A 69,127-nucleotide genomic window follows, 5' to 3' on the forward strand; every position below is an offset into this window, starting at 1 on the left:
ATGCTGGCAAATACTGCACCCTTCCCAACATAAATAATGAAAAATCCATGTGTCAAATATTTTGAGGGAAAATATATACCACTTAAGAAAGTGCTTAGCTGCTGGTTATCCAACTTCAAAGGCTTCAAGGAATCTATGCCATTCGTGTTGAACTCTGCAATCTGAAATTTACTTGAAGTTTGCAAGAAATAATGAGTGGAGCAAGTTCAAGACAATGACTAAAATCTAAATAAGAAAGGAAAGACACAAACACTATTACGAACCCATTGTTCCAGAGGTAACATTGTAGCCTTCACTTTAACGCTATACTTCCATTTCTTTGCTCTGCAACCAGTGTGTTTTTCCCATTCACTAAGTCTTTGTTTTCTTGCCCCACAAGAACCGCACTTGCAGACAACTCTAAAAGCATAGGAATCGAGATCACAATTTCATCATCTTAAAGAACTTGCCTAATCATTAAAATGATGGGCAACTCTAAATCTTTTGTGGAAGTGGAGAAAAAAAATAAAACTTCATTTAACGTGATGTTCACAGGACTTACAAATGTAAATCGGGAATATAAGCTCCTTCCATGCCATTGCACACCACTATTATCTTATCAGGAATGGAAGCCACCGCACCTTTGTCCGTAGGACTGGTTTAAATAAAGTGTCAGATAACTAACATCAAAGGTATAAAATTTAAGATCAGAAAATAGAAACTAATAACATGAAAAAGTTCCTATCACTCGCTAATGCCATCATGTATGAGAGCTTCATTAGCAGAAATAGTAAAGTGGAATTCCATAACCCTCCTACCTTTAACTTATACCAATATGCCAACAATTTTACAGGCAAATGAAGTTGTAATAACTAAAAAACAAAAGGAGAAGGGTTTGTAGTCTCACTTGGCTTTTGATTGACTATTTTCAACATGTGGTGGTTCATTAGAGCCGACCCTGCAATCAGGGCAATAATATTCGCTGTGTGCCAAATCCTTCAAATGTGGCAACGTTAGCAATTAATCCTGAACTTGGGTAAAAGATATATACACGTGTCTCTAGGTACAGAAGGCATACCTTAAATAGCTTGCCAGAAATTTTGTCACACTCAGCATGTACCCATACATTACAACCATCACAGCATACCTAATTCGACACAAACGCTCAAATAAAATCAGATAAGAAATGGGAGCGTACATAGCAAACAAATTGGTTTGAGCTAATGGCAAACTATTCTTACCCAATTTCCACCATCAGAATGGTGCCAGATTTTCTTGCATATGCCACAATATTGCTTCGATTGTCTCAACTGTAAATATGAAAATTATTAGATAATTTAAGTAAATACCATATATATCACGCTGTATTTTATAAGAAAATAAACTATTTTCTCCGTTTCATTGTTTCCTCTAGATTGGCAAGAGACTACAAAATATCTTGAAAATAAGCATCTCCAAACCTTATGACAACGTTTGCACAGAAGTTGTGTGGCAGAAGTCGGGCCCTTCACTTTCTTAAGTGATTTGCAAAGCGATAACAATCCACATCCGTCACAATGTGAAGAACCTTTGTTGACTACTTTCTGTAAAATAAATTAACTGATGAAAAATCTCAACAAAATAAAAAGGAAATTACACCAGAAAGTAGATGTGCAAAGAAGAAGAAAATAAGAGTGATCAGAATTCATAAAATAAGCATGTAAGAAAGGACTGAAGTTCCCTGGCATGCATCGATGCAAACATAAAGGCCAGTGTTAGGAAAGAAAACACATAGAGGTTGATACGTTTCCTGCCACATCCAACAACAAAGCCTAAGAATTGGGGACAAAAAAAACTCAATGAAAACGAATGTAATCATTGACTATAAAGATATTTATGCCCACTCCACAGCACTAAATTCCAGAAACATTACTCCCAAATTCGTAACCTTTTTAGGGCAAAATAATTTTTTTACTGAACTTTTATATGCCCAACCAACCTCCCAAATTGGTCCAACTGGATCCTCATCCAAATAATGTAAAATTCAAAATCTAGTGGGATGAAATTCTTTAAACTTCAAAAGACTACATGCTCAAACTACACGGTGTTTACATATATGTGTTTTCTTTCGTTCTTTCTTTTTTCCCTAAAAAGTTAAAGACTTCGGAGGACCAAGACGTTTTCTTATTGAGCTAATCCTAAGATTCAAACATGCAACCACTAGGTATGTCTTACTTGACAACGGGCCGTAGCCAACGGGGCCGGCTCATGAAGACATGGCGATATGTAATTTAACAAAAAAGAACAAAATTACAAATTCTTATAACAACAAAAATACAGTGTCGAATTGCAGAGTTGAGCCAGATGACAAAAGCAGACATAAAGATTTAAGTTAACCGTAAACGAAAAGGCCCCAGAAAATTAATTCACTATTCGAAGGACAGGTATCATATAATTTTGTACACGATTGTCCTACATCGCATTCCAATGACCCAACAAAACCCACGAAGATAACAGTAACTCAAATCCACTCAGACCTCAAATAAAAAGGTAAGTTCATAACATAATTCGGGTAAAGAACAAACGAAAAGGAATGAAACCAATTCTCAGGAATCTTACCTTCTCGGAATAGTACTCCAGATCCTGGTTTGAAGTCGAGGCATTAGGCAGCCCACTGACATGTGCTTCTCGAAGAGACATTAACATACTGCCCACGCTAGCGTCCACGTAACCATCTTCTGCTAATAAAGCCTCCTCGATAGCCATCTGGAAATCACTTGGCTTGCTCTTGTGCAACTGTTTCTGCCCCTTGAATCTGATGAACAGGAATAAAATTCTGATCAGGGGATTTAATCATTTAAAAAAAACAATAAAGCTGACAAAAATAGATTGTCACACACCTCTCGAAGAACTCCGCAAAGGGGTATATCATCCCTTGTTTCACCCATGCATAGTCCTGTGAATTAGAACATATTAAATAATTAACCAACGCGACAAGTAAAATTATTATTGCCCATAATCTAGAGCGGAAAAATTACCCTCTGGGTTCCATTTTTCGAATACCCGAAAAACATTACACATATAGAACCTGGGACGCAAGATTTTAGAACCGCTTCGGGAGCTTGCAACAAGGGATCGATAACTACCGCTGGCCAAGCAGGGTATCTTTTCCCACACTTCGCCCAAACTAAATCTCCCAAAGCAAACTCCTCTGGCTTGTAAATATCCTTCCTCCTTTCAGAATTTGTATTTGTCTTCGCGGCCATATAAGTTAGACTAGTGGGTTTCTCTTCTTCTTCTTCTAATGGCAACACAGTTTTTGAGCTAAAATACCTTGTATCATTCAAATTAGAGAAACCCATAAAAGCATCCTCTTTCTCCTCTTCACTTCTATCGGATGAGTCCCACTCTGAATTCTTCAACCTGTAAGTATCCTTCCACCGCCGTTGTTTTGATAGTGCCAATCCCTTACTTCTCGTTCTGGGTTCTGCTAAGGCACCGTCTAATTCTTCTTCGTCGTCATTTTCTTCGATGCTGGAATCCGTAAAATCGACCTTTGGTTCTTCATTCTTCCATACATGAAGAACCGAGTCACTGAACCTCGAAGGCAGCATCTGAACTCTTCCTCGCGATGACTTCAACAGCGGGGGTCGTAATTTCTCGACGCTGCGGTTCAATACTCGCCGTCCATTCAATTTCTTCGAATTCCGCTCAAATTCGTCTCCCCAATAAAATCCATCGCTGTACCAAGAACCCGAACCACTATCCTCAACCTCGCGTTGGAGGCGATACGAATTATACCCATCTGTCCGCCGTTTCTTGGAACTGACCGAATACATGTAATCCGAAGAATCGGGTACCTCGAGCTTGCAACGTTTAAGATTCGGCGATTCAAATTTCATAGTTCGTTTGATGATCATCTTGTTACGAATGTTAAAACCCAATTTCCTAGAGAAAAACAATGCGAAGCCCTAATTATCTTGTTCGACAAAAAGGAAACAAACACCGGCCAATGTCGAAGAATTTCTCCATATACCATTCAACTCCGTTTCATACCCACTCCACGCGACACATATAACTCCACAATCATACAGCCGAAATATACGAATAAACCCTAATTAAGCCACAAAGAACGATAAAACTCAAGAGAATTCAATTCGTTCCAGAAACCTTCACGTCCGCAGAACTGAGATTACCGACGAAAAGAGAAATCGCAACGAAACAACAGAATTTTCAATATCGAAAAACAAAATCCGCAAGAAACGGAAGAAAAACACCGGCGAGGAAAATCAATATCGAATGCTAAATTCAGACGAAAGAAATCACTCAAACTCGCAGAGAACGAAACAACAATGCTGCGAGCTGTGTTAAAGCCGAGGATCGATCCGCTTAAGCCGAAACGAAACCGTAGGGAACAATTTCCTTTCTTATATACTATTATTATTATTATTATTAAATAAATAAAATAATAAAATAATAAAAACATTTAAATTTGGATCTAATTTTTCATATTTTATATTATACAATATATTTTCTGAAATTCCCATAGTCTGTCCATGTCTATATTTAAAATCTGTTTTTTTCCAATTTTAAATTACTAATTTTTTTAATTTAATAAAAAATAAATAAATAAAACTTAAAAAAACTTAAATACTAATAATTTTGATATTAAAGATAATTATTTTATTTCAACAATTAAAAATTTTACCAAAACACATTTTTATTTTACTTCAATAAAAAATAACAATACCATAAATCTCTAAATTCTAAATTTTATTTTTTAGAGTCAATAAATAAATAAATAAATAAAATATATAGCAAATTTGAGGAAATTTATGGAGATCATACTCCTAATTGGGCCTGGCCCGATATTAGAAAATTAAAGGCCCAAGTCCGAGTATAATGGGCCTCTGACTAAACTTAACCATTCTTTAATAGCCAAATTTATAGCCCAGCCCATAGGCTTGCTAATTGGATCAAAGTTTAGGTCCATTAGATTTGCCTATTAAATATATATATATATATATATATATATATATATATATATATATATATAATGTTATTAAAATTATTGAATTTCTAATTTTTGTTGACTTTGTTTTTTAAAAAAAAACTATATTTTTAAAATCTTTTACTCCATAAAATTATTGATATAATAAAGTTTGATTGAATATTTTTCTTTTTAATTTATTGTTAGCACATTTAAAATTTTATATTAACCACAAATTAATTCATTTTACTTTAAACTAAATTATAAACGAGAAATATGACTATAAGCATCGAAAAAAAATATAATAATAGAAAATAACAAGATGTTGTATTGACATAGCTATGTTTAGGGCATGACTCTAATACCATGTTCTAGATTATAACTATGTTTAGGGTAAGACTCTGATACCATGTTCCAAATTATACTATGTTTAGGGCATGACTCTAATACCACATTCCAGACCATAGCTATGTTTAGGACGTGATTCTAATACCATGTGTTCAGACTCATATGATATTGTCCCCTTTTTAGGGCATGACTCTAATACCATGTTTCAAATTCGTATGATATTGTCCCCTTCTTAAGGCATAGTCTAATACCATGTTCCAGACTCATATGATATTGTCCCCTTTTTAGGGCATGACTCTAATACCTTGTTCCAGACTCGTATGATATTGTCCCTTTTTTAGGGTATGCCTCTAATACTATGTTCCAGACTCGTATTATATTGTCCCATTTTGAAGGCATTATTGTAATACCATGTTTCAGACTCGTATGATATTGTCCCCTTTTCATGACTTTGCTTTGCGTTTTTTCAAAATGTCTCATGACAATGGAGAGAGTATTCGGATGTGTTGATTTAATTATTTAGTCTTTATTTATATATACCTAAATTTTATGGTTACAAATGTGAAAGCATAAATAACTAAATAGAACAGTAGGCAGTGGAAACGTTCAAAGGAACCGACTCGGATTGGTAGCCTTTTCTTTCGCCTTCCCACCTTTTCCAACTCCATCAATGGCCGTCCCACAATCTCCCTCCTTTTCTTCTTCCATCTCTAACTACTCTCACAACTCTGCTGTAATCCCTACTCTTCATTGCCTCTTCAATCCGAGTTCTTCACTCGTTCATGGAGAATCTCATTTCCTTGGTCAACAAACTTCAGAGAGCTTGCACTGCTCTTGGCGATCATGGCGAGGAGAGCGCTTTGCCCACTCTCTGGGACTCCCTTCCTGCCATTGCCGTCGTCGGAGGCCAGGTTATACGCCGCTTCCTCATATTTCTTTTGTTGCACGTCAATACGCCAGTTTATGTTGATTTGATTTGTTTTTTCGAAGAAACTCGGCCTTTTTGCTGCCATCTTATCAGCTGTGGACCCGATCGTCCATTTTGTTTCTTTATGGAATTCTCTTTCACAGTATCATTTTGTTTTATTCTCTCTCTTTTTATTATTATTATATCATTGAACGCATGAGTTTATTCTGTCTTTTTGTCATTTCAGGATTTATTATTTTATTCGTTGAATTCTTGTAGTTTATCGCCAGGATTGATGTTCTGTTGTTCCTTTCTCTCTCTTTTCTTTAATTACTCCAATAATTTCATCGGAATTACTCAAGTTAGATTCCTTGATGTCACATGAAAATTTCACCACGCCTTTATTTTATTCTTTTTCTTTTTTGCTGCTAACAAATCATAGAGATATGGTGAATTTTCAATACGTTAATATAAGTGACAAATTTGGATGTACTTTTGATTTGATGCGGAATTCATAAGCTATTTTCAGAACCTTACTTGGGTTAGAGTAAAGAAGTTACTTAAACCCTATGCATAAGATTCCAATAGATTTGACAGTCATGGATCCATCTACTACTACATTGTTCATTTAGTATAATAGTAATTGGGTTGATGCTAACTTAGCCTTCTCCCTTCTAACTCTTGTTTGAACGAAGTGAAAGATTGGATCTTTGTTATCTAATAGAACAAAAATTGATGTGTTCACCTGTATATTTATAACAATATCTCCATATAGAACAAGCATCCTTGGTCCATGGCGATGGAGCTCTCTAGAACTCAATTCCTCTGCAAGTGCCCATTTAAAGATTGTCAATATTGCATTGCAACATGTATTTTTTCTATTGAACATTTGATCACTTGTTATGTACTATGTTACTTCAATTATTTACGAATGTTTTTTTACAGATGGATTTTTTTGATTGAATTTGGTATGTTCATGTATACTTAGGCTGTCAGTTTTGGTTGAATCGTGCACCTTAATTTATCTGCACCGACCTCTGTTAATTACTTGTGTTCTTGTATTGCAATTCTCACTTCCCATTATGTGTTCTAGATAAAGAATCTACTCAATTTATTAACATATTGGTTGTAGAGCTCTGGCAAGTCTTCGGTACTGGAAAGCATTGTTGGAAAAGACTTTTTACCTCGTGGAGCTGGTAAATTTCTGCTGTAAACTCTTTTTTGCTGAGGGGTCTTTCTTCATTTGAAGGGTACGAGCCTCAACAATAAGAAAAACGGCATGTGAACTAGCAAGTACTTCAGAGAAGAATTTTCTTGTTTTTTTGTTCATCGTTGGCTGGGACTATTGTCATTAGAGCATCGAGGTTTTTCTAACTAGTAGCTTAAAGAGAAGTCACATTTTCAAATTGTAAGCTTTCAGAAGTTTTTCTCTTTAAAAGGTGTTATAACTTAGAATCACGGACCTTGTCGTTGCTGATAATTACAAGCTTAAATATCAACTTCTAGAAGTTGTAATTTAGGCGTCTCATTCCTGGTAAATTATTTTATATTTCTTTACAGCTCTGCCCTTGTGGTTAGGTGGTTGTTTTCCAATAGTTACATAAGTTTGCAGTATTATTAGAAAATTTTATTATCTCGTTAATGTTCACATTCTTGGAACTTTCATATGATACTAAAATGTTGTTTGCAGGGATTGTCACCCGACGCCCCCTTGTTTTGCAGCTTCATAGGATTGACGAAGGAAAAGAATATGGAGAGTTCATGCATCTCCCTAGGAAAAAATTTACCGATTTTGGTACATGTCTCCATACATTGTATAAGTTAACAATTATTCAACATTTATTGGTTGATTAATGAACAAAAAAAATTACGTCAACATCTGTTCTTATACTCATGTAGCTGCACTGAGGAAGGAGATCTCAGACGAGACTGATAGAGAGACAGGGCGCAGTAAACAAATTTCAAGTGTTCCAATCCATCTGAGTATCTACTCTCCCAATGGTCAGATGAATGTGTGTTTATGGCAAAAAAAATTGATTTTTAAGCAGCTTCTGTTACTTTTATTGTAGGGGTACTGTTGATGATGCATAGTAGATAAGCTAAGATTTTAATTGCTTTAAGTAATTTTTACCAAAACCTTCTCAATTATTTTTTATTTTTCTCCAGCAACTCGTCTAGAATAGACGGTAGGGTCAATTTGGTTCACTAACTAGTTAGTGCTCCAATTATAATTAACCCTGGTGACCAAAGAAGTGTTTGCCTGTTGATTACACATTACAGTATAATATGGATGTGGGTTCTTTTTAACTAGTTTTTCATGTTTTGTATTCTGACAGGGTTGTATTTATAATACTTCTTCTTTTAACTCCATAAATTTCTTGAAACTTTATTTTTCAGTGTACTTACGAAGCTTTAATTGCAGTTGTTAACCTTACACTTATTGATCTTCCTGGGCTGACAAAAGTAGCTGTTGGTTAGTTAGACTTCCTTAACTGTTGCTTACAATAAATCGAGTTCTTAACTCTATTTGATCTTCTTATAAGCTATTTATGATGGCTGAATAAGAAAAACTGTGCATGAAAAAAAATCTGATTGATAGAAGATACATCGACTTTGATATGTAGAGGGCCAATCAGATAGCATTGTTCAAGATATAGAGAACATGGTTCGATCCTTTATAGAAAAGGTAATTGTTTGAATATGGCTCCCTTTTTAATATAATAAGATTATGAAAATTGTGCTTTCAATTTATTTTATTTTATATTTTTATGTGAGTTTGAAAATTAACCTCGTTTGTAATATGTTAATCTGACTTATATGTGTGGCATATAACTCTTGTTACAGCCTAATTGCATCATTCTGGCCATTTCTCCAGCAAATCAGGATCTTGCGACATCCGATGCAATCAAAATCTCTCGTGAAGTTGATCCAAAAGGTAAGACAGAAGCAAGATTCTTCTTGATTATGTAAAATAAAATATGTGGCTAAGTGATGCACTCAAGTTCTCATGTTTTTATAAAATTCTTCATCAACCATTCAAGGCCACTATCACTGTATTTAAAGGGGCTGATAAAAGAAACCAAGCTAACAATCTCACCTAATTAAACCAGCTTAACCAAATGCTAGTTGGTTGTTTGCTCCCTTACCAAGTTAATGCTAAATTATGATGCTTTTAAGTACAAGAAATTAGAAGATCTAATAGAACTATTGGAGGCGCCAAGAGACTTCGGGAAGATGTTTGCTCCCTTACCGTTCTAATGCTATAATTATGTTGCTTTAAGTACAAGAAACTGGTTGATGTAGCGACCAATTAAATACGTATATTTCAACAAAATGAAATTGTTTCTTATCCTACAAATAGCATTGAGGTTCTACCAGATTCTGTCTAATTAAAGCTTCTGACTTTTATAGGAACAGTTGATGGAATAGTCTTGGACATTGTGAAGCCTTAAATAATATTTATATTATATAATTTCATTGAAGCTATTTTCATTTATAGCCAACTATATTTTCCCCTGTTTTATGTGCAAGTTCTTGAAATTATTAAATGTCAGGTGAGAGGACATTTGGAGTTTTGACGAAAATTGATCTTATGGACCAAGGAACCAATGCAGTTGATGTAAGTATAGTGGACTTTAAACGTAGAAATCAATATTAATAGAAACCAGACCTCCTGCTCTGCTCTGATTTCATGTTCTATGACCAATCAACTCAAAAGTTTAAGTTAAGAGTTTGTGGTAAATTTGATCTTATACCAATAGTTTAACCGTCTTTTATTGCTCTCTTCGTTGGCCAACTTTTTCTCTCTCCCTTTGCTAGAAATGTTTTATTCATGGACTCCTAATCATTCAAGAGGGAGTTTTCCTGCATTTCCTTCTTCTTTTGTTTGGGTATCACCATCCCCTCCATCTTCGTTTTTCTCACTTTTGGGAAGAAGGTCAAGTTTTTTTTTTTGCCTTCGGAGTCTAAGATGAGTAGGAATATCTAATGAAAATGGTCGTAGCAAGTTACTCAAATAAGTCAGTTTTAGGTGCTTAAATTTCCCTCTTTCCTGGGGATATTTGAGTGCTCAAGTTTTATGTGATGGTTTTTTCTTCTTTTTTAATAACTTCCTTTGGGTTGGCAGATCCTGGAAGGAAGAGCATATAAACTGCAGTTTCCTTGGATTGGTGTTGTTAATCGTTCCCAAGCTGATATAAATAAAAGTGTTGATATGATTGCGGCTCGTCGTAGAGAGCGTGAATATTTTGCTACTAGTCCAGAGTATCAGCACATGGCTAGTAGGATGGGTTCTGAACATTTAGGGAAGATGCTTTCGAAGGTACAGATTTTCCCCTGCAGGTTTAAATTTTCATTTCGATAATCACTCGCATTTTCCTTCTTTTTATTGTCAAAACTATTGCTGCTCGCTGGTTTCCTTCTTTTGATAATCACTCACTTTAAGTCTCATGGACAAGGAAAATTTAAAATTTTATATTTCATCTGCTGCTCGTGAATTGTTACCTATTCTGACGTTTGCTAGCCTTGTTTGGATGACTAATTTGAAAAGCGTGGGTGCAAAATTTTTTTCAGCATCTGGAAACTGTCATCAAGTCTAGAATTCCAGGTCTTCAATCTCTTATTAACAAAACTATTTCTGAACTGGAAGCAGAATTGAGTCGTCTTGGAAAACCTATCGCTACTGATACTGGAGTAAGCATTAATATCGTCTATTCTTTTATGGAGTTTTGTTCCTTTGAAACCAGTTTTTCTGTGCAACTTACTAACATAAGCTAGCCTTGTTTGGATTGCTTACTGCTCTTACAAACTATTGTGTGGTATTAAGCACTTATAACTTCGCATTTTTTTCAATCCGTCTCATTGCAGGGGAAATTATATATGATCATGGAAATTTGTCGCACATTTGATCAGATATTTAAAGAACATCTAGATGGCGTGTATGTATACGTGATGCTCCATTGCTGATTCTATTTTATAAGTGATTGTTAGTTATATTCATAATGACTCTTTCCAAATGTGTTGATCCTCTAGACGCCCAGGTGGAGACAAGATTTATTCTGTGTTTGACAATCAATTCCCGGCTTCTTTAAAGAGATTACATTTTGACAAGCATCTTTCCATGGACAATGTTCGAAAGATAATAACCGAAGCAGATGGTTACCAGCCTCATTTAATTGCACCTGAACAAGGGTATCGCCGGCTTGTTGAATCGTCCTTGGTAACCATTAGAGGGCCTGCAGAGGCAGCTGTGGATGCGGTAACACTTTTTATTGCTCATCATAACTAAAATGAAGAACTATCCATATAGATTTTTCAAACATTTTTTTCCCACCTGACAACTGCATCACATGGTTCACATGGTACTCAATTTTTCTTAATTTATTTTCCATATGTATGTTTATAACTGCAGGTATTTTCTCTTCTCAAAGAGTTAGTTCAGAAGTCAATCAGTGAGACTATGGTTCGTGAACTACAAGTTTTCATCCAGTTAGAACATTAAATTATTACTGATAGTAGAAGTTGGGCATCATTCTTTTCTCTCTCTTTGTTCTAATCCAGGAGTTAAAGCAATATCCTACCTTGAGAGCGGAGGTTTTGAAGGCAGCTGTTGATTCATTAGAGAGGATGAAGGAAGAAAGTAAGAGAGCCACATTACAGCTAGTGGATATGGAATGTGGTTACTTAACCGTTGAATTTTTTCGCAAGCTTCCTCAAGATGTTGAAAAGGGTGGAAATCCAACTCATTCGATATTTGATAGATACAATGATTCTTATCTCCGGCGAGTCGGTAAGAGGAAATACCAACATAAAATGATTTTTTTCTGTTCGGTAACAGACTACCAGACATTCTCTCATCAATCATAAACTAGATGAATGTCAGGTATTTTGGGCACCAAGTGTTTAGCATATTACATCGAGTCAATATGAACTCGGAGAATTGAATGAGAAAAAAATGAAGTGTAATCACTGAAGAGTAGTTTGTTCTATAGCAATTAAGGTTTGCCCTTTCTTTACAGGATCCACGGTGTTGTCCTATGTCAATATGGTTTGTGCGACTCTGAGGAATTCTATTCCAAAATCAATAGTATATTGTCAAGTGCGGGAGGCCAAGCGCAGTTTGCTCGATCATTTCTTTGCAGAATTAGGTACAAAGGAGGTAAGGAACTTTCCATCGTATCTCTTGTTACGTGAAAAACAAATAAATAAACGCATAAGGGTATGATGCAGTCGTTTCTCACACACACGCTCACACCGACACTCGTTAATAATCTCAAGAAATTCCAAGTAGTCTCAAGTAGAACAAAGTGTAGTAGTTTCTACAGAGTGTCTTATAATCTTTTTTCGATTGGTGTTATCTGTTAGATTCCAATATCTCTTTGTTCCATTTCTTCTCCTTGTTCAATAGACATCGTGCAGGAGTACAAGGAATGACAGTTATTTGTAATACAACTATTTGTGGTGTTTTTATCTGCACAGGCGAAACAATTAGGAAAATTGTTGGACGAGGACCCCGCCATCATGCAACGACGAACATCAATTGCAAAGAGGTTGGAGTTGTATAGAAGCGCCCAAACGGAGATTGATGCAGTGGCTTGGGCTAAGTAAACACATTCTCATAAAAAGAGTAAAAGATCCTACCGTGAAATGAAGTATGGTTACTACAAACACCCATTATTTGATTGTTTATTCTTTAACTAAAATCATGAACTATGGAACTTGGTAAATTTGGTGTTAGGTGATAATAAGCTTTACGACCTAAATCCTTCAATTTGGTTAGAGCAAAAAGGTATAGAATCGATGTCTTACCTGTTACCACGTTGAGATTACATTTCAAAATTTGAACGTTAGAGTAATTACACTTATTTNCGTTAGAGTAATTACACTTATTTCCTTTTCGTGTGAAAGCGCGCGACATATTTAGGTTACCTAATAAAAATTCAATAAAAAAGAACGAAAAAAAAAATNATATTGTAATATTTAATAAATCTAGAACTATCACATGCAAATGATCATTCCAGTTGAATGGTATCTTCAAAATTAACAAATTTATAAAAAGATTCAATATTTTGTAGTGATTAATTAGGCTCATGTTAGAACAATAATAAATATAAAGAATATCTAACCCACACTATTCGATGCACTCAATCGAAGAAGTGAAGCGATAACTTCATCCATGTTAACTCATCCAACTTGGCCCCCCATATACCGAACAACTCTCTGATTCTACTACATTTGACTGTTAGATAACTCGTAGGAATTAAATCCTAAAGTAGGTGGTCTACCATGCATTTGTTTCTCTAAAACAAAACTCTAAATAAGATTATCAAATTAAAAGGTTTGGGTCGATCCTAAATAACAAGAAAGAACTACCAGCCACCCATCTCTGACAATAAATAACACATAATGCAAATGAAATATCAGACATAAAAATAATAATAATAATAATAATAATAGCTCAAGATCAGACATCATTAGAGATCTTAAGATATTAATGGGAAAAGTTCCTTATTCTTTGATTCATTGTTATGTCATTAGAACATGCAAAAAGGTTCTAATCAACTTGATCAGAAAATAAAAATTAAGTTTATGGGTCAAACATAAATGAAATAATCAGTGGTATACACTTTTAAACTACCCTACCAAAATCACTGCTATCACTATTCCAGAGCCAGAAACCAACTTATCTTTGGATGCCGTGATCCAGTTCCTAACCATATAATGAAAGCAAATATCACCTTCAGAGCAGCTTAATTATTCACCACATGCTATCATGCCTGCACATCAAGAAAGACCATATAATCAGCCTTGTTATTAGACAAAACTAGGCAAAGAAATTGAAACTTCTGCAGCTGAAAGTTTAAAAATCTAGAATCAAAAGAGCTTAAAACTCTATGAATTCTCAACGAGTCTTAATTATTTTTCAAATCTTTCCTAATACAAAAGATTAACCCACTATTTATAATAGACGATTTAATCCCACTAATCCATTATTACCAGCAAATTACTTAAACCCAAACTACTAACCAATTAACAACAAACAAACTCAAATCTATATTATGGTGTAGCACAAAAAACTAAAGCATATTATATGCATAAAGTTCAGCACATGAACATCATGTCATTCTTCAACTGTAAAACCTTGACCCAGACAAGATCAGTATATCATTTAATTAGAACCAGAAATTAGCTAAAAGTTTTCATTAATGGAGACGTGACTCACCCCTAAGATATCGACTTCCTACTTAATAGCCACTAATAAAAAGAACCGGATTCAAAACTTACAAATTTGTGCAAAAAGAACCTAAATGCTAGCATGTATACCTATAAATATACCAACGAAATATTTTGTTTCTGCTCTGAAACAGAAGTGTGTGCATATAAAGATGAAGATAAAAAAAGAGTCTTCTATGGCTGGCTTATAGGAAACAAACCTCAATTTTTCTCAGAAGTCTGTTTGAATCATGAAACTGACAAGGCAGGGATGATACGTAAACATGAAGCCAGAAGACATCCAGTTCCAGTTACTCCATTTGCTCACAGGACATAATATCAGCAATATCCTTGTCTATCGTTGAAACATCTGTTCGCAAGAATGGCACAAGCTACAGCTATGTTGCACTAGCCGTACATTCTTTGCCTGCTGAATAGCTGGTAAACTTGGGAAGATCACTTTCTCTGACCACTCTGTTATAATTTACTTTGAACGACTGTGAGCCATAAGGTCGATTTAGCAAACTAATTGGCACCCTGAGAGTTTGTTTCCGGTTTCTTCTTCCCCTTACCAAAATGCTGAAGGTTTTCTCACCATCAACATTTTCTTTACCACTTTCTCCATTTCCATTTAAAATGGATTTTTGTATGGGTTCAATGGTTGAAGTTTCAACCATGCATGGATTTGAATGACACTTCTCTTCAGCACGTTCTAAACCAAGAGAATTGTTTTCTTTTTTAGCTTCTAGGCTGTCGATATCTGCTGGTAGAACTTTCAAAGAATCATCACAGTTGACGTTTGGATCTTTCATGAAATCATTAGCAGGATCAACAGGTGACGGGACAGAAAACTCTGGGGGATGGCTACCAGGCCAAACTGTGCCAGGAATACAGTCCGATGTGTTATTGTTCACATTGCACTGCCAAGTGAAATGATTGGGATGGAACGCACTGGTGGTTACAGGAAATGTACTGGTCGGTACTGGTTGGGAATAACCGGGGACAGATAAAGGTTGAGAGTAAGTTGGTATTGCCTGTGGCTGGGAATAAGGAGGGTACATAAAGGGCACGGATTGCATCATGCCAGGAGTTAGTGGAGGGGAAGGGTATGGTTGGTGAGGAGAGGAGCATAATGGATTAATTGTTGGTAAAACTGAAGCATGACCTGGGTGAATATTCATGTTTACTGGCCAAGTTGCAATAGGTGGAATGGCACGAGGACCAGCAGGAATTGTTATATTCATGGCTACAGGTGCAGCACGCATGATAACTGGCGATGGGTTAAATGGAGCTGCAGAAGCAGATAATTTCTTGTTAATGAGTCCTCGAGTCTCGCCAGAACATAGAATTAACGACTTGTCCTTCAAATCCTCAACTTGTTCAAGGGAGGAGTCGAAATTTTCAGATTCAAAGCCACTTGGTAAATCCTTTACAGAGGGTTTATGTTCTGGAGATTCCACAGGATAGGACATGATATCAGTAGGTGCATTGTCCTCCACAACTTCACTCTCATCAACAACACAAGATTCAAGTCCTAACACAGTCTCAGATACTATTTGAGAAGGATTATTTTCAACAGCACATTCTGCTTCAGTTTCATCATTTTTCTCAACTGGTTTTTCCTCTTTCAAGAAATCAGGAGATTCCACAATAGAACTATCAGAAATTCCCTTCATTTCATCTGATCTTTCTTCATGGTTCTCAACTGTGAGTTCCTCAGCACGAGTTGTATCACTCTGAGGTACCCTAACCTGCAACATGGCAATAGTACCTGGTGGGGCTACAGCCACTTCCTTGTATGAAGGTGATTTTCCAAGGCTGACTATTGTATTCTTCACTGAGCTAGCATCGTTTGGAGTTGAAATTCTACCAGGCTCTACTGCAGAGACAACCTTGTCACCAGTTTCAGGCACCACTGCTGCTGCAGGTTCTGATAATGAGGATATTGACTTAACCCTGTAAGTCAAAGTTTTGACTATTCTCCTCCCAAATTTGGAGCCTTTATAGGAATTCATAGAATGATGATCTGTATAAGTCCCATGGGATATTGTTCTTTTCTTTAAAACATATAATCGACTGTTTGGATTCTTATTCTTCAGTGTATGAGAATCACTGTCGACATCCATATTCATCTTCTGGTAACTAAAGACCTTGCCAAAACTAGCTCGACGTTGCTTCAGCCGCTGTCCATAAGACCCAGCTGATCTTGGTCTTTGAACTGGTTGCCATCCATCTTCTCCTTCTGGGTGGTGTTCAGATATGACATCATCTGCTGTTTTTGGCCTTTCTTCAGTAGCTTCCTCAATAACGGGCTGCTGGGCTTCAACTGGTGTGGTAGTTTCCTCATCTGTACTCTGACCATGTCCAGGTTCAAGTATCTGTGTCTCTTCATCAGAAACCTCTTTTGAGGTCTCTTTTGGAGATTCGTTGCTATGTGCCAAGCTCATACTCTGGTCGGATTTTCCCTTCAGCTGCAAGGTAAAAAAGAACAATAAGATGAAAAGCCGTATGTACAGAAGAAATTGGCAGTAAGGTCTTTTGTTCGTTGTTTTGTCCATTAATTATGAATTAAAATACAGCTATTAGAACTATTTAATTTCTGCTGATGAACAATATTTTTCAGAAAAATCATATGATGTTCAAAATAAAATGAATATATGGTACAAAGAAAAAAATAGACGTCATCTGGAGACACTTTAAAATAGTTTCGGAATGAAGGTAACTATCATGCCAGCATCAAAGATAATTAAATGATCCTTCCCAAAACTTGTAAAAAAAACTTACATATCATCCATTTCTGAACCTAACCGTACATGAAGTTACCTTAGTTGATTCCTCATCTAATTGGAAATCAGTACGACTAACATGGCATAGAACAACTACCTTCACAGTATAGTTTTTCCTCTTTGCTGCTGAATCCCTCCCTTTGGCATCATGACTAGGATTTATATAGTCAAGCAAATCTGATACACTGCCAAGATTCAAAGAAGCAACAATAACAATCAGCTCTATAGTAATATTTATCAAATTTATTCATTTATTTTAAAATATTGTGTAACCACAAAAAGCATGTAGAGCAGAAGTCCTGCTGCAGCACAAATAAGAAAAATAAGTTCTTAATAACCCGAAAAGGGGAGAACACAAGGTAGATAAAAAATTTTAAAAATTTTAATTCTCAACTGATGAGATTAAGATGCATGGCAATGTGGGGGTTAAATTTGAGAGAATAAGGGTAGGGTTTTAGTGGCATTGAGATCCCTTAAATACATTCTAGGGTTGTGTTGAAAAAGAATAACAAGAGAAAGAGAGAGTTATAGAGCGCACCAAAGGATCAGCCTCGATTCCACAAACTTTGACACAAATAGTATCAGTCAGAAAAAAAAGTTGAAATAGTATTTCACGCTGATAAGAGGACATGTTAAAGTAGCTGTGATTGAGAGAAAGAAACCTCTTTTAATTGTTTAAAAACCCATTAGACTCTAATTAGGGCTTGAAAATCCAGTTCTTATTCGATCAGACTCCAATATAGAACTTTAAATCACACTAGAAAACAGGGGGTGGAAATAGAAACCAATAAACAAACTAGAAACAGAATTATTTTCAATTGCTGAAGGAATTCCTGAGACATGTCCTTAGATGAAAACAAAGAAATAAAAGAAAACACTGCTGAATGAGTTAACAAGATCCATCTGTTTTAAGGCAACCAACCAAACCACATTTGCATTTAGTAAAAGATGCACATCAGAGTTTAAGATAAGCCTAAGAAGCATTCATTTCATAAGTGATTTTCCATAGCACAACATCACTACTCGAGCTTCCATAAACTTAATCTTGTCAACATAAATAAGCAATAAAATATGGCAAAGATCCGAGAAAAAATAATGTTCAAATAAAATAATTCCCATAACTGACAAAAATCAGAATGTGCTGTTTACCTTAGGTGACCTTTACTTGCTATTGACGCGTCAGGCTTCCGAGTACCATTCCTTGCAGCTTCCTGTTGTTCAAAAGCTTTGGACTCAAAGTATTCTAGCCAAGCAGCAGCATCCTGCAGGATTAAATCTAACATGAACAAACCAATGGGAAAATTTCGAAGAATGTAGATTTTTAAGAAACAGAAGATAAAAGAATTATTTGACAAAGCCAACAGGGATTAGCTTGAACGCATACTGTTAACAACAAAAAGAAGACAATGAGATTATAGTCTTGTAGACGACTCCAAGTTTCTTGTACTTACTTGAGTGCGTAGGTCATCTGGGCCCAGCTTTGCTCGCAGAATTTGCAAGGTTGTCTGCTCATGTTGAACACTTAAAGGGTATGCTTCCATTAGCGAGAGAGCGATTGCTATAGCATGGTAGCTTGCAGCCGTCTAAAGAAATTAGGAATATTAAAGCAGAGCTTGATATACCTCATGACAACACAGGGATAGTGTGTCTAGAAAAAATTGCATGTAACATGAAAGTGTGATATGAACCAGAAAGTTCTCTTTCTATTTCATTAACAAAAAGCAAACTTTTCATTGATATAGACTTTCTAATCTTTTAATATCTCATAATATTGGTAATTATTTGGATTATACAGGAACATCTCTTAATCACTATGACAATCCCAATTTTGGAACTGCAAAATGGCAGTTCCACGTCATATCACGTCAGGTCCATTAGCCACATTCATGCTTCTTCCTTCTAAATTTTGGGTTCAAAGTTTACTCTTACATGACCGAACAAAATGAACTATTAATGATAAAACTCAGAAAGAATAACACGGGATTTGAAGAAATGAGACCTCCAACAGCAAGTTAATTTTACCTGCAAGCCCAAAATTTTGACTCGTGACCAGTGAGAGAGTTAATTTATTCATTTTATTTATAAACTTGATGGTTAAGGATGGGAAAATTTGCAAGGTTTACACCTTGTTCCTAAGTCCTAAGCACTTAGATGGGAGTATATCAAGGCCAACTTCATCCCGTCATCCTTGCATGGTGGTTCATGCAGTAATATCCAAAATCTTACACATTGAAACTTCTCCATGAAGACCCAAGTATCGCTTTAAGATTCCAAGTTAATTATTTTCACGCCCCATTACAGCAAATAGTGAACCTAAATGATTTAGGCTTGTAATCTAGGATCAAACTTTCTCAAGTCATCTTGAAAATCATGCTTTGTCATTATATAATTATCTGTTACAGAACCTTCTCCCACCCGTCTATTCCTTAATGAGCCTTCACCATTGTGCCAAAAAATTCCCACAAATAAAGACTTGAATTAGAAAAATAGGGTCCTACAGTCATGGCCCATTGCCAATGGAGTAGAAAAATCCTACTAAAAAGTTCATTACAGAGTATCAGTCAGGTATGACAGAACTAAAAGTTTTAGATAAAAAGTAGATAAATTTAAACAAGGTCAAAGCAAAACCTGAATATGATCTGGGCCAAGTAATCTTTGGTTACATTTGAGAGCTTTGTGGAGATATCTGAGGGCAACATGCACATTTCCAAGCCCTTCCTCCATCATAGCCACGTTGATGTATGTTGCAGCAGTGTTTGGATGAGAGGGGCCACAAGTGAGATGTAAAAGATAGAGAGCGCGTTTTACATACCTAAATTCATAAAACAAGAAACATTTTTCATTGATCATTGAAAACTTACACCACAATCGATGGGCTATAAAAATTTCTAAAACTCTAGACATGTCTTATACATGGTGTAAGTTAGCGACTAGTGAGAAAGACAAGAAAGACATACTTAAGAGCCAACTCTGTATGCTGAAGTCTATAATAGAAAACAGCTAAATCCCCATAACTCTTCATTGTATCTGGATGATCAAGTCCCAGTTCTCTCTCATTGATATCCAGGGCTTTTTGCTGGTAAATAGTAGCCTATAATGGAAAACCAATGAATTAACTTTCACCACAATACCTTCCCTCACAAAAAAATAATTCATAAAAATGAATAAATGAGATAAAACAAAGAGAAAGCACCCTACATTGTCCAATAATAGGCATAACAATACTTTAGAATGAATTAACTACCTGATTGAAATCACCAGTGTGATATAAAACTACAGCAAGGAGGCTGTAAGCTCCTGCTGTCATGCGATGATAGGGACCACAAACAGCAACAAGTTTTGCAAGAGCCTGAGGTAGGGAAGGAAGAAGCAAGTATGAAATTCAATTAGTTCATGCAGTTAAACTCTGTTGGTTTATATTAGTTGTAAATATCTTAATTAGGTGTAATCAATGATTTTATATTATTCTTATTCTTACTATTCTTTCCTTTCCTGCATTGAGCCTTTCTCCTAAAATAAGGACCCTGTATCTTACTATTTCATTGTTGGATTAAAAATAGTTGTATTCCACTAAAAGTTAGAAACACATTTACAACTTGTGCTATAAAAGCCTCTAAGAGTACCTGATGTGCTAAAGAACTGCAAATGTTACAGACCCTCTTACCCAAAAGACAGCGAAAAGAAAAAGGCAAAAGAATTGTTCTTGAAGAGAATTGCAAACCATGATTGTGAATGGCATACCTTTGTACCATAGGTTACAGCATCTTCAAGTTTTCCTTTATCTAAAGCTGTTTTTGAAGACTCTAGGAGCTGCCTTCCATCTGCGGATGAACATGCTGCTTGCTGCAAGAAGTCGGCATGACATTCAAATTCAACTCAATCATTTTAGTTTCGAAGTGCTATTAAAAAAGGTATCCTAAAGGTTGGTATCTATGCAATTACCTTATGCACTGGGACTAGGCTTGCAACATCCGATTTTTGGAATGGAAATGGAGAATCCATATCAAAATCTCGTGGAACCAGCTCAATGCCCACCTAAAATTTATTTAAAGAAAAAAACAAGTTAGGAACTAGCACTCAATTATCATACTCTATCCTGCACATGCTTTTTCTGTAACCTTAATCATATAGATATCGTAGATCACTAAGGTACTGTGTGTTCATAGTACCTTGTGACACATGCCACGCAAAATTGCAATTTTTCTTAAATCTTTGAAGTTGAAGCTGCTTAAGTCCCATTCATATCGCTTCATTAAGAATAGCTCCAGCCATCTCCAGACAAGGGAATGGACATTGCAAGACCCCAATAGTTCTCCACTCTCAGGAACGCCAAGGAGCAAATTTAACGTGGCAGCGACAGAAACAGCCATCTTATCTATTTTAACAGCGGCAATGACAGCCCGGAGGATATGCTTAAAAGCTCGTACTATCATCTCATGTATGCAAAGTGATTGCACATGCGATAGCTTTTCTGAAAGCTTGACCTAATAAGATAACAGAACCCAAATATAATATCTTCCTTTGACAAGAAACAACTTCATTGATAATATGAAAATATAACAGAAGAACTTTTAGCCTCATAACATAGGATCTACAAAAAGTTTCTCCAATTGGTTAGGATAGTAGAAAGGGTATTGTAATGGAAAAGTGGGTAGCATTCAATGGAGGAAATTACACATTTTCTCAATTTTAGTATTCTCTTAAATATTATTCAGAAAATACATGAACGTAAAAGAAAAGTTATTTTCTATACTCCAAGATAAAAGGTAAAGCGTTCTTTTTCCATATATAAGCAATTAATCTTCAGGTTGAGTCAAAATGTGTAGAGCAGTTCTAATGGAAAGAATGAAATAAAACTCTGGAAAGTGATGCAAATAGAATAATAATGGAGATGTAAGCAATGCAAAAACTAATAATAATAATAATAATGATAATAATAGAGAGGCTGCAGCATTGCTTTGTAGCTAGAAAAGGTTTTTTTTAAAACCTTGTTCATCCCTGCCCAGTAAAACCAGAAGAGACGAGATAAATTGTTCTAAAACATAAAAGAAGGATTGAGAAAAAAGTAGCTTGTTTGACGATTGGCAAGATCAAGATCTAAGAGCAAACAACGCATTGCTGTTCAATTCCCATCCCTTTCAGTTCGTTGATACAAATACAATAAAATAACCAATAAAAAATTACAAAGGCATGGCATGAACGAACTTACAATTTGACCCAGTGAACGCATCTGAAGACCTCTTGTGTGCATGAAATCTGTTAGAGTACGGCCATCTACTGGTGAAAGTTCCAATGAACCAAAATCTGATACCTGTAAAGCATGATAAATGCTAGAAAAGGGAATCACCAAGACAATATTAATATGCAAGAAAAAGAACAGAGTATGTGACTAATAAATGTAAATTACCAGTTTCGGAAGAGCAACTTCCACGTAATAATTCTGGGACAAGTCAATTAGTTCTTGCAGTGACTGAAATAACAAACAATAAGTTAGCTTAGGTATGATAGATAGTGGGAGATGCAACAGTGTCTAGAGAAGTTACTTTGCAATGCAAACCAGTGTCCAGATTTTTCAGCCGATCAAAGGCCTCTTCAGACAACTTCCTTCTTAATGCTATTTCATTCTCTTTTGAATTTGTTTCGTTTTCATCTTCACACGAGGTAGCATTGTTGACTTCACTAGTCATGCCATCTAACCTGGAATCATTTCCTGTCTGCGTCTTCGAAGTTTTCATATCTTGCCTTTTGCTACTCTTAAGAGACTTGAGAGGTTTCCCAAGTCCCTCCACCTTCATTTCACTCTTGGCCTTTTCACTGGATGGTTTCTTATCTTTTTCAGTGTTCTTTTGATCTTGCAAATGTTGAATCCAGCAGGCTCCAAGTTCCCATCTAACAAAATGATTAGATCGCGTATCCTCCTTTTCGAGCTTGGCAAGACTTTCATTTAGTAGTTTCTCTACAAAAGCTTGAGCAGCACCAAGCTCTTCTTGTTCCATACTTTGCATATGTGTGGGAGATTTGTTTTGCTCTGAAGGTGTGGTTTGGTGAAGTAATAATCTCAAGCTGGGAGAAACAAAGCAGATGTCAGACTCTCAGTGAAATAAAAAATGGCATTGAACATGCGCTATGGGCTGTTTGCTCTTAGATCCTGAACATTCGGAAGTGGGTTTATTAATCAAAGGCATTGAGCAGATTCTACATAAGGTTATTATTTATAAGCCAAATGCAAAAACCAAAGCTAAAGATCATGTTTAAATACTTAAATTATCTGCATATAGAGAGTCAGATAGATGGAAATCGCTATGGCACTTAATTTGACCGAGATATTTATACCTGTTAATGTTAAGGGCATTAGCCCCACCTTCAGGCTGGTCAAGAAGTTCAATGCTTTGATACTGAGAACTAACATTCTCATTCTCTTTCCCCTCAACTTTCACGATGGAGATATAACCACAATATCTCACATTTACGACACCTAGGGATGCAGAATCCTATACACATAACAAAACTTACTTTAATGACTATAAAGGAAAGCCATAAAAATGACTAAATTAGAAACAGAAACAATTAGAAAGTTCAAACAATAATGATAACAATAGTCCAACCCAGAGACATTGTTGAATGAGAAAAAGCTTAGTCAGAAAAATCTTACATGGGCAGCGGTATTTTCATCAGCAGTGATTCCCTTCAATAAATTCTTTTCCACCAGGTTCTTTTGGTCCATTTTAAGGGCTTGAATTCCATCGATTTTCGTATCTACCTTACAACTTGCATCAGGAACATCCTTTCTAACGGTAACTTTTAAATCCCCTACTCTTTCAGTAAAAAGAACTTCATCCTCTGAAACTAAATGGTCCTCCTTTAACATTCCTATAACATGTTGGATTGCTTTAATGGCTCTAAAAATAGCAACATCAACAAAAAGGCTGTGCAGAAGGAAAGCCCTTCTATCCCGAATCTGTCTTTCTTCTGCCGTCTTGCAAGGCATAGATGCAAGAAATAGAAACTCACTGGCCCATGGTGTCAAGTCACTTTTACCGTCTCTTCCTAAACCACCTCCATTTCCTCCCCAAATTTCATCCTCCGCAGGCAGAGGAGGGAAAACTGAAAGGGACTGTGCTGACACAGGAGGAACAAGCCATGTGTTGGCTCTAAAGCCGTAAGGAAGATTTCCAAACTGCAAGGTAATTCAAGAATAGTTTTAAAGAGAGAAATTAAAAATGAGAAGTTGTACATACTACCAACCAAAAAAATCAAGGTCGACCTTGTTGCGTTCTGAGAATGCTTCGATGAGATCACTATATGCCTGAAACATAAGAAATTTGAAGCGTAAATTCAACCAATAATTCAAAATCATAACTCCAAAAGACAAATAAAGTTCATGGTAATAGAAGTTCTTGTCAGTTGAGTGCTTATTGAGGCGTCTAAAGTTCAGTAAAATTTTAAGAGCCCCAAAAAGATGTTCTAATCTTATATACGAACAAATAATGTCAACTAACTCATATCTCGTAAATCACTAATTGCTGCCGGCTTAGAAGAACAATTATCAAAATATATCTTCACTAAAAAAACTTGTACTTTTACAAGAACAAAATCTAGCTTTGAAACTCAACTCAGTCAAGTATTCTACGTTCTTAGCTGCAGCAATGAATAATTCGCACTTCCCACTGACCCTAGAAGGCTAGAGCCCGAGATACAGATTCTTCAAAGAAAAAAACTATACTAAAATAACAGATACTTGTAAAAGCAATGGCACTTGATCGATTTAAGGGAATAAAAGGAACTAACGTTATCGAAGGCTCTACTAAGCTGGCGTAACAAATCAACCAGGTTGTGACTCAAAATCCGGTGTTTTCCAACACTAAGGAACCCCTTCCGGCAAGCTTCCACACGCACAACCTTCCCGTTGCAAACCTTCGCCTTACAAATTCAAAAATAAGTAAATAGAAGGTCAAATTCCTCAATACAGTACGAATATAAAAGTATAACCATATCATTCGAAAGAAATGCCCTTCTATGTCGCGTTCAGATTGATGTTATTCTTGAATTTTAGAAGAAAATAGCAACTTACTTCAAGCGAAAACAGATGATCATCTGGCAAAATCCCATCGACCTGCTGCTTAGTTACTCTACGTATAACTGCGGCACCACCAGCATGTAACAGTCAGGAAATGACAAGTACGATATAACAAACTAACAGGATTCTCAGGAGAGAACGGCTTTCTTAAACGCTTCATACTTCGAAAGAAATGACGATTAAATCATACAAGGAGAGACCGGAGAGAAGATAGTTACATTGGAGAGGAGGCGTGAGATGAGAGAGTGAGAAGAAATCGTAAAACGTTCCAAGTTTAGGGCAGGAATGACTGATTTCGGTGTCCGCCTCGTCTTGCTTGGCCACAGAGCCGTCGGGCTTAACGGAGGCAGAAACGGCGGAGGTCGAAGACTTCTTAGAGTTCTTATCAAGTGCACTGGACAAGTTCCTGCCATTGCCGTCGAGCTTACCGCCATTCTGATCCTTCCCCGACGGCGAAGATACAAAACACGTAGTACAAGCGACGACGTCGAGGAGTCGCCGGACGTGCGCCGCCGCAAGCTCCTCGTTGTAATCCTCTATCCGACGACGGGAGAAGAATCGGATGAGAAAAATAAAGAAAAAAAATGAAGATACTACTTTCATCAAAACGACAGCGTTTCATACCTTCGACTAACGTTAGGGTGCAAGGCTTGAGTGCGGAAACGTCCACTGAATCCTTTAAACGTGGCCCTCTTACCTTCAGAAAATAAAAGGTTGCATTGACAAAATGTCCAAAATACCCTTTATTCATATGTTTAAATAAGTAATGTAATTAATGTGTTAATTAATTAAGTTTTCATTTTATTTAAGATTAGGGGTATTTATTGAACATAATTTAGAGACTTAATTAATTAATAAGTTAATTCATTAAATTTTTCAAATTTTATACTTATAATTATCTTTTAACTAATTAAATTATACTTAAATGGGTTAATTCACTCGCTTAATATTTATAATAATAATTTGGATACCTTAAATATATATTAATTTTTAATATATTTTAATTGTTAAAAAATTATTTTATTCTTTTTATTGGTGAAATTTGACAATAGATTTATATATCGAAAGAAGATATTAAAACGATGAATTATACAAATTAATAGAAGAAAAAATGTCGACTTTTTGTCATTTTTTTTAGGTAGCCTAATACCTCCCAAAGTTATTGTCAACACAAATAACAACTAAATTTTTTTATTAGAAAAAAAAAAGAATCAAATATTTATTTTTTTATATATTATAACTAATTTAATTTTTTTAAAAAAAATGCATGTTTATTGAGACTTCATGATATTCTGTAATTAAAATATGATATTATTTTTATATTAGAAAATAATTATTCTTCCATATAAAATAAATAAATTCGATAATTTTACGATGCATAAAAGAAAAATGGTAAAAATATTATCAAACCAATATTTAAAAAATAAAAAATAAAAATAAAACTGTAAATTACCTCATGAGAAAGGGAGAAATTGGTAATATTGCAAGTCTCAGTCTGGACGGATAACAGGCGACGAACATCGATTATCTTGTCCGTGGATATTCCCTGCTTTTCAAAACAGTCCCATTTTATTTTTCACCTTTTTTAAATTAATATAAAAAAAAATAAAATAACGTAAATTTAGTAATTTAAAAAATAATGTAAAATTAATTGCCCAGCTCTCAATTTTCTGCAAATTAAAAAATTATAATTAAAATTTTAAAAAATTACACAAAACTCGAATTTTCTGTCCAACTGAAAATCAGAAAAAAAAAAATTATATATATAAATTAATAATATTTAATATATTAAAAAAATCGAATTTTCTGTCCAACTGAAAATCAGTAGATATATATATATATATATATATATATATATATATATATATATATGTATTAATAATTAAAAATATATTTAATAAATATATAAAAAGGAAAAATGTTGAGACCTTTAAGACAACAAGGGTCTCATCGGGAAGGTGAACGGAGATGTCCAAAACGACGGGAAGAACTGCAAAACGCAAAACACAGAGAAGGAAATTATCAGAGTTTGTTCAATTAATTAATTAATTAATTAATATTAATAATTAACGAGATGAAAATGAAAATGGAGTGGGGGTGAAATGACGAAAATACCCTTGTCTTCCTTCTTCTTCTGCTTCTTATCGCCTTTGGGCTTGCCATGGGTGTTACGAGGAGGCATTTAACTGCAAAACCCAAGAAGAGTGTAATGAGAGAAGAGGGGTATAAAGGGAAAAGGGAAATTAAGGATAAGGAAGGAAGGAAGCCATGGGAGGTGACCTGAGAGAGAGAAGAGGATTTTAGAGAGAGAATGGGAATGGATAATGAACAGAGAGAGAGAGAGAGGGGTTTAAGGGACACCGGAGGGAAGAAGGGGATGATAAGGAAGGAAGGGTTGAGATTAAAGGAGTCAGAATGAAAAGCTTGGCCTTTTATGGCGTCTTCTGTTGTTGGGCTTAAGTTTAATTTATTTATTGTTTTTATTTTGGTGGAGAAAAGGGAGGCATGGATGCACCCATTTGAAAGGCAGGGATTAAGATATGGGATTGGGTGTGGGGGCCACTTACTACAACCTCTACGCTCTTCTCTTTTCGATGTCTTAGACCTATAGCTAGCGAGTACGTTGAGTCTTCAAAGGACGTGGATTTTGAGATCCTACATTGGTGGGAGAGGGTAAAGGAGCATTTCGTGTAAGAGTGTGAAACTTTCTCCCTAATAACGTTGTGTTAATATTTGTTAGTAATGGGTTTGGGTTGTTGCAAATGGTATTAGAGGCTGACATGGGCGGTGTGCTAGCGATTACGTTGCGAAGGAGAGTGGATTGTGAGATTTTATATTTGTTGGAGAGGAGAACGAAGTATTTCTTAAGGGTGTGGAAACCTCTTCTTGATAGACTTGTTTTAAAACTCGTGAGGCTGACGACGAAACGTTACAGGTCAAAGCGAACAAACAAAAACGAACCCTAAAGTTTCTTATTTGAGTGGCATGTAATTTGACGATTAGTTGATTTCATTCCCTTAGCTTCATCTCTTCTTTGACTCCTGACTTACTTAGTTTGAATCTCAATGTCAACTTCCTTCTTTCGATTAGTTTGTTTTATGTCTCGCTAATGTCTTGTTTCCCTCTATTACGATCAATCGTGTCTCGTCCCCTTTGGTTGCAATCCCTCGTATTGATCGATGTTTAAAAGTACAACTCTTTCATTCTCTCATGTTCGATCGATTTCTCTCCCTCGTCCTCAAGGTTTATTGTGCCACCACAATCTTTGCATAATCGCTTGTTCACTACAAACACGTCCACACTTGCTTTCACAACTCTCCTACAGCACAAGTAGTTTGTCCTCTTGCTCGCAGACACACATTGTTATGGCATGGGAGTGCGATTTGCCAAATTGGGGCTCACAAAGCTATTTGGTCCTCATTGAATTAGTGATTCTAAGGTACATCGCTCCAACAAAATGGTCATTTTTAGTGGCTACAATTATAAGAATTTCAAAGTTAACTGTTCTTAGCTTGGACACATTAGTGAGTTTTCACTCTCTAAGAAGTATTTTAACATCGACTCTTAGGCATAGAACAATTATACTAGCTTGGCTATCAAGGAGGAATGGTTTGACTAATAAAAATTTAGTTAATTTGAAGACATTCAAATGAAAATCTAATTTCCTTTTATTTCCATTTTGTCTAACATATAAACAAACAAAAGGGCCGTTGATATCCCCAACAACTGTTGAATATAATTCTTCCATTTCAAAATTAATTTAAAAGATGAAAAATGCATTTAAAAATAGTATTTTAGATATTCAGAGTCAAATTGTTACACGAATAATAATAACAATAATTTTATTATTTGAATATTGAGATGCTAGTAAATTGAAAATAAAGAAATTTATTAGACATGAGATTAAAAATTTTAAGATCTTTTAGATTTTTTTTAAAATTTGGGAAAGGATGAAACACCTGTTAAAATAAAAATAACTACAACAACGATATTAAATTAATAAAATAACATAAAAAAATATTAAATTAAGATTTTTGTCCTTCAATTTAATCAATTATAATTAGTCTCTATAATCTGATAAAAATTGCTTAAATAATTATCTAATTGTAACTATATAGAGTGAAAAATGCCAATTTATAAAATTTTATCCTAATTAATTTTTAAAATTGTAAGGATAAAATTTATAGTTTAATTTTAAAAAAATAAAAAAAGAAAAAACTGAAAAATTGGAGCGAACAGAAAAAATAGGATGTTGGGAACATAAATGTCTTGTCTATTGCAGCCGTTATAATTATAGGATCCAGGCGTTATGGGGTAGGGTTTCCTTTCGCTTGGAGGTTAAAAAACGATGCTTTTTCATTTTCTTTATAACTTTAATAATTACAAATTTTCAAAACTATAATTAAAAACTCAATTTTGTATTAATTAAACTTTGTACTTAAATTTTGTAAACATTATAAAAATAGGTCACTTTTTAAAAATTAAATACAGCTCGAGATATTAGACCAAACACATTGGAGAGACTATTAGAAAATGTTTTAAGAAGCAACGAATTTTCAACATATCTTTTCTAAAAAAAAACTCTGAAACAAATTAGCTCTAATCATATAAATTGTTAAAAAGATCAATTTATATTAAAATAAATGATAAATATTAATTTAGTTTTTCAAATATAAAGTTAAAATTTACCTAACAATAATGTGGACAACTTGTTTTTCCTAAAAGAAAATTTGGCAACCATTATTTTAAAAATTATAATAATTCTAAATTAAATCTTAAATAATACTTATTCCATTAAATTTCGCCCATTCATTATAAAAAAAAAAAAAAAAAAAAAAAAAAAAAAAAAAAAAANCAAGGTAGGATTAATACATGTTTGGCATTGAACGTTTGAATTTTGCGACCAAGAATATGGGTTCACTGTTTCCTTACACGGCATTGAGTTTTGTTTCTTTCTTATTTTCCTTTTTATTTTTCTGTGATCCATAATTTTCCATGACAACAAGCATTCAAATCGGACATGCAATGAAAGTATCTACCAAGAAAAAACCAAACTTTTAATATTTTCATAATTCGATAAATTATTTTTCCCTTAATTTTCTACATTTTTTCTTTCATATATTTCATTTCTATCCTTTATGGATTCTTGGTTTTATCTACGATGTATATCGTTCAAAGGAAAAGCATCACGGCCACTAGGAGAATCTCATTACAGAAATTCAATTTGGTTCAGGTCAATCAATCCAGATCGGTTCTATGACTTTTCAAGTTGGTTTAGTGATTTCCTTCAATCTATGTTGATTTTTTCTACAAGCTAAGTCTGATTCTCGAAATCTAAAGAGTTCTCCACGGAACGTGTGCTTGGACTTTTTGGATATTAATCGTCTTGATCGCTAGTTGAACGGAAAGATGATGAGTCGAAAAATCAAGAGGTTGAAGCTAAAAATTGTGGGAATGACTAATTGAGATTGTACAATCCCGAGCAGTATCCATGGCCATTGAAACCTAGGGGTGGAAGGAGATGAATCTCCTGAAGTGAATCCTAGGAAATCTGAAGAAGAAGAATATTTAATCCTAGGAACAGGCCGGATTTGAGCATGTAGCGGGGAGTACTATTCGACTACACGATTTCATGCGAATATGACAATAAAAACAACAAAAAACGAACTCAAAACAAATCAAAGGATCTAACAGCACAGGAAAATGCAGAAGAAATGAAGAAGGATCAGTGGAAAGGTATGATCAATGAAGGAAGAGTGAAAGCAGAAAGCAAATGTTCGAGGCAGAGGAAGAAAAGTGTCGGGCGAAGTCTAGGTTAGCATCCAATGCTAGAATGCAACCCACGCCTTTTGTTCAAACCCGTTGCAATTTCAACACAATTTCTATAGAAGAGGTTGCGAAAGTCACAATGCGATGACTCTCACATGGACAGGGGCCCTCTACCATTAATATTCCCTTTCCTCAAACCTCAAACATCGTCTCTACCAACACAACTTTCCTTCTCAGACCTTTTACAAATTCAACATCATATCCTTCATCAGTTCATAGTGCGAAATTAAATGCGAAATATCATGAACTACTTGCGAAATGTTACTTCTCAGACCTTTTACAGATTCAACATCATATCCTTCATCAGTTTATAGTGCGAAACTAAATGCGAAATATCATGAACTAAATGCGAAATATCATGAACTACTTGCGAAATGTTACTTCTCAGACATTTTACAGATTCAGCATCATATCCTTCATCAGTTTATAGTGCGAAATATCATGAACTACTTGCGAAATGTTATTTCTCAGACCTTTTACAGATTCAACATCATATCCTTCATCAGTTTATAATGCGAAACTAAATGCGAAATGTTACTTCTCAGACATTTTACAGATTCAACATCATATCCTTCATCAGTTTAGAATGCGAAACCGAATGCGATGAACTAATTGCGAAATCTTAAAAAGGTAAGAGACTGAAACCTCGATGAAGCATCTTGCGGAGCCGATTGATTTGAATACCAGCGCCATGGAGGGATTTCATGGAGGGAGTGAGCTTATGAGGGCTCTGCAACGGCGGCTGGTTAGGGCACGCGAACTTTCTAGGGATCGGGTTGGGCTTTTGGCAAAAGTGGCCCAAAACTAAATGGGTTTTCCTACCCTACCCTACCCTATTTTTAAAATTATTATGAAAATTAAAAAAAAATTGACATTTTTAACCCAACGTTGTGAGCGGTCCAATATTAATATTTTAGTTATTAACTTAATATGTAAAGTGGATAAGTATAATTTTTTAAAATAATTAAAAAAAATATAACCCGACAACTATGTTGGATTGGGTTATGAATTTTATCCGATTGAGTCAGAATCCCTATCAATCCAAAATTTCGAGTTGATTCAAAGGATTTATCTAGCTCAACTCGTGTACAGCCTTGACACTGACGGCATATTTCTCGGGTGCGTATCACTTTCATACGTATTAGTTCATTGACGTGCACCGAACTCTTTAGACATAAAATTGTATACTAAATCGGAAACCTTTTCGTTCTAAACAAAAAAATTAGTTGTAATATGCTTTTAAAAAATAAAACATGGGCACGTGACCTTGTGGAGGACATTTATGGGACAATTAATTAAAATGTGGGGAGGGCTTTGAATTTTCCCACAAAATTTGAGGTTCATAAAGACAATAATTGAACCCTAAAAACCCAACTAAAATTAGGTCAAGTTTTGTAGTTGGGACATCTCATTATACATCCTAATAATGATAATAATAGTAATAATAATAATAATGTTTGATAATTTAAAAATGTACTTTGTAGTTAACATTAAATTATATTAAAAATATCTTAATTATGCACTAAATTTTCAGTTAAAAGGTTAAAAGTTTGAATCTTTGTTCGAGATATAGTTGAACTAAAGAATATACAATGAAAAAAAAATTTAAAAATATAAAATATATAAAATGTGAAAGCGATTCAACCCCTCCCACCCACGTGGGTTTCTCGATTCTATGTGAGGTGGGGCGTACGTCAGAGTGGAATCTATCTCGAACCCACTGTAACGACTCAGACTCACTACTAGCCGATATTGTGCTCTTTGGGCTTTCCCTTTCGGGCTTCCTCTCAAGACTTTAAAAGTGGAATCTATCTCGAACCCACTTTAAGCTTACTATTAGTATATATTGTCTTCTTTAGGCTTTCCCTTCCGAGCTTCCCCTCAAGACTTTAAAAGTGGAATCTATCTCGAACCCACTAACTCAGGCTCACTACTAGTGTATATTGTCCTCTTTGGGCTTTCCCTTCCGAGCTTCCCCTCAAGGCTTTAAAAGTGGAATCTATCTCGAACCCACTGACTCATGCTCACTACTAGTGTATATTGTCCTCTTTGGCCTTTCCCTTCCGAGCTTCCCCTCAAGGCTTTAAAAGTGGAATCTATCTCGAACCCACTGACTCAGGCTCACTGCTAGTGTATATTGTCCTCTTTGGGCTTTCCCTTCCGGACTTCCCCTCAAGGCTTTAAAAGTGGAATCTATCTCGAACCCACTGACTAATGCTCACTACTAGTGTATATTTTCCTCTTTGGGCTTTCTCTTCTACGCTTCCCCTCAAGGCTTTAAAACCCTTGGAGAAGGTTTCCACACCCTTATAAAGGGTGATTTGTTCTCCTACTCAACTAATGCGAGACATCACAATCTTATAAAATACGATTGCCTTAGATATAGTTACTATATTTACCAATCTGACCATTGCCATAGATACAGGTAGGTAAAAGTAGCTTGTTTCTCATCTCCTAAGCTACCAACACACGTGACTCGGAAGGCAGCGAGCGGTTCTTCGCTTTCTCGTTATTGCGATGATTTAATATATATTACAACTTATTTAAAAGACGGGTAAGATTATTTACGGCAGTCTTAGTATAGTTTAGTAAATAAAGTATTTGTTACGGGCTCGAATGTCGGTAGTTCGTCCACCTAGCACACAAATTATTAAACGAAGAAAATAAAAGTCTCGTCTCGAATGCTATTATTTTCTGTCATCCTACCATATAATTACGGCATTAAATGTTTTTATAAAGTTTAAGCGTCACATTATTTTCATACTCTATAATGTTCTGTTTGACATAATTGCCATAAATTTTATTTTGTGGAACTAACCCACACCCTTTGGATATTGACAATCTCCACCAACTTTTATTCATCTTATTTTTTTTATGGTCAAAATCTCTAATTATTGGTTTCTTATTGTCAAGTGGAAAGGGGTTATTTTGTAATTTCACACCGAAAAAACATGACGATCAATGCATACCTTAAATAGTTGTTAAACCTACTCCATTTGTATTACCGAACCTAACATAATCCAAATTTTGTTTCGCAATAAGAACTTCTAATTTGTGTTTATTCTCTTGGTCCAGTTTTACCCGTGACGTGAGCTCTCGCTCCTTAACTGGGATTTGTTGTTATAGGTTGACGGTAACGAGTCCAGGTCGGAGTTATCACGTTTAGTGCTTGTTCTTAAGATATTGTCTATTTGACTTTATTGGGTCGTTTCTAGCCCGAATGAACACTTCCCTAGTGGAAGTTTATCAAATTTTAAATAATTAAAAAATTAATATAGATCAACTTTGATGTTATTTATAATTAAATGAACGTTATAAATAATTAAAATTAATTACTTGGTCAAACCCTTAAAATATAAGTCATTCTCACGTGTGTAAATCAAAGAACAGGTCAGTATATAGGATACTCTCACTCACATGTCTAGAGTAACGATTTAGATCAAATAATTTATAACAATTGGAAACTGGGTTATATGGATACACGACACTCAATCTTATCCATATATATATATATTTGCATATTTGCGTTATAATATTCCACAAAAGCATAATACGATATAAATAATTTAAAATATATTTTGTAACTTATTTAAAAAATGAATATTGATAATTTAATTACTTCCCTAAAATTAAAACTATACTCTTTATAGTCATCCAATCATTTTTGACACATAAAATGGTAACAAAATGATATTCTCATAATGTAAATTATTTTAAGAAAAAAATATTTTGAGTTATTTTTTACCAAATTTAGAGAAATATAAAATACCATAATCAACGGGCTGTTTAGCCAATTATGGATTTCGCACCCGACCGTTTTAAAAGGAGAACATCCAATCTCATTGTTTTTCCTGCATCGTTCCCGACTCATAGGAGACGTTGTTATTTTGTCTCCGAGGAATCTCTATAACTACCGCTGCTTAGCTTTCAACTTGTTTTTTACCATCAAATGAAATACGGAGAATCCATCATCCTCTTCGAAACGTTTCGGGTTCCATCCGTGCGTGATACGATTTATAATAATAAATTCAATCCTCCATTTTATGGTTTTTTTTTGGGTAATAATAAATTATGAAATAAAGTAGTAAAATATTAGAAAAAGAATAATACTAAAATAAAAGAAAATTCTTCCCCCCTTGATTCTACAGTGCAACCGAGCTCACATGAGCTCGTTATGACATGGCATATCTGAACCTTCCGTCATAAAAAAACCCATCACATTTCGCACGTGGAGAGAATGAGCAGCAGGTGCAGATAGATTGGAATAAACCTTACCGCAGTGTAGTAAAACCCGAGTTATTAGTCATTATACGGACACCAAATTAAGAAAAAAGAAAAAAACATATAAAAAGGCAAGAAAACTGACGAAAGACAAAAACGAAAAAGAAGCTGTCCAGAGGGAGAGAGAGGGCGGGGGGGATAAAAGCGGGAGTAGAGAAATAGTTGTGTGTGTGACAGCACAGGGGAGTTACAGTACGACCGGGTAGACTAGTCCCTAATCCAACGGCTACAATTGGCGGATCAATCAATGGCCGATTGTTCTGCCGTTTTTGTTCAGATTAAGAAAGTATTTTACATGAACCATTCTCTTTGGTGCGTCGTCTCTCTCTCTCTCTCTCTCTCCCTCTCTCTCTCCCAATCTCTCCCTCTCTCTCTCTCTCTGTAGCAGTGGGCTTCAGTCTTTTCTCTGACTCAAATTTCTATTCTTTTTCATTCTCTGGTTTTAACGTTTTGTAGGTGACGCTTTGAGCTTTGGCTTTCGGCTTAGATCTCTCTCTTGTTCTCTCTGTTAATTTTGAAGGAGAGAGGATCAGATCGGGGCGGAGGGTTGGAGGCCGTCTGATGTGCGGACTTTGACTCGGCCGTGATCCGATACCACGTCGGCGGTGAAACAGTGACGTTGAGAGAGAGTGGAGGAGTTTAGAGATGGGACAGTGTTATGGGAAGACCATTCCGACAACTGATAATGGCGTTATTCCGACCACCATCACCACCACCGTCCCTTCGCAGTCTACGCCTGACTACGGTAGCGATCCATCTCATTTTCCCTCTGGGAGTGGAGGAGGAAACGGCGTAGCGAACGTGAGGGCTACTACGCCGACAACGCCGGCGAGGACTTCGTACCCTAGCCCTTGGCCGAGTCCGTATCCACAGGGAGCTGGTGCGAGTCCTCTGCCTGTCGGTGTTTCGCCGTCGCCGGCTAGGGCTTCGACGCCGGGGAGGTTTTTTAAGCGGAGGTTTGCTCCGCCGTCTCCGGCCAAGCACATCAAGGCCTCGTTGGCGAAGCGATTTGGGTATACGAAGCCGAAGGAGGGCCCGATCCCAGAGGAGAGGGGGACGGAGCCGGAGCAGTTGCTGGATAAAAGCTTTGGATATGGGAAGAATTTTGGGGCGAAGTATGAGTTAGGGAAGGAGGTTGGGAGAGGGCATTTTGGTCATACTTGCTCTGCTAAAGGGAAGAAAGGTGAGCTCAAAGATCAACCGGTTGCCGTCAAGATCATCTCTAAAGCGAAGGTACTCTACTGTGATGTGATATGTTCCTTCTTTCCTGATTTCAATCACTTCAATTGCTTTGTTTGCCTTGATTTGCCTGCTGTTTTGTACATTGTAGGGTTGTTTTTTATATAATTTTTAGCTAATTCTGCATCACTTGTGCTTCTGTTTCGAAATTGGGTTCTGTTGTTCATAGATACCGATATGGTTTTTGTTTGTTGTGTTGGGTCCAAATGTACTTTGGATTTGGTGTACTCAGATTTTTCTGTCTCTGTCTCTGTCTCTCATTCTGGTTTGGGGTTGGTGGCGTTCCGGACGGTGGAGGATTGCCTGAATTAAGTCGTTAGGTTTAAGATTGCTACATGAAGTGTATAACACTTTGATGCAGAACATTTTATTTTGGGAAGTGTCAAATTGGGAGCATTGCTGCTTAATGACACGAAACTTTGGCACTCAAGATTTGGCAGCTTTGACATGAAAGTGGGATAATAGCCTAGCTGAAATTGGAGTTTGGATATGTCATACTTGTCCCCTACAGAGGTTTAATAGTATTTGATTTTCTGGGTCACACATGATCTCCTCTGTGCTCCGTTATGGTACAGGGTAGGTCCTGGATATTTTAGGTGACGAAAAATACACTGGCTTTGTGCCTGAACTTTAAGAAAACCGAGTAAGTCTAGGACATGATGAATTTTGTTATCCATTTCGACTTTAATTTTGCCTCTTAGCTCAAAAGATACTTGGTATCCGTGAACCATTTTGAGGATTCTGGCTTAGTTTCTAGAATTGATGCACATTTGACGTAGATTATGCTCATGTAATCCGTCACACTTGAGTTTTGGTATCTAGTTTGTTTCCAACATATGGTAGACACCACCTGAACCTATTCAACACCAAGATCACATATTAGTTTACAATTGCTGTTGTATGACGGTCACAGTAACAATGAGAAATAATAGGGAAAAAGTTTTGAATTTTGACTCAAAAACATTTTGACATTTTTTTGGCATGTAGTTTTATTTTCATCATATTTGATATTGATATTTCTCTTCTCAAAAGAAAACAGTTCATGATTTGTTTAGAATTATGCTTATAAGGTTATTAACCCTACATGCTTCATAAATATGTAACTGACTTTGTTGATTCTCCTAGGGTCTTGTTATATTATATCTTTCAATTTAAGAATTAGTTCTCGCAATACCAATAATAAGTACTAATAATTAAGAAGGAAAACAAAGGAAGATAAAACATCAGAAGTCAAGATCTCCCTTTTTATGTTGTTTTATTTTTAAATTCATGAACTAAATGAGGACCATGTGCAGTAAAAAATTGCATGATGGATGCAAAAGGTTTAAAGATTGTTTTGGTGAGATGATGGAAACTAGAACTGGGAAATTCTTGAAGGTTGGCTTTTAGTTTGTATAGCAGACGTTGCCAATTGAAGAAATTTCATTGTGGCTTTCTTTAACCTTTTAGAAAATAAGGTTACCTGATGGTAGAAGAGGATAAAATTGATTATAAATAAAAACCATGGCTTTGCCAAATGGGGGTCTACATGTGCAAATTATGACAGATAATAAATATTTATGCTAGGCTTGTTGAATAAAAGAAAATTGTCTGTCTTCTTAGTGTTGTGCTTGTCAGTCTCCATGAAAATATTTTCTTGGTGTAAAAATGTCAATGATTGTAAGTCCTTGACGTGCTCGGTGCTTGGGTGATTTTTCCTCCCCCTATGTCAGTTCTTACAATTGAGTTTCACTCTTGTGAATGTACGCTTAGCCCTAGGTGGGATACTGAAGGGATTAGTGATTGCACTGCATGGGCAGGCATGTAGCGTCCATTGTAAGAGAAGAGTTCTGACTTTGCCTCGAGTACACAAGTCATAAGCTGTCCAATGTCTTTTGATCACTCCAGTAATCTCCTACATAGTTCATTAGTCCAGAATATACTTCCACTGAAAATTTGGAACATCAATGGCCAATATTTGTACAGGGTTCAACATGGAATCACTGTCATATATTATTGGAATCATTTTTTTTACAGACCATAAAAATTTCATTCAGCTTATATGTGGAATTATAAATTCAACTTAATTTACAGCATCATTAGTCTGGATAAATTCTCCTTAAATATTTTTTTTTTTTGAGAAGAGGTATATTTCGTTGATAGATGAAATGAGGGGAGATAAAAGCTCCCATCGTCAAAGTGAATTTCATGAAAAGTTTTCAGTTGGGGAGTAAAGAGAAAAAATACTATAGTTACTGAAGGAGTGTTAACGTTTACACCAATAAAAGATTTAACAAAACCAAATCCATATAACAATTACAATTCGAAGAAACATCCTTGAAAATTCTACCAATACATTCATACCAAAGATTCCAAAAAAGAAGCTCAGTTGATAGCTAGCCACAAAGTCTTCTTAACACCACTGAAGGGATGTCTCACAAAAAACCGTAGCAAGTATGTCATAATAGTTTCAGGCCATACAAAATACCAACCAAAAGCTTCAACCTTATCTAACCAATACTGAGAGAGTCAAAGGAACAAGGTGCGAAAAGATCGCTTTGGCATTCAGCATTTAAGCTATGCATAGTAAATATTTAAATGGACATGCATAGTAAAGTAATATCCAAGTTTGCTTGTGCTGAGTTCCCACATGTAATATTGCCTATTTGAAACAAGTTCTCCCTGGAGGGTGCATTGGACTACCACCTGTTATGTCTCTATTAAATCTTCCGTAATTGGAGAAGTCCATCCTTGAATCTTTATATTTTCTAGGAGGTTAAACTGTCATCTGGTTCACTCTCTTCTCTCTCTAAAAGTGAACTTATAGCTCTCTAAACACTACAAAATTGGTTGTATTACTTCATCTGTTCAAATGTATTCACTGCATATATCCTTTTCTTTGGTCTATGTAAGCTCGGTTTCTTACAAAAAAAAAAGAAAAAAAAAAAAAGAGTTGTATCCTTTTCTTCTGCCTCATTAATTGCATTTCCTATCATTGTGTTTCTTAAAATATCCATTTGGCAGATGACGACAGCAATATCAATTGAAGATGTTCGGAGAGAGGTGAAAATACTGAAGTCTTTATCTGGGCATAGGCACCTTGTAAAATTTCATGATGCATGTGAGGATGCCAATAACGTTTACATAGTCATGGAGTATGTCTTCCCGCTTATCTATTTCTTATCATTCTGGATCTGAAAAATTATCTTGACCTTTTATTTCATTTCTCTGTGATACAATTGCAATTCTTCACCATGTTGTACTACATAGGGGATGTCACAGTCGTTGTTTGAACTTTTAAGTTTCTTGAATCTTTCAAATTCTACCATATTGCTTTCTTTGCCCATCCACAGGTCTTAATGGATTCAATTTGAAATATGTGAATTTTGATAATCTTATTTCTTGAACATGCAATAAATGAGCAAAATGTGGCATTCTCTTTGTTATTCGTATACAGTTTGGTCTGAACTGAATGAGTTTGGATAACCCTATATTATCAATGAGCATCAAAATGATAAACCATTACAGTTTTCTTTGTTTTTTGCAGTTCAGTTTCTGGAGATAATTTTATTTCAATTTGAAGTATCTTGTTTATAATTCCATTTTAGGTTATGTGAAGGTGGGGAACTTCTAGACAGAATTTTGTCAAGGTATTCTATCTTTATCTTAACAATGATATTGTGTTGCCTTTGACTTATTTAATTTATTCTAAAGTATAATTTCCCTCATTGTAGAGGAGGAAGATACCCAGAGGAAGATGCCAAAAGTATAATTGTTCAGATTTTAAGTGTAGTTGCGTTTTGTCATCTTCAAGGCGTTGTGCATCGTGACTTAAAGCCTGAGGTCTTTTCCTTTTATCTTCTGTTTATTTATGTTTTTATTTTTTTTTATTTTTATAAATGATTTTTTCTCGAAGTTTAAGCTTTTCAGTAAACAGTTTTTCAACTAAATTCTGGAAAACTTCTGTTGTAGTTCCCTTCTCTTTGGTTCCATACTGTTAAGGATGAGTTGGTATTTTTCCTTGGCAAGTTCTAGGATCCCATCGTACAACTCGTGATAAGACTTTATATTGAAATTCAAAGAAAGAAATCGTGAGTGTTTGCGATAAATGTCATGTCACTAGATGCAGTTACAGAGAGCTTTGTGAGACCCCCCCACGCACACACCTAAAGAAAAAATGAAAAAGAAAATAAAGTTATTTCTTGTAGTAATTGTATGCCTCCATTTTGTTTCTTATGTTGTTCTTTCATGTTCTACAGAATTTCTTATTTACTTCCAGAAGTGAAGATGCTGATATGAAGCTCATTGACTTTGGTCTTTCAGACTTTGTCAGACCAGGTAACAAATAGATCCATCTAATTGTTAAATTATTTATTTTATTTGTTTAATTTTATTTTTTCTCCATCCATAGAAACCAAACTTTCATCGAGGAAAAAAAAGAAAAAAAAAGAAAATTCAAGAATACAAGAGGCATACAAAAAGACATCACTTGGTCATTTGTCCTGTGCTCTTGTGAACCCCTTTCTTTTGTCACAAATCACTATTTGGAGACGATTATTACTCCTAATATATATAAAAAAACACATTGGCGGCTTTCCACTCTTATTGCAGTATTTATGCCCTCCATGAAGAATAAACTAGTCTTCGTAATATTTACAATTCTAGGACTGTATTCCACCAAAAAAAATGCAAGATCCTTTGGTGTTGGGTGATCATAGAATCTTAATCCCAAGCTTTAATGAGAGACAAGTTTTTCTGTCCAGAATTTCAATGTGAACTTCACTAAGATTTCAATTATTACTAGAAATTAAATTACTGTTGGAAGATCTATATACCAATATTTTATTATTTGATTGTGATTGTACTTTATATGGATAGATTCTGACACTCTAACATATATAGCATAAATTGAATAAATAGAAAAGTGCACTATGGAAATCCATACACTATTGTGAATGACTGCTGCATCTGCACTGAATGCATTTGAAAAGTACGAATTTTTGTGTAGGACAATTGTGTTACCCCAGAACATGCTACTCGAGTCGTTACATCATTAGACTGAAGTTATGTTACAGTAACTTCTCATTGTCTATTGGATGATTTACTTTTTTCCTTTTGTTATCCACATGCAGATGAGAGACTTAACGATATTGTTGGAAGTGCTTATTATGTTGCACCTGAAGTGCTTCATAGATCTTACACCCTGGAAGCAGATATATGGAGCATTGGGGTTATTACCTATATTTTATTATGTGGAAGTCGGCCATTTTGGGCGAGAACGGAATCAGGAATATTCCGTGCAGTGTTAAGAGCAGATCCTAATTTTGAAGATCTACCATGGCCTTCAGCGTCTCCAGAGGCTAAAGACTTTGTGAAAAGGCTCCTCAACAAAGATTATAGAAAGAGAATGACTGCAGTCCAGGCGCTTAGTAAGTTTTTCCTTTTTGTATCTTTCCTTCTCACAAGGCCATAGAATAGGTTGAAAATGTGAAAATATCTGTACTTTTTGAAGTTTTCTATTATCGTTTTTATATTCTCTTCGATCTAGTAACATATTAAACTTAACTTTTATGTTTGCAGCTCACCCATGGTTGCGGGATGATACACGTCGTATACCTTTAGATATATTGATCTATAAGTTGGTGAAGTTGTACCTGAATGCTACTCCTTTCAAACGTGCAGCAATGAAGGTAAAATATTTTCCTTCTTTCCCTTATTCTTCTACTTCTTCTTTTGGTTTTTTGGTTGCTGGAGTCGGAAATTAATTCCGTCGTTTAAAGAAGTGATTATTTCTTATCTTCTTAATTGAGCTTCAGTCTGGCTTGCCCTCTTAGTTAGTCAAAGTGATTCTCTTGAACGAAAATCTAGATGTTTTCTATGTGGAACTTAACATTGTTTTTAATCCTCCGATCATGACATCCTTCCATTTCAGGCTCTCTCAAAAGCTTTGACAGAAAACGAACTCTTTTATCTTAGAGCTCAGTTCGCGTTGTTGGAACCAAATCAAGATGGGCGAGTTGGGCTTGATAACTTCAAAATGGTCAGTGCTTTCTTGGCCCTGCTTTAGTTTTTATAGCATAGGACCATAAATTCATCAGTCTCCTTCACTATTTGTTTTGACTTGTAAGTACACCTATGATCTAGGCTCTAAAGCGGAACGCAACGGATGCTATGAGGGAGTCGAGGGTTCATGAAATTGTAAATTTGGTATGGTTCTTTTCACCTGATGCTTCTCTTCATGCTAGATTGATAAATATGGTTATGACTTGTGATTCTGAGTCTGCTGGTTTTGGTTTCCCAACTTAATTAGGCAATGCACCTTATAATCCCTTCATGTTGATTTGTTTAAATTCGAGTTAAACCCGTCCCCAAACAAGGTCCAACGTAGAATATTAGACAGAAATTCGGGTCGGTATATGCACTAACAATGGAACAAGTGTGAAAGTTCGCATAATAAAATAAAACAACAAAATTTATTTTCAAAAGTTTGTTACAGTACCAAAAAAAATTTGCATGCTTCCCATTGCTGAAATAAGATACATTTTTCAGCTAGAGCCTCTTGCCTTCAGAAGAATGGACTTTGAGGAGTTCTGTGCTGCTGCAATCAGTACCCATCAATTGGAAGCTCTTGACCAGTGGGAGCAGATAGCTTGCGTGGCCTTCGAGCATTTCGAGCGCGAGGGAAACCGGGTGATCTCAGTTGAAGAATTAGCTAGGGTCCGTTAAAAGCTTGCTTTTTTAAGAATCATGAATAATTTTAATCTGAACATGCTTTCTAACCGTATTGTGTACGAACGCAGGAATTGAACCTCGGTTCGACAGCATACTCGATCCTCAAAGAATGGATTAGAGGAGATGGAAAGCTTAGTTTTCTTGGGTATACAAAGTTCTTACATGGTGTCACCCTACGTAGCTCAAATACGAGACACCATTAGTCTTTTCTTTCTTCCCTTTTTTTCTTCTTTTTTGAAGTCTTCATTATATATTCAGTTAAAAGTTGGTGAGTTGAAGATTGTAGGGGCACTTAAGATTCTTTTTTTCCCTCTTTGGGGGTGGAAATGTGTATAAAATTGAATGTTTAGTGAAGGCAATTGCATGGGATTGTTGAGTCCACATAATATATCACCAAAAGCTATCAATGCTTCACAGTCTCCTTTCTTTTTTACTATTCTTTCACTCTTTCCATTTTTTAATTTTTTTTAATTTTTTTTTGTTATTGAGATCTCACATCGATTAGAGGAACGAGTGTCAGTGAGGTTCCGAAGGAGGTGAATTGTGAGATCCTACATCAGTTGGAGAGTGAAACGAAATATTGTTTATAAGGGTATGGAAACTTCTGTCTAACTGACGTCTTTTAAAAAGCTTGAGCGGAAGTCTGAAAAAGGAAAGTACAAAGAAGATAATATTTGTTTACACTATCAATGCTCCAGTCTTATAAGACAAATAGCTCACTTTGACCTCAACCGATCAAGGTGAGCTAATGTCTAGCACCCATTTTACCGATCTTCTAGAAACTTCGAATTTTCACTCAATCTGCTGAAAAGACTTCCAACTTTTCATAGAGTCAATTGTTGGTAAATAAGAACATAAAAAGGAATATAGAGCGAGTCAATTGTTGGTAAATAAGAACATAAAAAGGGTATGGTATAGTTGTACATACGAAATAAGAGAGGTAGGGACGGATTGAAATAAAGATTTGATCGAGAACCACAAACGAGGAGGACACATCTTGATATTTGTGTGGACATGCTCATGATATGCTATTGCTTGTCCCCTAAATTTGCCTTCCTATCAATACCTACAACTTCTCATTACTTTAGGTTGTTCCAATTATTTATTATCTTGTATGAATAATTTTCAATATTATTTATGAAAATTTAAAATTTCAACTTAAATGAAAATTTAAAATTTCAACTTAAATGAAAATTATATATATACATACACGAACATTATTTAGAATTATTAAATATCGCTGTCCCTCTTCCACGTGACACTCCCTTTTTACTTCATAGCTCATTTCGAAACGCCCCTCAAAATGTATAAAATTACATTTCAGCCCCTCCCAATGCCCGGAAAAATATATAAATTCTTTCTTTTCAATGTTTTTTTATTTCAAAATTAAATATTTTTAAAGTGGTTAGTAAAATATTGAATATTTTTATTTAATTCTAGCAAGTTGGAACGTAGTCCAGAATCACTGTTCTTCTTAGTCTTCTAACTTAGCTCGTATCAGGCATAATATTTAAGGTTAAGACATTTGAAGGTCAAAATTCGAGACTCCAAACTTAAGAAAAAGAAAGAAATAAAAAGGGGTTGAGAAGAATACGAATCCAAACCAAATCAAACCGAACCGAATCTTGTGGAACTCTCTATCTCTCTCCTCTATATATCCAAACCCTCCATGGATTGCTTCAAATTCTTCACCCATTGATCCTTTTTCCCCCAATTTCCTTCAAATTTTGAGCTAAAAATGGTGAGTAGGGAGAGATCAAGCCAAGGGAGCCCCAAATTAGGTGTCCCAAAGGGGTATTTGGCTATAAAAGTTGGGCATCAGAGTGAAGAAAAGCAAAGATTTGTGGTGCCTGTCTTGTATTTCAATCACCCTTTGTTCATGCAGCTGCTCAAGGAGGCTGAAGAGGAGTATGGCTTTGATCAAAAGGGAACCATCACTATTCCTTGTCATGTGGACCAATTTAAGTATGTTCAAGCCTTGATTGATCAAGAAATCTCCTTCCATTCGCCCCATCTCCACGTTCCGTGCTTTCGGGTTTGACTCTTCACCCTCTTCTCGGGACTATTCGATAAATTATTCAATGAGGTCGCTGCACTGAGACTACCGTCACGTCTCATCTCGTCTCGTTTCGTCTCGTCTCGTCTCGTCTCGTCTCTCTAAAGATGTCAGCTTGAATTGTTCTCTTCGTCTGCGTCGTTGAGTAATTTGGTTCGTCGCAGTAAAATCTTTTTTACCTTTTGTAGGGTTGTGTAAATTTTGGGGGATAAGTGATGAAGTCAAATATGCCACCAAGTGTAAAAAATGGAATGGTTAAAGTGAACTAAGCTCGATCCATAAAATGCGTGTTAACACTCAATTATGGTATGGTAAAAATTGATTTTTTTTACGTGGGGGTGAGAACTTTTATACCAGTTGAATTATCGAATAGACTACCGTAAAATATTGTTCTGTTTTAGAAAAGGGGAAAAAAATTATTAAAAAACGTTTAGAAATCCGTTTATAGCAAACAAATAAGCAACCACCATGGTTTTTATAGCATATAACCGGCTGTAAAAATTGACAATTAGTAACTTTACCTGCCCTATATTTTGAGGTATTTTAACCTTGACAGGTATAAATATGATTTTGGCAAAGGATAACAAAAATAATAAAAGTCTATCTAACGTTAAAACAAGTAAAAAGAGTTTGGAACGGACGTGCAGCCACATGCAGTACGTCCTATATAAACACGAACGTGACATCTTGTACATAACCACAGGTAACACACCTTAGACAACCATGATCATGACACATGATGCACACCCAAATGTGTGTCTGTGCCTAGCTATGCCCCAACCACTATGCTTGCATGGTCATCTCCATAGCGTGCACGACCCAACTACTTGCTCCATGTGCACAACGCCCACCTAAAACATGCCTCGTCTAGCGACGGTGTGCGCCAACCCTTTGCCAAATGCAACTTGCTCTGTGCCACTCTGTACATGGCGAATGTAGCAAAGCCTCGAGCAGTGGTTGGGGAATACCCTAAACTCACCATGTATCGACTTTGCCAAGCATTGTCCATACTTCGACAAGAACAGGGAATAGTTGGAGACCTCCTAACCGCACCCACATAATGTACGTACTGCATCGGTAGGTGTATTTACATCATATTAGGTCTGAAGGTACAGATGGGTCCCTATCACTAGCAACGTGTCACTCCATGCGCTATTCACGCTCTCACGAGTCTACATTACACGCCAAGTCACGATTTCTACTAAAAAATTCTTCGTAGATCATTTCTCATGATTCTTCAAGTAATAGAACCATGTTAATGTAATCTTTAATTTTCAAGAAGGCCTTGAGATGAGATTTGGCTAAAATCATTAGGAAAATTATGGATTTTGTAACGCCCAAAATCCACCGCTAGCAGATATTGTCTTCTTTGGTCTTTTCCTTTCGGGCTTTCCCTCACGGCTTTAAAACGCGTCTGGTAGGTGAAGGTTTCCACACCCTTCCAAAGGGTGTTTTGTTCTCCTCCCCAACCAATGTGGGACGTCACAATCCACCCCCTTCGGGGCCCAACGTCCTCGCTAGAACTCTTTTCTTTCTCCAATTGATGTGGGACCCCCACCAAATCCACCCCATTTGGGGCCAGCGTCCTTACTGGCACACCGTCTCGTGTCTACCCCTGAACAGCCTCCTTACTGGTACATAGTCTAGTGTCTAGCTCTGATATCATTTGTAACGCCCCAGATCCACCGCTAGCAGATATTGTCTTCTTTGGTCTTTCCCTTTCGAGCTTTCCCTCACGGCTTTAAAACGCGTCTGGTAGGTGAAGGTTTCCACACCCTTCCAAAGGGTGTTTTGTTCTCCTTCCCAACCAATGTGGGACGTCACAATCCACCCCCTTCGGCGCCCAACGTCCTCGCTAGCACTCTTTCCTTTCTCCAATCGATGTGGGACCCTCGCCAAATCCACCCCCCTTTGGTGCCAGCGTCCTTAGCACACCGTCTCGTGTCTACCCCATTTGGGAAACAGCCTACTCCCTCGTACATAGTCCAGTGTCTGGTTCTGATACCATTTGTAACGCCCCAAATCCACCACTAGCAGATATTGTCCGTTCTCTTTGAACTTTCCCTTTCGAGCTTCCCCTTGAGACTTTAAAACGCGTCTGGTAGGGGAAGGTTTCCACACCCTTACAAAGTGTGTTTTGTTCTCCTTCTCAACCAACGTGGACATCACAGATTTTCTCCTTATTTTTCATTTCGTCTTATTTTACTTCATATCTTCGGTCCTACGATCACGATCAGTGTTAGTCCAAGAAAACACATTAAATATTTAAATTTTCAGGATCGAGATAGCTAACAAAAAGAAATCTCTTCTCATTCTCTTTCTTTCAGTTCGATCGAGCCAAGTTCCGAGCAACGTCGAAAAGAAGACGAAAGGTGAAGAAGGGATATTGAGTATTTTACATGAGCACCACGTTTAAGTTGGTTCCATTTAGAGAGCAATAATAAGCCTTTGAAACAGTAATCAAAATAGGGAACAGTTTAAGAGCTTTAAATGATTTGAGGCCATGCCTTTGTTTCAGTGTGTTTACATGCATTGTTTCTTCGCTGGCATTCTCATTCTCTTCTCTCATCATCATGCTCTTTTGTTTCTAACTAGTACCATTCTATCATGACCTTCCCAAGTTTATTCCTCGACCCGGGTTTCGATCTTCAAACGTTCAATATTGTTTTCGTGTTTAATCAGTTTTCTAAGCCTTGAAAAGTCGACTTTGAAAGCCCGTATGGTAATTTTCTTATTTCTTGACACCCAAGTAAAGGAATGAACCGAGATCACATACGAATGAGAGAGATCCTAGAGATAAGATAGCTAAGAACAACCTATACTAACATACTGTATCTTCCTTTTTTGTGGCTCAATTATAGAAATTCTATGTCGGGTGACCTCTTGGAAATTTTCGTAAGCTGCATGTTAGTGACAACAAAACATGTTGGAATGACTCGTGTTGGTCTGTGGGGATAGTCTTGTGCATGTTTGTGACAACAAAACATGCTGGAATGACTCGTGTTGGTCTGTGGGGATAGTCTTGTGCATGTTAGTGACAACAAAACATGCTGGAATGACTCGTGTTGGTCTGTGGGAATAGTCTTGTACATATTAGTGACAACAAAACATGCTGGAATGACTTGTGTTGGTCTGTGGGGATAGTCTTGTGCATGTTAGTGACAACAAAACATCCTGGAATGACTCGTGTAAGTCTGTGGGGGATAGTCTTGTGCATGTTAGTGACAACAAAACATGCTGGAATGACACGTGTAAGTCTGTGGGGATAGTCTTCTGCATGTTAGTGACAACAAAACATGCTGAAATGACTCGTGTTGGTCTGTGAGGATAGTCTTCTGCATGTTAGTGACAACACAACATGCTGGAATGACTCGTGTTGGTCTGTGGGAATAGTCTTCACTCTTAAGAAGCTAAGAGTAGATAACCCGACCATGTCGTAAGGGAATGTCGAGGCCATCAAGTGCCGAATTTGGATTCCAAATCTTAATCATTGACCGTAAAATAAAATAAAATAAAATAAAATAATAGAATTTGAAATATGTTTCTTTCTTTTCTTTAATGGATAAACAAACATAAATTTCTTGCTCCCTTCCAATTTAAAGACATTAAATTTCACATGAAAATTAGTTTTTTTTTAATTTTATTTTTAACAATTAAATATCAATTATTGTATTTCTATGTACAAATTTTATTATTTAATAATATTTAATTTAAAAAATAAACCTATGAATTTATTTAAAAATTATGAGTAAACTTATTTTTAAAATATTAAAGATATATATATATATATATATATATTTGGAAAGGAATTATAAATATGGTATAGTAAAATTTTATTAATCCTTAATTTATTTTAATGAGAGTTTTTAAAATGTAATTAATTATACAACATTTTTATAAATTTGGGCTTTTCTTGCGTTTTTCCAAGCCCAAGGCCCAAATTAAAAATTAAAAAATATATATATAAAAAATACCTAATATATATATATAAAAGAAATTATACTATACAAATTTTTTTGTTGATTCAATGATGACGTCATTAGGTAACTCGATAAGCCTGATCATTGTGACCCTCTTTGTGAGACGACATATACAAAATTCTCTTTCTTCATCTCGTATGAGAAATTACTTTTCAAATTCAGATAAACCCTAGAATTAAAAATGGGCAATCTTGAGCTGGAGGCTCGTCGGTTCATGAATTCTTCAAAGCAGGCTAATATGAAAATGGTCGAACCGACCTGTCCATAGCCTTCAAAAGGTGATTTATATTCAATTAATGAAAAACAGTAAAATTTTACTGCAACGATTTGGTTGAGCAGCATACTGATACTGTCTCAATGACTTAGTCTCCAAAAGAAAAAGGAGTCGAGCCTAGATTAAGGGTAGGTGTACTTTGTTCGAGGGGAGGTCTCCAAAAGAAAAAGGAGTCGAGCCTAGATTAAGGGTAGATGTACTTTGTTCGAGGGGAGGTGTTGGATGAAAGTCCCACATCAGCTAATTTAAGGAATGATCATAGGTTTATAATCGATAAATACTCTCTCCATTGGTATTAGGCCTTTTGGGGAAGCCCAAAACAAAGCCACGAGAGCTTATGCTCAAAGTGGACAATATCATACCATTGTGGAGAGTCGTGTTCATCTAACATGGTTTTGAACTAACCTTATACTTTCTTCTACCTTTGAACGGATTTCGAACCGAAAAACACTAGAACTTTGGATCAAAAGTCTCTCTTTCTAGTTTTCATACAAGTTTTGACTTAATGTACAAATTGAAGTAAAAGAAAAAGGATTTGGGTACAAATCCCAACAATAACTATTTCCAAGCTAAGACGTAAGAATTAATAACTGACGACTCGAGTGAAATCGAAAACGCGTCAGTTCAACAACCAGAATCGAATCAAAGCAAAACAAAACAAAAAAACGAACAAATTAGATCTAAATCGAAGGGTTAGGGAAAGTGATATGTTAGAAGAAGATGAACAAATCCTTTGTTGTAAAGAACACAAAACCCTAATCCTAAGAAGGCTTGAAAACTGATATGTTAGAACAAGATGATGGCATGATAAATGATACCCACAATTTGAATATCACCCATCATTGTAACTGGATTGATATCAACTCATGAACTCATGAACGCCAAGACATGCAAGAAGAGAGAGAAACAGAGCAAATAATGAAGCAAAAAAGGGTAAGAAAGGCATGATTACAAGATCTAAGAGGGCAAAAAAAGAGCCAATAATGATGAAGAAAGAGGGGATTTTGGGCAGACTCCCAACTGAAAGTCAAAAAGGAGCTTCATCATCACACCAATCTGCACCAACCCATCTTAATTAATCCACTTCCAAACATTATACTCTCATAAATCCATACCCAAAAATGGAAATTTTTAAAACAAAACCCGAACCTCGTTGTCGTTGTTATTGTCGTTGAGGGGCGGTGGAATTAATTGGGGGGAATGAAGCCTGGTCCGACGACACTGAAACTAAGAGGGTTAAGAAAAGCGTCCTCGAACCCAAAAATGAAAATTTTAAAAAGAAAACCCGAACCTCGTCGTTGTCGTTGTTGTTAAGATCGTCGAGGGGCGGTGGAATTAATTGGGGGGAATGAAGCCTGGTCCGACGACACTGAAACTAAGAGGGTTAAGAAAAGCGTCCTCGAGCCAGACAACATTCCCCTCAAAAAGAAATCGACGAAACCCTAAGACCCGAGTGAGAACGGAGGAGGAGGAGGAGGAGGAAGAAGATGATGGAATGGGGATAGAGATGGATGGGGGGATATAAAAAGAAGAGAGAAATGAGGGACTAAATTGCAAAGGTAAATAGTGTAAAAAGACAAAAATTTAGGGGTAGATTTAGAGAAAACCCACCTGGTTTTTCACTTCCAGAAATGTTGTCTCACAAAACCCTATTTCTATGAATTCTGCACATCAACACCGTTGGATTTAACACATGACCTTGATGTGAACTCCTCGTACATGTATCTGTGACAGACATTGACTATAACCATTGCTCTTCCTTCACCCTTTTCCCCTAATTTTACCCTAATTTTACCCTAATTTTGCCCTAATTTTCAACTTCTCGTACGTCATCGATAGTTACTACATCGTCATTTCGAGGGCTAATTATAAGTAATTTCATGTTCGGTAACTTTCTAAACAATTTAGTATATGAGCGAGGATAAATGTTGTTCAAATAACTCGTGTTGGTTTCCGAGAACCGTCTGAAAGTACTATTGGGTGTCAAATTTCAATTACAAACCCTAGTTCCAGTGGCTCGTGTTGATTTATGAGGACAATCTTCATTATTTAAAGTAGTTCGTAGCAAGAAATTTCAGGGTTATTAGGTGCCGAATTCCAATTACAAACCCTAGTTCGAATGGCTCGTGTTGGTTTACGAGGGTCGTCTTCAATCTTGAAAGTAGTTCGTAGCAAGAAATGTCAGGGCTATTAGGTGCCGAATTCCAATTACAAACCCTAGTTCGAATGGCTCGTGTTGGTTTACGAGGGCCGTCTTCACTCTTGAAAGTAGTTCATAGCAAGAAATGTTAGGGATAAGCCCTAATTCGAATGACTCGTGTTGGTTTACGAGAACAGTCTTTACTCTTGTAAGTAATTCGTTGCAAGAACTGTCAGGGCTAGTAGATGTCGAAGTCCAATTACAAACCCGTATTCGAATTTTCGATAGTTTTCACTATAACGTGGTCATATCGTGAAGATACAAGAGAATGTCAGGTCACCGAGTAGAAAATTTAATTTCAAATACGATACGAAAATTAAAAAAAAAATTAAAAAATTAAAGAAAGAAAAAAAGAATTATAAAGAGGAATCATTCAAAATGAAAGAAGGTTACAAGTAGAAGTGGTTCAGAGGAGTAGTTGAGTAATTGAGCTGCCCGATAACAGAAAACCCCATTAAATATTTATTGTACTTTTTACCTATAAAAAAAATAAAAAATAAAAAAATAAATAATAACTTAATAATAATTATTTTATTATGCTGAAATAGAAAAATAAGGGACCCTCGGCTGGCGTGTCACTTTTGGACAGAGCGGGGAATACGAGGCCATGACCGACACATCGGTCTTTGGGCCCCACTTTTCCCCCTTTTATTATTTTTTTATATTCAAATCTTTTTGACCTTTTATATCAATAAATAAATTAATAAAAATAAACCTTTTCTCCTTCTATTATTATTATTATTATTATTAAATCATTTTTTATTTATTATTATTATTATTCCTACTCCACTTATCTCTTTCATTTTTTCCTCACTAATTTTATTATTATTTATATTGCAAAAACGACACCGTTTTAAAATATCCTAAATTTTAAATTCTTTTTTTTTTTTAAATGAAATTAAATATATAATTGAGATTATTTGCAATTCTAGGACAGTAGATAATTAATGTTACCATTAAATAAGAAAAGAAATTAATATTATTTTAAAATTAATTAATATATGGACAGAGACTAGGCATTATACGAGTAATAATGTCACACAATGCCATGTATGGCTCTGAAATTACAAGCATTCAATGCCCTTGATTTCCCAATGTCGTTTCATCGTCATTTTATTATTATTATTATTATTATTATTATTATTATTATTATTTTCCAAATTTTCGATTTTTTTTTTAATATTAATCATTTTTTTAATCCTATTTGATCGTAAAAATTTATGAGTGAATAAATAATTTTTAAATTTTTAACGAGGAATAATAATAATATTTATATAAAAAAAATGGTGGAATTTCTCGACTCTTGAATGTTTTTTTTGTAATGATTGGTTAACGGGTACTAGGGCACAATTCTAATAATTTAGATACTGAACTTGTAATATGATCGAAAGGATAAACAAGAACGATAGGCTAAAATGGGAAGAAACCCTGAAACGATGAACAGAAGTTGCACGGGTTGAAAATAGAATGAGAAAAGACGAGTTTCTTCTCTCTTTTATTTCGAACTTTTAACGTTGGTTAATAGAAAAATTTATGTTAAAATGAGTATAACTCAATAGCAGTTGACATATATTATGCGATCCCACGTCGAGTGAGACGGGAAATGAATCATTCCTTATAAGAGTGTGGAAACCTCTCTCTAATGGGTATGTTTAAAACGGTGAGGCTGACAACAATACGTAACGAGCATGGACGGTTACAAATGAAATCAGAGTTAGACACCGGGGCAAAAAGCAGACAATGAGCCTTAGATGGGTGTTTTGTGGGATCCCACATTAGTTAAAGAGGGGGAACGAAGCATTCCTTAAAAGGGTATGGAAACTTCTACTTAATAGACGCGTTTTAAAATCTTGAGATTGACGACGATATGTAACGGGACAAAGCAAACAATATATGGTAACAATGAGTTTGGATTGTTACGTATATTATCGACCAAGAGGGAAAAGACTCGAATTCTTGTTGTTGAGCTAAAATTAAAGGAACGGGTGAACGGGTGAACGGGTGAACGGGTACGAGAGCTTATTTTAAACTCGAGAATGAATCGGTGTCGAGGTTATAACATAACGGACCACTGAAACAAGAACGAGGAGGCTAAAAGGGGAGAAACCCTAAAATGAAGACGCCCGGAAGAAGTGGAGAGAGAGGGAGGGAGGTGACAAAGGGAGAGGACGAGACAAGCTCCAGATTTCAACGCTTTTCTTTCACTTTCTTCTTGAAAATTGTGTGTTCTCTAAACAAAACAAAAACAAACAGAGAAAGCAACAACACGTAAATGTCAAATCCCTCACACCTCAATTATCATATAATTATATCATCTCCACCCTCCCTTTTATTTATTTATTTATTTATTTATTTACACTTTTTTTTTAATAAAAAAAATACAAAATAAATCAACAATTTACGTTACGATCTCCAAGGTCAACCCACGAGCCAAAACCAAATAAACATTACGATCTCTATGGCATACCGAACTGTGAGATCCCACATCGATTGGAGAAGAAAACGAAACATTCTTTATAAGGGTGTGGAAACCTCTCCCTAACAGAGGGAAAGTCTAAAGAGCATAATATTTACTAGCAACATTAACAAACATCTGATTACGTAATTTGAAGAATAACCTAATGAGATTACTGATAGAAGGCATGAGCTTGATGGATATGTTCCGTAAATAACTATACACTTGATCTCTCTTCGCACACGTTTGCATGTACTAAGATGGCCAATCCCGGCTAGCTTCATGACCCAAGAAGGAACTTGAGCTGGGGAGATGCCCCACGAGAGCATCTCGTCCCCAATTGACCCGTTGAAGAGGAAATAGAAGAAAAAATGTAGGCACTAAGACTCAATAACCTCACTAAAAAGAACATAATGTCAAAATTTAGTGCAACTTATTGATAGTTTGAATTAGTTCAGATATTCATAATCAATTAATATTTGGAGAATATATTAGTTATAGAATATATCTTAGATTCAGTTAATATTTTTTTCGATAATTTGTAATATATTTTATTTTATTCTCAAAATTTAGTTACTTTATATTTTCCTTATTTGAATTATGTCCAGTGGTAGATATTGTGTCACATAATATGTCGGAATAAATATTTTATTTTAACAAATTTAGTATTAAAATAAAATAATTAAAATTTTTTTTGGGTGAAATATTGGAGAATATATACTTCAAATATGTTAAAAGGGATATTTATTAAATTAAAATATACAGTTAAGACGATGGGCATCAAAGTCGGGTCGGGTTGGAGTAAGTTTGAATCCATAACAGAGGTCAAGTACCCGGTTTCTTGTCCGGGTCATTGAAGAAGAGCGGATTTTCACGCATTAACTCTGGACTTTGAAGGATCAAACCACGAACGTTGTTCAGTTCAGGAAGCGGATCAGACGGAAGTTTCGAGAAGATGCCGGTCATGGAGAAGCTGAAGATGTTCGTAGTTCAAGAGCCTGTGGTGACTGCATCGTGTATAATCGGTGGAATTGGTACTCTTTCCTGTTTAAAAGCCCTAAGTTTTGTTCAATTTTTTCTATTTTCTTTTGATCGATGGGATTAAATCGTATACTTGTTTTATTTTTCGCTCAGATCTATCTATGTGGAACAGCATATATTTACATGTTTTTTTTTTTTGGAATTCTGTATAAACTAGGATCCGAAGAAACAATCACGATTGCAAACTCCTTATTTGATCAAATAGATTTTCGTATTTGAATCCTTTTGGTCGGATGCAGTTTTTCCCGTAAATAATTTGATTCTATGTTGGTATTTATTGGTTTAAACACATATAAGTGTTCGAGATTGGAGTTTTAAACTTCTATTCAAGCTGTGGCAATGAACTTCTGCAATGTGTTTCAATTCCTGGTTTTTGAGGCGTCTCTATTTTCATCCAAGCATGCTAATTAAGCGAGGTTGGAACTTGATCAAGATTCCTAGTAGTTTAGTTATTAAATTTCTAAGAGGGAAGCATTGTAAGAATGGAAAACTTATCCTCGAGTAATGGTGGTTGTAAGTTAACCATTCCCACATCTGCAAAGTGTATTTTGGGGGAGAAAACTTTTAAAGAAGAGGATTATATTGAAATTGGGAATTAAATGTTAGTTGACATGGCCTCTAACCATTGGCTTTCTAGTGCTGTTAATGCAATTTTTTCCCTTGCCCCTCCTGGCTAGTGTTTTGGAGGGCATGAAGTTAGGACTTAAGCCAGAGGCACAAAAATGGTGAGAGCTTTTGCGAGGTGAAACCACAATTTGTGTATAAGATCCCTTAAGTATGAGATAGGGGAAAGTAAGGACTAACTATTAAAGAAAAACAACAGTTCACATACAGAGATTACACAAAATCATACAAATAATAAAGTTCAGAATTATGTTGCAGATACCCTAAAATTACGAACGGTCATCACTAGATAGGTCCATATCTTCATTTTTCCCATAACTAGTCCTATGTGCTTCCTCACCTTTTGACAAGACTCATCAAATGTTGGAAAAGGGTGGAAAAGTACAAGTCCTTGGAAAGTCAAAAAACAAGAGGGAGAAGAGGAGATATGAGTAAGAAATAGAGCAAAATAGATGCAATTTTTACATTTACAATACTTTGAGGCAAATCTGGAGGGGGGATGTTAAGATTACTAAAGCTGGAATGTAAAATGTGTTTAAGAAAAGGTTAAATTCAACAACCATGATGAAAAAGAAAGTAGAGAGGAGGAGATGTAAGATAGAAATAGAGTAAAATGGATGCAATTTTTACATTTAAAATAATTTGGTTTAGTTTTACCATTTTGAAGTTCAGGGGTCCGTTTTTTTTTATTCATTTTTTTAGGTTTGAGGGTAACTTTTACACTTGAAAGTTTAGAGGTGCAATTGTTACAACCACCATACTTTGGAGGTGGTTTCTTCCACTTGCCCTTAAGTTTACTATTCTCTTATCCTTATTTGTTAAGGAATTGCCCTGTACTTTCTTCAGACTTCTCAAACTACCCTCTAGAATGCCTGGTGGAACACATCATGTCACTACTACACATTACACAGTTTTTGCAATTAGAAACAATCATTTATCTTTTCCTCGAAAATAATCTGTTGGCTAATATTCGACTTTTCACCCTCCCCCCCTCACACACACACACGCAAACACACACATACCGTCCCCTCATCTTCCATCTCGGCTCTCAAAATCTTCACTCTTCTACCCGACTCATCTATCAGACTAACACAAGAACTCCCCCTCATTAACTTCCTCTAACTACTCCTTTCCTCCTAATACATACACACACATTGGCAAGTGTGTAGGCCTGTTTACACACGCCTCAACTATTTTCACAAGGCAACCTGGCCTACTGCATATGGTTGTTAAGGAAATTTATAGGATATGAAGTCCTAGGTAGGTAACTACTGTAGCATGCACTCATTCCTTCTTACCACTTTTCTATATACATTGGTCCTTATTTGACCTCTAGGTCAACCCGTAGTAATTCCTTATCGACTCTTTTTAACTCCTCCTTGACTCTCTCTATACGATCGGAAATGTGAGCTCCCAAACAATTCTCTCTCTGCATCCTCCAAATTAGTCTTCTTGGTCTGATCGTCAATCTTCAATGCTGCCTCCTTGGAAAGTGAACTGTGCACCTCCAACGCTTCTGTGACTAACAACCTATCAGAGTTTGGAGCCACTACCTGCACAAAGTACGCCATCGCCGCTAGTGACCAGTGGTGAAATGAAATACGATAACAAATTTGCAACCCCAATGACAAGAAATAACACGATAATGCTGCAGAATCAAAGAAAACTTACGAAGGTCCTTTCGAGATTACTCTCTCTTCCCCATTACCATCAAACCTGACAACTTCTTAAGTAATTACAAATATGCCACTGTTAAGTGTCAATATCCCTGATTTTATTTCCACTATTTCCCTACAGGTACTCTTAACATATGGAGGGAGAAACCACCATCCCTGTCATTTAAATTTATCTCTGGAAACTTCACTATTTACATTGATATCATTTAATTCACCACCAACTTCCTCTCCTAATCCGTTCTTCCACTCCAAGATCTCTTCTGACTTTTCACCTTCCTGGATCCCATTCTATTTATTTTCAAAGATATTACTGATTCATCTAGCATTTTCACTCCCAAAGCGTTAAACATCATTAAATTTTTATACTCAATTTGGCTTGTCACTACTCGTGGATCATGTATCTACTTTTTGGTTTGATTAGTACCATATGGAACATATGTGACATTTTGGTTTCTAACATGTTATAACCCTTGTAGGTCTCTTCCTTCCAGCCGTTGTAAGGCCAATTCTGGATTCCTTTGAAGCATCTAAGCAAGTTCCTCAGCCTGTATTAAGTGATGTAAGTTCAAAATCTTCACAAAGTGTAAAATGAATTGTCTGCATGCAACAAGTCTATATTTTTGTAGTTGTATAATTTTCAGCTTTTTGGTAAGTGAGATTCCTTGATCAACAAAATTTCCTTCTAAAAGAAGTTCATTTCTTTTTGCCTTATAGTCCCTCAACATTGGTGCTACTAATTATTCATTTACTTCAATATTTATTGTAAATTTATATATATTGTCGACTTTGCAGGTGGTTGCAAGTATGACTGGAAAGAAATAGGGATGATCGATCTCAGCAACACAAGAAGGATTGTTCTTAATGGATCATTGTTTTTTTTTTTCTTAATCAATTTTCCTTCTCTTCTGCCGTAAAATAAGCCCTCTACAGTCCAATCGGATATCAAGTTTGATAGCGTAGCCATTTTTAGACATTACCTTGTTGTTTTATGCCCATACATAAGGCTGATTTTCAAGATATTTCAGTTCTAAGTTTGAAGCCTGAGTAAAACTTGTTTCACCATAAATTGAGCCCTACAAACTCCTTTGATTGGTTTCCTTTCATTTGTCTCCAAATATTTATACTGTTACAGGACTTCACGATGAGACGATTATGAACCGATACACGAAAGTGATGACTAATTCATGGCTGTGTTGGTCTTTCTTGAAGTTACCAGGTTTACCATTTTTCTTTAATAACTATTTGGTTTTTTATTTTTCGATTTTTAGAAATTGTGCTTATTTTTATCTCTTTGATGTGCCTTTGGAGTGCTCATTAAAGGAAAAATGTTCTGAATTATTATTTATTAGACTAAATATATTTGGATTAAAAGAAAAGTGACGTATAAATCATAGCATAATTCAATTAATATAAGATGTTTATTTTCTCTCCTTTAGAGCAGGAAAAAAAAAAAAAAAAAAAAANAAAATTCATGAGAGAAAAGCTGTGAGCCATAAATATGTTGACTTGTCCCATCTTTTTATTAGAAAAAAGAAGATATGAGAAGATATTCATCCAAATCTTTGTCCATATCGCATAATTTGTTATCCATGTCTTTTGGAACTTTATGATAATTTAATATTCAATTCTTGTTATCTTAATGTTTCTTTAGTCTCGGTGAAATTAGACCATAAGAACAAACACAAAACTAAAACAGACCAAAACATGGAAGAAATCGAGTCACCAAACAAAAGAGTAAAGAAAAAACTTAGGTTGGAGTCTAAGTTTTCTGATCTATTTCCTAGGACATGTGCCATGGATTTACGTGATCCCGATCTAATTCAATTTGGTTAATTTAGGTTAGAGTCTAAATTTTCTGATCTATCTCATAGGACATGTGCCCTGAATTTACGTGATCCCGATCTAATCCAACTTGATTATCTTTTAACATAATTCGTATTTACGTGATCCCGATCTAATCCAACTTGATTATCTTTTAACATAATTCGGTCATCTTCTAACTCGATGCATCTAGGTTGCAAATTTAAAATATCTTTTTAAGTGTTTTAAGTGAAAACTTTTTTTTTTCCTTGGGTTAATAATAATTGAAAAAAAAAAAAAACACAAAATGGTCAACAAATTTGTCTCCTTTTTGACTTTACTCCTTCCAATACCCAATTTAACCCTACCATCTTTGGACTAATATTGGTACCAACTCCACCAGCTACTGCATATAATTACCCATCATTTTCTCCACTTAACAGGTGCCTTTTACGTCATTTCACTGCCCTTTTTAGTTATTATATTTTTGCAACTCATCCCATGATTGTTTTTTTTTTTTCTATCTACTTTTATAAAAATACCCATTTCTTTGTAACGACCCATACCCAAATTTTTTTCAAGATTCGAAATCCCGAACACTTGATAGCTAATCTCGATATTCTCCTATAACATAATTACATTACTTATCTCTTACTTTAGAGAAAGAAAATCATCCCACAAACCAACACAAATTTTTACATTATATTTCAACGTCGTGTGTTTAATCGTGATAAAAATTCATCATTGGCTAAATTTTAGTCGTGTTAGGCCAATCATTGCCTCAAGTTTATCAGTGATAAGTGTTAATGATGGAATGAAAAACATAATTAATATTCTACGTATAATAAAAAATTATCGTTTATTAGTAATAAACATAAAAAATATATTAATAATCGTATCCGTTAGCTGTCTTATTTTAATTTCTAATAAAAGATTAAATTTTGACCTACGATAAAAGTTTAAAAGTATTGAATACAAAATTGACGTTACGTTCGTTTTTGTATAATATGTGACAAATTGGAGGAGCTGTAATATGTACAATAATGATGATAATAATAGCGATGGATGAGCCGAGAGATGCTCTTCATTGACCCTCCCATTGAAAAAGCCAAGACATTCCTCAAGGCTATGGAGTGCAAAGGAGAGGAAACAAAGCCAAATTCTTCAATTACAAAGCTACCTCTCTTTTCAATCCCACACCGAGCAATGGACTCGCCCGAGCGCTCGGGGACGTTAACTCCGCCAATCTACGCCGCCGTCTCGGTCCCGTTTCGGTGGGAAGAAGAGCCCGGCAAGCCTAGGTTTAGTAATGTCACCACCACCACCAACACCGACACCGACACCGTCACGTCTCCGTGCCTAGAGCTACCTCCAAGGCTTTTGTTAATGGAGAAAGTGGCAAGATCTGAGGGCTCTTCCTTTAGAATGATGGGGTCTGATGAGATGAGTTCTTTGTTCATGAAGAGAAGAGGTTGGTTTGGTTCATGGAGAAGAAGCAAAAGAGATGAAGTGTTTCCTTCCTTGGAATGGGAAGTGGAAGCTTCAAGGCTTAGAAGAAATGGGAGCTTTTCAAGCCTTATAAGAACACAAATTAGGCCTCATTTTTGGGTAACTCTTTGTTTCTTTAATCTCTTTAATGGCTTTTGTTTGCTTTTAATCATAGCTTTTGGTGTTATAGGTAAGTGTTTGTGAAGGTTTGAAGCATGTGGTTCCATCGTGGAGAGGCAAAAGGCTAAAGAAAGACGTTTAGCTCGATTTTCAAACGGTTTCAGTGGAAGAACCGAAGCAAACTTGTAAATATATCTCGTTGATTTCATTGTGTTTTTCATTTTCTCGAGATGGGTCGGGAAGATTGAATCTTACGTTGTTTCAGAGGTACCAAATGTGTTTTCAAACTAGTATATCTCGTATCATTAACTGGTAAAAGTATATTGGTTAAGAATAAGGTAGTGTCTTGGTTACTATTGTTGATATTGTCTTCTTTTGAGCCATTCACGTGGTGCACATGAGTCGAGATTGCATAACAATGTTTGGATCGTAATGAGTTTTAGTTTCTCGTAAGGTTATAATAGGAAACGTAAAACACAAAAATAAGTGATTGCTGGCTCGTTTGGTCTTACTATGAGCGTATTCACGCGATAAACCTACGTTTCGGTAACCAATTACTTAAATATCAAGAACCTTCCTAGTTCAATCATAAATGGGCCTAGTGGGCTTTTGGGCCAAGGACTGGCAAGCCCAAGAGGTTTCATAGGCCGGGTGAGTTTTTTCAGCTCAATCCAATTGTTCGGGTCGAGACGTTTTTTAAACCTAGTTCAATCATTCGAGTTATAAATTTTTATTTAAATATTATAATTTAAATGAAATGGAAAGTAGGTGTAATTTGGCATAGTGCTTATGACATCACTCAAAACTCCATAGCCTCTACTAAATTTAAAATGGAATTAAAAAAAAAGAAAGAGGGTATTTTCGGTAGTGGATTCCAAACCCTAAACTCCTAAAGAAAGCATGGAATAAAGCGTAACAAAAGTGGACACAATCATCAATTATGATGACACGTAGCCTTTTATTGATTACTTTTTACAAGTGTATATATATATATAATTATTTTATTCTTTGTTTAATTTTTTTTTAAAAAATAATTAATCATTAAAAACTATATATATATATATATATATGACACTCGAAACTGGAAGGATAAAAAACCCACCTGGTGGACTGCCGAGCTACAAATCCCACGACACAGAGGAGCGGGATTCTTTAAAAAGCCAAGGTTGCGGGTGGCCAAGAGGGCCAACTTGGCAGCCTTAGCTAGAGCCACTGTATGTAACATTGGGGTCAAATGTGTCCTGCCTTAAACGAAGATGAACAGAGACTCCTTGGGATGTCAAATTCGGATCTTGGCCTTTCCTATCTGCCAACAACCTGCGTGGTTGAAAACCAATCGTTGTGCGGCTCTAGGCATCCTAGGCTGATAGCACTTCGAATGGTCCCGAAATTGGCTGAAAGAAGAGGCGAAACTATATATATAGAAGTATGTTGTTAGGTTTTTGACCAAATAAGATTGTTCAGTTTCTATAGACATTATTACTAAAATACCCCTAGAGCGAGATAGGGCTAAAAGATAAAAAAATGAATATTATTAACCCTACACGAAATTTGTGAATAAGTGACTGTTTGATAATAAGCAAGGAATGTCTGTATTCTTGTTGAACGATGTATTGAACTTATAACCCAATAGATACATTTTATAAATGTCGATAGAGTATCGTAAAGTGCAACAGCCCAAGCTCACCACCAACATATATTGTCCACTTTGACCCATTACGTATCGTCGTCAGCCTCACGGTTTTAAAATGCGTATATCAGGGAGAGGTTTATACACCCTTATAAGAAATGTTTCATTCTCCTGTTCAATCGATGTGGGATCTCACAATCCACCCTCCTTGGGGCCCAGCGTCCTCGTTGGCCTACCGCCTAGTGCCGGACTCAAATACCATTTGTAACAGCCCAAACTGACCGCTAGGTCCGCTTTAGCCCATTACGTATGACCATCAGCCTCACGGATTTAAAATGCGTCTACTAGGGAGAGATTTTCACACCCTTATAAGAAATGCTTCATTCCAACTGATATCGGATCTCACGTAAGAAGATTACGGAAAATATAGTAAGAATAGAGAGAGATTCATATGTACAAAGAGTATACTACTAAGGGGTACATGAAATCTAGGGTTTGTTAGAATGATCCACCCCCAAGCATTCCACTCCAAAACCCACTTGAAATATTGTTCCCTTGTTGCCTCTCCTTTTGATGATCATCACACTCATTGGGTTCACCACAAGAATTTTGGTTAAGTTGTTGAAAACCAACCAAATTTGGTCCACTTCCAAACCCATCAACACAATTGATACCCAAACTTGGCTTGAACTCATGAAGAGGCAATGAATGATACCCCAAATCAGCATCAATATTGTTGGAATTTGGCATGAGATTTGGGATAAATGAACTCAAACCCCTAAAACCATCGTTCTTCATATTTTCAACAACTTTAGGGACCTCAACAAAATGAGTCATGGCACAAGGGAAAGCAACGTTGAGATCTTGAGATGAAGGGTAATTTGGTAATCTTGGCTTGTTTTTGAAATGGTCGGACGAAGACGAGGAAGAAGAACAAGACATTGTTGTTGTTGTTGTTGATTTTCGGCTCTTTCTCGAGCCTCCTCCGACGGGAACGTTTCGGAGAGACCCGCCTTCAGTCCAATACCTTCGACAAGACTTGCAAAAGTATCTTGGTTGCATGAGGCTATAGTTGTTGTAGTAACAGAATTTGGTGTTGTTCGACTTGCATCTCGGGCAGCTCCGTAGCTCTTTTGGAGCTTCCCTTGATGACGATAACGACAACGACGACGATCTTGAGCTTGGATTAGGGTTTATCTTTTGATTCATGGCTTACACTAACCCTGCATCCAAACACACCAACAACAAAACAAAATCGTAGAGTTGAAGAACAAAGAAGAAGAGCTATTCATTCATATTCTTACCTATGCCCAATGATAAGCAACGTCCATGAACTTATACAAAGAAGCTCACAAGATGGTTTCCGATGTGGGATTGAGCTTTGCTTTAAAAAGAGTGTTTTCATGGGGAGTTTTTTTGGTGGGTTTCTCACTTTTGACTTCATAATTGGTTGGGTGAAGCCATTGATTGTTTGGTCACCTTCTCTTGCTTTTGCATGATGACCATTCAACTCCTTTAGAAGCCCCTTGGCCTTTTCTATGGGTCATAGATACTCAAAAGAGAGAGAGATGGGCTTCATTTTGGAGAACACCTCATCTATTTTTGTTGTTTAATGAGTGATGATAGGTTGTAAAGGCATAAACATGGCCCCATGAGAGTAGAAAATGAAGTTGAAGAGAGGAAATTTTAATGGGTTGAGGTTGGTTTTGGGTTTTGTGGAGTGTAATTCTCGAAATGATCGAGTTTGAGACTCGTTTAAAGACTATTTCGAAGCTCGAGTTGAAAACCTAAATGGGGGAGTCGGGGGTTTTTCTAGGGTAATGTTGTAGAATCGATAATAAGTTGATAGCATGATGGATGAAGTTTGGTTATAGGTCAGAATTCAACTGAACCTTGTCTAAACCGTCACGACACTTCAATGCATTTTAAGGAGAACCAGTTAGTTCTGGGTTGGACTTGAACTTTTCCAGCTCTAAGAGCACCTTCTCATCTCTTCGTTGCTTTGCCAAAAAACGGAATATGGGTCTTGAGCATGGCACCTAGGTGCCCAAACCTACCTAAGTGCATGACCCACGACATTGAATCGCTATTCTAAAGCATCATTGAGTGCCCCTAAAAGCCTAACATGGTTTTTTCATAGTTACTCATATTAGGTTATTTGTGAGAATGATAGCGAGTACAAGAAAAGTAGGTAACCATCTAGTGAAGGGTTCTTGAGAATATATCGTAAGAACTTGTCGAGATACCTTTAACATAAATATAGAGCAACTTCTTTCGTTTGATTACCATTTGATATTTAATTTCTAGTTGTTTAAAATAATAAATTTTAAAATAGAAATATAAGGACTAAATCATTAATAATTGAAGTTTAAGGACTAAATTGTTATTTTTATAAACGTTCACGAACCCGAAGTAATTCTTAACCTAAACCCACAACGTTGGTATCAATCTTCAAATGGCAAATGCTTCGTCCCTGCACTCATAACTCATAGCTTACTCATACCTACCAATTCATCATTTTTTTTCCTTCAATAATTCCTTTTTATCTCAAATTTATTTTTGATTTCTCAAGTGGGTGAGAATACAATTATAGCACTTTCCTTTAATTATGGACATTTTTTCTTAAATTACCGATTTAGTCCTCAAATTTTAATAGTTATATCGGTTTGGTCCTTTAATTTTACAAAATTTCAGTTATATCCCTAACTAACTTTGATCTGCAATTCTGTATTTCTTGATTGGCTCCCTTCAATTACTTGATATCATCTAGTATTTCATATGTCTCACTGAAAGTAAATATTTTTCGATACGAAGTTATAAGCCTGTAAATTACACAACGGTTAGCCCCATGTTTAAAAAATAACTATTAATTATCAAAAGTAGTATTAATATTCGTAATTTTTTTTTAAATTTATGGTTGACACGAACACAAACGCTGTCATAAATAAGTTATGTCAATTAATTTCAATAATAAAATTTTGATATTAAAAAAATTGATTGGTATTTTTGGAATATGATACTAATAGTGTCGTCCATATTTTTTATTTTAAATTTTTTAAAAATTTTTTATTTAAAATTTTGAAAGTTTTGAAGGGTATTTTTTTTTTAAAAAAAATATAAACTATTTCTGCCAACAAATAATTTTAATAGTAAATAGTTATTTATTTAATTTAATTTATTTTATTTTAGTTGTGACGTAAAAAAAATCAAATAGTTAGCCCTTTGTGTAGCTGTGTGTCATCCATCGCGCTGTGTTGATTTTCTTCTCTATGGTATCATCAATGATCATAAATTTATTTTCTCTTTGAATTCATGTATTCATAGCTCACTCACATGAGAGATTTCTCCGCCAAATATGCAGTCAGGTGATATCCCGGTGTACCCTTCCATGCCCGCCAAGGCTCCCTTGCCTGTGTCTATGCCTCTACCCGGGACTGTGTTGGTTTCCAAGCCCGGACATGCCGTCACCGGCAAACGCCGCCGTGAGGACGATCCGATCGTCCCCTATTCGGAGGCTGTAGATGTGTCGGCACCCAAGAGACAGGCGAAGGCCCATGACGTGCTTTTTAGAATCGTTGCGCCCTCGAAGCAGATCGGGAAGGTTATTGGCAAAGTCGGTTGCCGAATTCAGAAGGTTCGTGAGGAGACCAAAGCTACAATAAAAATTGCGGATGCAGTCGCGGTATGGTTTTGTATTTGATTTTGAGTGATTCGGTTTAGGGTTTTCGTTTTGTATTTTGTAGTTTTTTGTTGCTTTTTTCCTTCGTTCGGCTATCGGGGAAGTGTTGAAGTCAAGCTTTATGTGTGATTCACTATGTTGAATTCTAGTGGTTTTGTTTTTCTTCTCTCAACTCTTTTGCTGGTTGTGTTGTATGCCAAATGGTCGTCGAATGGATGAAAATTTGGGGTTCTCTGATGTTTCAGCGGTACGAAGAACGTGTTATCATTATAAGTTCAAAGGACAAAGAGAATACGGTTACTGATGCGGAGAAAGCACTCCAGCAAATTGCAGCACTGATATTAAAGGTAATTCATGGCCAATTGCTGAACTTTGCTGTAGAGATGATATATTTATTTTCCTATGTAGCTGCCCGAAGTTGGGGTCTAGGCCTTTTGCATGTGTTGATCTTATTTGCTAATCATAAAGATGGTGCATTTTGGATTATGATATGTTTCCTTTGTTCCCTATCAATAAATATTTTTTTCCTATTATGATTCATAATCTACTTAATCACCCAAACTTAAAAGGTTGGATGTCCTGACTGAACCCCTTGGATATAAGGTAGAGAATGTGAGTTTAAAAAACTTGGATCGACTTCCCTAAATACCGAAAAGTTGGTTGAAATATAGGATTACAAATATACCGCTAGTGTACTGTTTCATAAATGCTGAAAAGTTGGTTGAAGTATACGATTACAAATTAAATTCTGGTAGTATGATTGAAAGGTTAATGTTCTATTTAATTGCACCTTGAATATGTAGGGGATCTTAATTGATTACATGGACTTAAATGATCGCTCATTTTACATTTTTGTGCAGTATTGTGTAGCCTTCTTAATGGGTTTAAGTTTTTAAGTGATCCTTACCATCATTAATAGGTGAAGTTTTTTTTCCTTAAATAAATGTTCCTCCACATATTAGTTTAACTTTTTCCTTTCCTCTTTCTTTCTTGGACATGATTGGAAGGCCAAAGTTCTTTTAATTTGACATATTCCTCACTCACTTAAGAATCGTGAGGAATTCTCAATGAGAAGGTGTTTTGGAGTGAATGGGGTCGAGATTTGGTGAGATGGGAAGTTGAATCAAGGGGTTCAAGGAGGATGGGTAAGATATAGGGAGGCAGGTAGGAACTTAACTTGCTTCATTGGCATGTATAATGGGGTAGTGATAATGATTGATGGAAGTAATGGGCGGTACTGACTTAAGAAAATATTGTGTTATAGACGACAATTCAAAATTTTCGATCAGAGAATCTAATCCGTATTGACTGCCTAAAAAAATATGATCAATAAATCACATGTTAGATGAAAATAAAAAGACAACACTCGAAGTTATTGATTTTCAAGGCAAGGCTAGGCAAGGCAAGGCTAGGCAAGTAACAGCTCTTCCATCATGTGATTGGTTCTTTTTTCTTTCTTTCTTTCTTTTTTAAGTAACTATGTGCTTTTGAGCTAGCTTGCATCCACCTTGAAAAATCATACCTATCCCTATAACATTTGATGTTAGGAATTTGTAGTATATTTGACAACTCAGAACTTAGACAGGCAGCCATCGGCATTTTAACCTACAAGTATGGATTGCTAACTTTCTCAAATAACCTGTCCATATTTGATCAATTACATTAGTCTCTTTCTTGAAGTTCTGATGTTCTCGTGATAGGATCATAGCTTCTGTCGTTTGTTTTAGATAATTTTTGTGAATTTTGTATTTCCTGCTTTTGTTTTTATTTATTTATTTAATTATTCTTTCAGTTATGTTTTTACAGGAAGATGGTACAAGCATTGAGGAGCTAAAAGTTGGAACAGGGCATGTGGCTGCCAATACTGTAAGGCTCCTTATTGCTGGATCTCAAGCAGGTTCTTTGATTGGTGCCTCAGGTCAGAATATTGAGAAATTAAGGAATTCTTCTGGTGCGTCAGTTACAATCCTTGCCCCTAATCAGTTACCTCTTTGTGCGTCTGCTCATGAATCTGACCGAGTGGTGCAGGTGAGTTTTTCCACGTTGTTGTAAGTTGTTAGAACATAGATAATTTACCATTCTTCTGCCTTCCTATCATGTTCATCACTTTTTGTTTGTATCGTAATGAATGACCAGTGTTATACAGCTATTCTTGATGCTATGTGATTTTAAAATTGAGCGAGCTATTTTAGTAGCTGACAATTGCAATTAGTGAGGCGAAGACAATCTCTTGGTTTTACTCTGGGCATCAGTGATGTAATTACTCTTTAGGTATTGTCTAACTTGATTGACAGAAAACCCGTAGGAAGACTTCCACTTTTTTGGGTACTCTAGCCCCCCAAATCGCTTTTAACAGAGTAACATCAACGGTCGCTTGATGATCATAAAGTTCAGGAGCTAAGGAGTTGAGAAAGCTGTTTGTCAATGTTAAGGATCCACGATTTGGATCCCTTCACATTCGATGGGCGCTTTGCTCAAGGAGGCCATGGAGCTCAATGCATTCTAAAGTTTCTTCATCAGTCCAATTCCATCTTAAAGGAACAATCCAATCGTTGGAAGAGGAGGAACAACATTGGGTCAATAAAACTATCTTTAGACCATGCAACATCAAAAATTTGAGGAAAAGATGATTTAAGGGCCTGTTCATTCACATCCACTTATCTACCCAAAACCGGATCTTGTAGACCTTGCCATAGTTGATTTGAGAAGCAGTTCCATTTGGGATTTTTAAGATTGGCATTAGAAGATGAAGTTACACTGTTTCTTT

General features: G+C 35.8%; 9 protein-coding genes and 2 long non-coding RNA genes across 16 annotated transcripts in view; 6 read left to right on the forward strand and 5 right to left on the reverse strand.

Moving 5' to 3' along the window:
• Positions 1-4,342, reverse strand: part of LOC111778358 (histone-lysine N-methyltransferase ATX3-like) — a 9,683-nt gene extending 5,341 nt beyond the window's left edge. The window contains exons 1-10 of the mRNA XM_023658135.1: positions 2,997-4,342; positions 2,859-2,914; positions 2,578-2,773; positions 1,440-1,562; positions 1,221-1,289; positions 1,058-1,126; positions 887-975; positions 542-634; positions 264-399; positions 80-161 (exon numbers count right to left, since the gene is read on the reverse strand). Coding sequence (XP_023513903.1) covers positions 80-161; positions 264-399; positions 542-634; positions 887-975; positions 1,058-1,126; positions 1,221-1,289; positions 1,440-1,562; positions 2,578-2,773; positions 2,859-2,914; positions 2,997-3,878 — 1,795 coding nt within the window. The 5' untranslated portion in view covers positions 3,879-4,342. The remainder of the gene's footprint in view (positions 1-79; positions 162-263; positions 400-541; positions 635-886; positions 976-1,057; positions 1,127-1,220; positions 1,290-1,439; positions 1,563-2,577; positions 2,774-2,858; positions 2,915-2,996) is intronic.
• A 1,574-nt stretch (positions 4,343-5,916) lies between these two features.
• On the forward strand, positions 5,917-13,063 carry LOC111778310 (dynamin-related protein 5A). 4 transcript variants are annotated; one of them, XM_023658046.1, is made up of 16 exons: positions 5,917-6,207; positions 7,336-7,399; positions 7,894-7,998; positions 8,103-8,204; positions 8,626-8,676; positions 8,828-8,889; positions 9,048-9,138; positions 9,758-9,822; positions 10,330-10,524; positions 10,776-10,895; positions 11,070-11,140; positions 11,235-11,460; positions 11,614-11,664; positions 11,763-11,991; positions 12,221-12,360; positions 12,681-13,063. In XM_023658046.1, the coding sequence occupies exons 1-16, from the start codon at positions 6,079-6,081 to the stop codon at positions 12,807-12,809; spliced, it is 1,830 nt and encodes a 609-aa protein (XP_023513814.1). In that variant the 5' UTR covers positions 5,917-6,078; the 3' UTR covers positions 12,810-13,063. The 4 variants fall into 4 exon arrangements, with proteins under 4 accessions (XP_023513814.1, XP_023513815.1, XP_023513817.1 ...); XM_023658049.1 differs by having other exon boundaries at positions 6,174-6,207; positions 7,336-7,611; XM_023658047.1 differs by lacking the exon at positions 8,626-8,676.
• Positions 13,064-13,662: 599 nt separating this feature from the next.
• On the reverse strand, positions 13,663-27,659 carry LOC111778311 (protein TSS-like). 2 transcript variants are annotated; one of them, XM_023658050.1, is made up of 25 exons: positions 27,558-27,659; positions 27,393-27,463; positions 27,206-27,267; positions 26,731-26,823; positions 25,902-25,974; positions 25,496-25,813; positions 25,272-25,339; positions 24,989-25,120; positions 24,465-24,506; positions 23,853-24,377; positions 23,534-23,691; positions 22,744-23,263; positions 22,608-22,670; positions 22,410-22,511; positions 21,370-21,684; positions 21,143-21,235; positions 20,942-21,043; positions 20,445-20,549; positions 20,158-20,291; positions 19,829-20,012; positions 18,652-18,783; positions 18,350-18,462; positions 17,298-17,385; positions 14,636-16,885; positions 13,663-13,978 (listed from the first exon to the last, which is right to left on the reverse strand). In XM_023658050.1, exons 2-24 carry the CDS (start codon positions 27,457-27,459, stop codon positions 14,813-14,815), a joined length of 5,562 nt encoding a protein of 1,853 aa, XP_023513818.1. In that variant the 5' UTR covers positions 27,460-27,463; positions 27,558-27,659; the 3' UTR covers positions 13,663-13,978; positions 14,636-14,812. The 2 variants fall into 2 exon arrangements, with proteins under 2 accessions (XP_023513818.1, XP_023513819.1); XM_023658051.1 differs by having other exon boundaries at positions 27,393-27,466; positions 27,563-27,651.
• A 3,409-nt stretch (positions 27,660-31,068) lies between these two features.
• Positions 31,069-31,861, reverse strand: LOC111778308. Its single transcript, XR_002812524.1, has 2 exons — positions 31,580-31,861; positions 31,069-31,380 (listed from the first exon to the last, which is right to left on the reverse strand). It is a non-coding gene; the product is annotated as an uncharacterized LOC111778308 (long non-coding RNA).
• Positions 31,862-35,695: 3,834 nt separating this feature from the next.
• Positions 35,696-43,758, forward strand: LOC111778707 (CDPK-related kinase 3-like). Its single transcript, XM_023658679.1, has 11 exons — positions 35,696-36,620; positions 39,630-39,760; positions 40,214-40,255; positions 40,340-40,448; positions 40,865-40,943; positions 41,738-42,034; positions 42,186-42,295; positions 42,538-42,645; positions 42,750-42,812; positions 43,155-43,322; positions 43,406-43,758. Exons 1-11 carry the CDS (start codon positions 36,033-36,035, stop codon positions 43,538-43,540), a joined length of 1,830 nt encoding a protein of 609 aa, XP_023514447.1. The 5' UTR covers positions 35,696-36,032; the 3' UTR covers positions 43,541-43,758.
• Positions 43,759-44,997: 1,239 nt separating this feature from the next.
• Positions 44,998-45,508, forward strand: LOC111779298 (auxin-responsive protein SAUR32-like). The gene has a single exon (XM_023659420.1). The coding sequence runs from the start codon at positions 45,076-45,078 to the stop codon at positions 45,376-45,378; it is 303 nt and encodes a 100-aa protein (XP_023515188.1). The 5' UTR covers positions 44,998-45,075; the 3' UTR covers positions 45,379-45,508.
• A 5,055-nt stretch (positions 45,509-50,563) lies between these two features.
• On the reverse strand, positions 50,564-51,133 carry LOC111779161. The gene is made up of 3 exons (XR_002812662.1): positions 50,939-51,133; positions 50,797-50,868; positions 50,564-50,703 (listed from the first exon to the last, which is right to left on the reverse strand). It is a non-coding gene; the product is annotated as an uncharacterized LOC111779161 (long non-coding RNA).
• A 4,045-nt stretch (positions 51,134-55,178) lies between these two features.
• LOC111778152 lies at positions 55,179-58,746 on the forward strand. The gene is made up of 3 exons (XM_023657823.1): positions 55,179-55,336; positions 58,120-58,202; positions 58,436-58,746. The coding sequence occupies exons 1-3, from the start codon at positions 55,258-55,260 to the stop codon at positions 58,463-58,465; spliced, it is 192 nt and encodes a 63-aa protein (XP_023513591.1). The 5' UTR covers positions 55,179-55,257; the 3' UTR covers positions 58,466-58,746.
• A 1,760-nt stretch (positions 58,747-60,506) lies between these two features.
• LOC111778333 lies at positions 60,507-61,414 on the forward strand. 2 transcript variants are annotated; one of them, XM_023658089.1, is made up of 2 exons: positions 60,507-61,051; positions 61,122-61,414. In XM_023658089.1, exons 1-2 carry the CDS (start codon positions 60,509-60,511, stop codon positions 61,191-61,193), a joined length of 615 nt encoding a protein of 204 aa, XP_023513857.1. In that variant the 5' UTR covers positions 60,507-60,508; the 3' UTR covers positions 61,194-61,414. The 2 variants fall into 2 exon arrangements, with proteins under 2 accessions (XP_023513857.1, XP_023513856.1); XM_023658088.1 differs by having other exon boundaries at positions 61,107-61,198.
• Positions 61,415-63,096: 1,682 nt separating this feature from the next.
• Positions 63,097-64,166, reverse strand: LOC111779064 (dof zinc finger protein DOF3.7-like). Its single transcript, XM_023659122.1, has 2 exons — positions 63,986-64,166; positions 63,097-63,904 (listed from the first exon to the last, which is right to left on the reverse strand). The coding sequence occupies exon 2, from the start codon at positions 63,888-63,890 to the stop codon at positions 63,180-63,182; it is 711 nt and encodes a 236-aa protein (XP_023514890.1). The 5' UTR covers positions 63,891-63,904; positions 63,986-64,166; the 3' UTR covers positions 63,097-63,179.
• A 1,766-nt stretch (positions 64,167-65,932) lies between these two features.
• LOC111778620 (poly(rC)-binding protein 4-like) overlaps positions 65,933-69,127 on the forward strand; it is a 6,658-nt gene continuing 3,463 nt past the window's right edge. The window contains exons 1-3 of the mRNA XM_023658550.1: positions 65,933-66,363; positions 66,606-66,707; positions 68,167-68,388. Coding sequence (XP_023514318.1) covers positions 66,037-66,363; positions 66,606-66,707; positions 68,167-68,388 — 651 coding nt within the window. The 5' untranslated portion in view covers positions 65,933-66,036. The remainder of the gene's footprint in view (positions 66,364-66,605; positions 66,708-68,166; positions 68,389-69,127) is intronic.

This window comes from Cucurbita pepo, chromosome LG17 (genome assembly GCF_002806865.2).
Source record: "Cucurbita pepo subsp. pepo cultivar mu-cu-16 chromosome LG17, ASM280686v2, whole genome shotgun sequence".
NCBI lineage: Eukaryota > Viridiplantae > Streptophyta > Magnoliopsida > Cucurbitales > Cucurbitaceae > Cucurbita > Cucurbita pepo.

Bases quoted from the DNA above. Each gene is read 5' to 3' on its own strand.
- LOC111778310 (XM_023658046.1), top strand. From the start codon at position 6,079: ATGGAGAATCTCATTTCCTTGGTCAACAAACTTCAGAGAGCTTGCACT. The intron at 7,999-8,102 runs GTACATGTCTCC...ATACTCATGTAG, and splicing joins GAAAAAATTTACCGATTTTG to CTGCACTGAGGAAGGAGATC. The intron at 11,461-11,613 runs GTAACACTTTTT...TTATAACTGCAG, and splicing joins CAGAGGCAGCTGTGGATGCG to GTATTTTCTCTTCTCAAAGA.
- LOC111778311 (XM_023658050.1), bottom strand. From the start codon at position 27,459: ATGCCTCCTCGTAACACCCATGGCAAGCCCAAAGGCGATAAGAAGCAG. The intron at 23,692-23,852 runs GTAAGATTTTTC...TTATGTGTATAG, and splicing joins ATGAAAATACCGCTGCCCAT to GATTCTGCATCCCTAGGTGT. The intron at 20,292-20,444 runs GTAGTTAATTCA...TTTCCATTATAG, and splicing joins ACACTGGTGATTTCAATCAG to GCTACTATTTACCAGCAAAA.
- LOC111778707 (XM_023658679.1), top strand. From the start codon at position 36,033: ATGGGACAGTGTTATGGGAAGACCATTCCGACAACTGATAATGGCGTT. The intron at 42,296-42,537 runs GTAAAATATTTT...CTTCCATTTCAG, and splicing joins TCAAACGTGCAGCAATGAAG to GCTCTCTCAAAAGCTTTGAC. The intron at 42,646-42,749 runs GTCAGTGCTTTC...CCTATGATCTAG, and splicing joins GGCTTGATAACTTCAAAATG to GCTCTAAAGCGGAACGCAAC.
- LOC111779298 (XM_023659420.1), top strand. From the start codon at position 45,076: ATGGTGAGTAGGGAGAGATCAAGCCAAGGGAGCCCCAAATTAGGTGTC.
- LOC111778152 (XM_023657823.1), top strand. From the start codon at position 55,258: ATGCCGGTCATGGAGAAGCTGAAGATGTTCGTAGTTCAAGAGCCTGTG. The intron at 55,337-58,119 runs GTACTCTTTCCT...TAACCCTTGTAG, and splicing joins GTGTATAATCGGTGGAATTG to GTCTCTTCCTTCCAGCCGTT. The intron at 58,203-58,435 runs GTAAGTTCAAAA...TCGACTTTGCAG, and splicing joins CTCAGCCTGTATTAAGTGAT to GTGGTTGCAAGTATGACTGG.
- LOC111778333 (XM_023658089.1), top strand. From the start codon at position 60,509: ATGAGCCGAGAGATGCTCTTCATTGACCCTCCCATTGAAAAAGCCAAG. The intron at 61,052-61,121 runs GTAACTCTTTGT...TTGGTGTTATAG, and splicing joins AAATTAGGCCTCATTTTTGG to GTAAGTGTTTGTGAAGGTTT.
- LOC111779064 (XM_023659122.1), bottom strand. From the start codon at position 63,890: ATGAATCAAAAGATAAACCCTAATCCAAGCTCAAGATCGTCGTCGTTG.